Source organism: Chanodichthys erythropterus, chromosome 21 (assembly GCF_024489055.1).
Source record: "Chanodichthys erythropterus isolate Z2021 chromosome 21, ASM2448905v1, whole genome shotgun sequence".
Lineage (NCBI taxonomy): Eukaryota > Metazoa > Chordata > Actinopteri > Cypriniformes > Xenocyprididae > Chanodichthys > Chanodichthys erythropterus.
In genome coordinates this window covers 31,505,808-31,573,140 of record NC_090241.1, presented here as the reverse complement: position 1 = coordinate 31,573,140, position 67,333 = coordinate 31,505,808, and the positions used below count along the sequence as shown (strand labels likewise).

At 38.8% G+C, this 67,333-nt stretch overlaps 2 protein-coding genes across 2 annotated transcripts; both read right to left on the bottom strand.

The window, feature by feature from the left end:
- Positions 1 to 9,119: 9,119 nt before the first annotated feature.
- On the bottom strand, positions 9,120 to 10,598 carry LOC137010902 (potassium voltage-gated channel subfamily A member 2). The gene has a single exon (XM_067373334.1). It carries the CDS (start codon positions 10,596 to 10,598, stop codon positions 9,120 to 9,122), a length of 1,479 nt encoding a protein of 492 aa, XP_067229435.1.
- A 22,531-nt stretch (positions 10,599 to 33,129) lies between these two features.
- Positions 33,130 to 34,677, bottom strand: kcna3a (potassium voltage-gated channel, shaker-related subfamily, member 3a). The gene has a single exon (XM_067373347.1). It carries the CDS (start codon positions 34,675 to 34,677, stop codon positions 33,130 to 33,132), a length of 1,548 nt encoding a protein of 515 aa, XP_067229448.1.
- Positions 34,678 to 67,333: the final 32,656 nt, after the last annotated feature.

The window sequence follows — 67,333 nt, the reverse complement described above, 5'->3', positions numbered from 1 at the left end:
ACCTATGCAAAATGTTTTACTTTAAAATTGTTCTTCAGCTATCCCTTTTTAAAATAAAGTTCAACAGACTGGATATTTATTGACATTTATACATTTTTAAGTGTGGCTTAACTTTTTCGGGCCAGTGTAAAATGGTTATTTGTGGCATGTCAGGAGTTAACTGTCTCTCACCTGTGTAGTCTTACGTGTGAAATGAGACTTGGGCTATTAAGGTGTACACTTTGTCTATAGTATTTCACAGACCTGCCCACATTGAAGCAGACTGTCTATCACCTTAGCAACACTCTCACGGACTCTCACAGACTTAGGGACTTTCCTTTTGACACAGGCCAGGCTGCTCTTCTCTGTACATGATCAATAGTGCTGAGAGTAATGGAATGGCTCCATTGATTTTACGCAGTCCAATTCACTTAGAACGAGATGATGCCTTCTATAAACAAATGGGTTTTAACATTTACATCTCTTGGGTCTTTAGTTTTGCTCGCATTGATTCTTTAAATTGTTTACTGGCTGATTATGAAAATGGGTCAGGTGCTAAATTTAACATTGAAGCTGCTGCATGTTGGAGGTGGCCTTCATGATATTACTTCATTGTTTGTTTATCAGAGACGTACTGTACATCTTGTGGGATTCTCACCACCTGAGAATAACCTGGGGTTAAAGGATTAGTTAACCCAAAAATGAAAATGTTGTCATAATTTACTTACCCTCATGTTGTTCCAAACCGGAATGAGTTTCCTCCTTCTATTGAACACAAAAGAAGATATTTAGAAGAATGTTGGTAACCAGACAGTTGACGGTAGCCATTGACTTCCATTGTATTTTTTTCCTGCTATGGAAGTCAATGGCTACCATCAACTGTCTGGTTACCAACATTCCACCTTGCTCAAGGGAACAATAATGGTAGCTTATAAATTGCCCTTCTGGGGTTTGAACATACTATCTTTTTCATGTAAACTTTTTGCATTACGTAGGTAATCGCTCAACTTTTTTGTGAAGATAATTAACAAAAGTGAGTAATCATCTAATACACTCAGAAGTCCATAAAGAATACAACCTCTGGCTATTGTTTCAGGCATGGTCAGGCTCAAGTAGAATCTCTGCACATAGAACTGTCTCATTCACAATGTTCCAAACATTCCTCAGACTTATAAATAAATATTTTGTCTAATTTGATTGTTTTAGCCACAAAAAAAAAAAAAAAAAAAAAAAAAAATATATATATATATATATATATATCATAGCAATCCCTTAATATTAAAATTTAGTTTATAATTATGTACTTAGAGAAGCATTTTCCATGTTTAAAGATTAGTGAGAACAAAAGTGTTGTTTAAGTTTGTCCTTTGACACATTACGTATTTTTGTCCTATTCTCAGTGATGCTCCCTCTGTAGTAGACATGCTGCTTGGTGCTGAAACTTGATCTAAGGAGCCCTTGTGTTGTTACACACTGCCCCTAGTGGACAAGAGCAAAATCATCTGCTTACAGGAAGTGTGTAGAATAAGCCACTGATGCACTTTTATTGGATGATTGGATCTATCTAATGTCTATCTATCTATCTATCTATCTATCTATCTATCTATCTATCTATCTATCTATCTATATATATATATATATATATATATATATATATATATATATATGTATGTATCATAGACTGTAAAAAAAGATTATATATATATATATATATATATATTATATATGTGTGTGTGTATTTAAATTCATGCATAAAGAAAATGAGTTGTTTTGCATTGTAACTTACTGTCATGGCAATTAAGCACAGCAGCTTATTAATATTTAAATTGTTTAGTAAATATGTCAAGTACAATTGTAAGTACACATCATAATCCCTTTAATATTCAGTCAAGAGAGAATTAAACCTCTTCACCTTGATCTTAAATGTATCTAGTCTCTTTTTTTTTCTTCTTTTTTTTTGCATTTATTTAAATTCATGTTACCTTAACCAAATATAATTATTATCTCTGACATTTCTGTTGCTTTTCATAGGAAAGATTCCCTGTTGAAGAGAGACGATGCTGAGCTTGCAGTTGGTGATGAAATATTAACTCGTGGTGGGTATTTTAAGACTTCTCATATCTCTGGTAGGTTACAAGAATCATGCTGCACCTTACATCACTAGACTCAGCAGGAGACACAATTATATAGATTTATGATGGAGGTTATAAATCTGAGGAGGTTTATGATTACAGACTGGAAGAAAAACTAAAAAGAGAATAGTCTAAGAGTTTAGAGTTGTGACTCAGTCTGTGTCAGGGAAAGCCCTTACCTCCTGACCATATTCCTTCCCATATCAGCCCATTTATTCCGTCTTGTATTTGTTAATATAAGAAACCCCATGGATTTATTCTTAACATCTCAATGATTTAGTTGATACTGATTTTTTTCTTTTTTAGAAAATAACTGACCTAAGCAGCTAAATCCAACAGTATGTGGCATATCTGTGGTAAACAAACACAGCCGGTTAGGGCAGTGTGAGTGAAGTATGCCCTGACCTCCCTCTGCTTCAGCAGTTTTCCATCTCTCAGGGTGGAGGGTGTGGCTCAGGAGCCCGTGTTCTTGGATCTGAGTCCAGGCCATATGGCAAGTGAACACTGTCATTGGTGCAATGTTGCATTATAAAATAAGTTTTTTTTTTTTTCTTTTTTTTTTTTTCTAAACTAGATTGCAGGCATCTACCAGTATGTTACATCCAGAATAGGGCATAACCACCCATACACTGTAAAAACTGTCAGAGTATATGTTTTTGCAGATAATTGCAAATCAGTGTTTTGAAGCATTGTGAATGGCTGGGTCAAATATATATTAATATTTAAGTTGTTTAGTAAATCTGTCAAGTACAATAATATTTGTTTTACTAAATTTAATTTTAAATGAAATTTTATTAAAAAAAATAAAACAAAACAACAAAACATTATGACCGAACCAGGTGATTTTCATTATTATAATAAAAATTTAGGTCAGGATGTGCTTAATTTTCATAAAATCAATCAAAAAAATTAATCAAAGTTGTCCTGAAACCTTCAACTTAGTTCTTTATGACAACTTTGAACTTTTTTGATCCACTTCAAATGTTGACTACTGTTTTTTCATTCATTCTTTGATTATAGAATGAAATATGACCCAGACATTTCTTAGTGAGATTTACAAAATGTGCTCTTGTTAGACAATGAAAGTACATTTCAGGGCACTGCCTTTAGAGGGCATCTATGCTCTAATTTTCAATGAAACATTACCTCGGGCAGCATCGGCATATACTGAGGGATTGAAATGAAACAAAATTGTAGAATTATCTGGAATTTGAATCCGTATATCATTACTCAAGCATTGGAAATATAAATGTTTAAGTAAAACAAGCTAGAATATCTTTTCATATGGCTTAGCCTTTTCATAGCCTATAGTCTGTTCCTGACCCCATTGTCAGACCACATTCCTTTAAATAATATATGATTAAACCAATCCATATTCAGGACGTATCTCGAAAAAAAAAATGCATTAGAAAGGAATCATTCTTTACTCAGTGGCTAAACAGCTCCGGAATACATTATACTGTGATATGCGAGCGACAAATGTAATCAATATTCTATGAATAGGGCGGATTAGGAAGCATTTGCTGGTGGACAAAATCTATCTTCCAACCTAACCATAGGTGTCATATTTGATCCCGCACCTCCCGTTCCCTGTCATCTATTCTTGTCTCTTCTGAACATTCTGTCCTCCTCCTATTGTCACTTAGACAAACGCACATTCTGTCTTTCTCACCTTCAGCGCCTCGAACTCTCTAGAGCTCATGCCGATATACATCGTGTCTTTATACAGCAGCCTTGTCTATATCCTCCTATTAGACACGCATACAGTTCCCCATCTATTTTGCTCCCAAAGAAATGGCTATTTTTAGCAAACCCTCATCTCTGTGGAAAGTGCAGAGGACTATACGCTGAGCACTTAAAGCGGAGAGAAATCAAAGATGCCAACAGGCAACTTTCCCTGAATGGTTTGAAGCTACCAACCTTTTCCTCTGGATGAGCTAATAATATCGACATCAAAAAGCCGAAACGGTGCATTGCTGTCATTATTTCCTTTTCTAAAATTATCTGCCAAACAGTAGCTCTGAGCAACTCTATGACATTTAGACAATGCACGACATCCGTTGAAAGGAAGAAGCGACACAGCTTTCGGGTTTCATATATCATCTTCATTGTTGTATTTGCTTTAAGACAGTATTGATCATTTGGAAGGGTTATATGCATGTCTCGGTCCGTAGATTGTCCACTGGTGGTGCTTGTAAAGTGCATCTTTTACATCCAGTAACACTGAGGACATTTTGTTTTTCAGTGCTTACATCCTAAAAAACATGGCTGCATTACAGAGTGAATATTACAGACTGGATCACACTAAGGGGAGTGTAAAACGTTCAGTGTCTTGGGGCTTGTCCTTTACAGCCAGAATGGGTTGAAATAGACTACATTCAACTCTTTGCCAATTGAGGTGTTTGTATAAGTCTAGACTCCCTCTGTCTGGCTGTTGAGCACAGGCTATAGGGTCTGAAGAGCTTTACAGATATATACACACATGCCCAAACACACTCACACACATAACACTGTTTTGCATAACTAAGCAATAGGAGAGACTTTCTTTCTTTCTTTGCAGTCTCAACAATATGGGATGGACAGATGAAGGGCTCAATCACAGCAGCCTACTCATGTACTCAAGGCCAAAGGCAATCAAAAGCATGGTACCACATGTTCTTGCAACTTCACTGTAACTTTAAACCTATCAAAATCTCACAATAGTACCTGTTTATCCTTTAAGTCAACATGAAATCTAAATATTTACTAATAATGTTCCTGGATTTGTGTATGATTGGTCAAAGGAAAAACAAAAAAGTCCCCTAAAACGATGTTCCTTTTCTGCAACATATATTCACTGTAAACCCACTGTAAATGCTCAAAATAATTTAATTGATTTGAGTAGGACAAACTTAAATTAAACAAGTTAGTTCAGTCAAATCAAATTTTATGAATATTTAGCACTTTCTTTTTTGTTCAAGTTCACAGAACTGATATATTTTAAGTAAACTGAATTGTTTCATTGTTTTGAGTTTTATGTACTTATTTCTTTTAATTAATAACTGGGCTGCGATTTCTATTTCCCAGCATGCTTTGCCCATGACACTCGAAAGGGAGAGTAAATGCTAAAATTAAATGTTATATGTTTTTTTTGCAAGATTAATTTTAAGTTGGAGATTTAGTAGTGATTAATGTTTTGTTATGCTAATTTAGAACAATTTCTGTTAATGTGGGTTTTTTGAGAGTGGTGACAAGTGGTACATGTGGCTTGGTTTGAGTATACTTATATGCTTTATATTTCTGGACTCATTCAGCAAGTGCTGTACCATGCTGTTGTTAACATGTTAGCAAATTAGCAAGTTGCCTTTTTTAGCTAGCTAAGTTTAAACTAATAAAAATGTTCAAATTGAGGTTACATGAAAATTTTAAGTTAAATGTATGAATTAGTGTACTCAAACTTTTCAAGTTAAGAATAACTAAAATTATGAGTAAAAATTAAAATCTGTCAGTTCTGCTTACTTAAACTTTGAATTTTTTAACTGATTGCCTCAGATTTTATTCTTACAGTGTTGGATAACATTAATCAATAGCCAAATAGCTATTTAGGCATTGTTTTGGCAAACTCAAAATCAGGTTTGTATCTTTTCAAATCAAGTGCCCCAACATCCCCCGAATATACTATGTCACCTGGAAATGTATCGCATTACTAAAGTTTTATATGGGTTGTGAATATTGTTTCATGTTGACTTAATTATTTTATGCAATGTTTAATGTTAATTTAAAATTGTTATTAATATTTAATTTAATTTCATATTTAATTTAAACCTAATTAAATTCAATTACTGGTGTAAATCAGTGTGATAAACGTAATAGAATTAATAATAGCAATATAGCTTTATTGAAAGGTGGTTTCATGGTTATACAGTTTTGATTGAATTTGTCCTTCGAGCTTTTTCTCTCTCCTCCTGACATTTTTTTTTTTAAACAAAAACATTGTGAAGACAAAAAAATAGATTGCATAAATTGATTCACATCATTCTAAACCGTGGCAATGCATGGACTGCTTAGAAATATGATTTTGTGACATTCAATGCTGTCATTTAGCTTTTCAAATGACATTTAGAAAATCAACACAATGCAAACGTAATGCGAGAAGCCAGTGCACCTGCAAGCAAAGCAATGACTGTGGTATTCCAGTGTTCCACAGATGTGCCTGTCCAACGAGGAAAAAAGAAGGCTTCAAAGAGGTACTGTTATAGCCCTGACATTTCATACTGTCAGGTCTAGCACCAAAAGCACAATATATGTTATGGCCACACATTAAATATGAAGTTACAGTGACAATGTGTATGCATATGTATTTGGATGATACATGTGATTCACTAACAGCATACTGTCCAATGTCATGCATAGAAAACCTGCTGTTTGCCTGTATTAGAGCCGAAGTGTGTAATGTCTGCTCTCCTATATAGAATTACAAAAATGATTATTTTCAAAACAGATCTTCCAAGCACTCCTCATCTGCCATTGCTCAGACACACAGATAGTTTCACCCTAATATCACACTATTGGTTGAGCCAATGCTGTGGTGTTGGGCTGCCTAAGCAAAGCAAGGATTTGAAAGCACCACAGTGTTTTGTGGGAAATTAGTCCATGAAGGGATTATGGTAACACTCTAGTTTAGCGTCCAATTCTCACTATTTACTAGTTGCTTATTAGCATGCATATTACTAGGATATTGGCTGTTTATCAGTACTTATAAAGCACATATTAATGCCTTTTTTCTGCATGACCATATTCTACATCCCAAATTCTACCCAATTCCTAAACTTAACAACTACCTTACTAACTATTAATAAGCAGTAATTTGAAGTTTATTAATGCAAAAGTTGTAGTTAATATTTAGTTAATAGTGATAATTTGGACCCTAAACCTAAAGGGTGACCAGGATTACTTGCAGCTAAGACAAAAGCAACCATTTAAAAAAAAAATAATAATAATACACACTTCAGCTTTAAAGCATCCAAACATAAGTTTAGTACATATTTTAGGCACTGGCTGTGCACCATATGGCGACATTGAGGTTCGTACATTTTGTTAAACCTACTCAAACTGTGCGCGTTGCAGTGATGTCTATATTCTGAATTAAAACAAGATAACATAATTAGCAGCAGCTGTGAAAGCAGTATCTGCTTCTAAATTAGCAGCATCAGCACATAAAGTTTGCTAAAAAATAAAAATAAAAATAGAGAAACAAAGACAAAGGCACCTGCAGCCCAGGTGAGATAATGGAATAGATGTGGGTGAGAAACTTAAGGTACGCAATCATGTGCCACGTTAAATAATAGTGAAATCATCAAACCATCCATAAGCAGTCAATTTTTGTGTGTAAAGATGAGCATGAAAACAATAAGATGCTCGAAATAATGGTTATACTTGATACGATATAATGGCTACACTGCCTTGATAATGGCTATACTTGATAATATATGTTTAATGAGAGGATGGGATGCAACAACTGTGGCTGGAGCCCAAACTTTTGTAGAAGGTCAATCAAAAGAAGACGATATTGACTTACATAGTTTCCAAAGCTCTCTGCTGATTCACTGTTAGCTATTAAACAGTCATCAATGCAAGAGCCAAGTAAATCTAGATTTCAAGGTCACCTGAAACTAAGACAATCAATGTCCCAGCAATCAATGCCCTAATGCTGCACTGTCCGTCCAAATGCAATGCTGAGTGTCTTTTTATAGTTTCGCTTGCAAAACAAAACCTGAAAACAGCACCTTTGGATCACAATGAAACAGATAAAAAATAGATGTATATATGTATATTTACAGAGCAAGTTACATATTGTCGTAATATCTAGCTAACTAGTTTCTGTATATCACTTTCTCTTGAGTTGAAAATCCATGCCATTAGGATTGATTTTGAGGCCATGCAACACTATAATACTAGTGTTTTTTCTTTATCAAAGCCAGTAAAAGAAAAGACAAAACATCTAACACACTCTATCAAGGTTTTTCTAACACCTGAAAATGATTTCAAGATGACAGACAAGCCAGTGATTAAAAATAATCTGACATCATTGCTACAAATGTGCTTGGGGACATTAAAGTGTGAACTACAATATGGCTCATTAAGTGGCAAAGTTATTTGAATATCAACTACATTTTGGACTACCTCTGCAGCTCGCAGAATATACAATGAACAGTATGCTCTTACACAACACATCAAGCATTTTTTCTGTGGCACTAGGGTGTTATTTTGCTTATTTTTCATTTGACATGTTCTGTTGTATGCTCTTTATCCTGAAGAACTGCAAAAATGGTTGAAAGGTGATATGAGATGAAAAAAGGAAAAGCCATGGAACAACAGTAGACTATAAATAACAAAATATAGCATGTAGAGACATTCATCTTGTCTTCAAAAGCTTTGCAGCAGGATAATCGTGAAGGAGTTGATACAAGTGTTGTCCATACATACGTAGTTTGGATCCACACACAACTATCGACACAGAAGCAGGCAGTTTTCAATGACATTCCCAGCTGATCACTATAATAACACTAAAATAATAGACAACCGTCTTGAATCGGTGAATACTGGTGTTCGTTAACAAGCAGTTGGATGAGTGGATGAAACTATTCTTTGCATCGTATACGTGTACTGAATGTGATGGCAAACCTTTTTAACAGCAGATGAAGCACACAAATGACATTTCTTTGGCGAAGCTTGGCTTTGAGAGTAAGATGTTGACTGAAATATATTGACGCTCATGTGCTGTTTATTTGTGTTCCACAGTTCCGCATAAATACTTGGCTCCTGCTCCGGATAAGGTGTTGGATGATATAGATGACTCCATGCGAACACTGGTGAATACTTGGATTGTGGACGGACCTGGACTTTCAATGAGGTATTGGAGATCGGAAATCTCATGTCAATAACTGAGGCTCTCTGACCTCACAACCCTCCTTTGAACATGGTTTACTAGTCCTTTTTAAGTTCAGTTTGGACCTGCTCCACAAATGACTACACATCTGTCAGCATTTTTTTGATATTAACATAATTTGTATTGGCTAAAGTGCAATTGGCTGTCTTGAGGTTCTCTTCCGGAAAGTCCTCATTGCTGTTGTTGACACCTTCTTGGATCTCAATGTAGTCGGACTTGCTGATGGTGGATCCACTTCGACTTCCCTTCAGCTCTTCTTGGGAATCGGCTTTGGGGACGCTAACCTGGAGATACTGCGCCTGCTCTTCGCCTTCTGTTTCTCGATGGTAGAAGTAGTTGAAGTTTGAGACGATGACGGGCACGGGAAGGGCAATGGTCAAGACGCCAGCGATGGCACAGAGGGATCCGACGATTTTTCCTCCAATGGTTGTGGGCACCATATCTCCATAACCAACGGTTGTCATTGAAACCACAGCCCACCAGAAGGCATCCGGGATGCTATAGAATTGCGACTCTGGTTCGTCTGCTTCTGCGAAGTAGACGGCGCTAGAAAAGAGGATGACTCCGATGAAGAGGAAGAAGATGAGTAGACCTAATTCTCTCATGCTGGCTTTGAGGGTTTGGCCAAGAATCTGAAGTCCCTTTGAGTGGCGGGAAAGTTTGAAGATTCTGAAGACTCGTACGAGTCTTATGACCCTCAGAATTGCAAGAGACATGGCTTGTTGGCCTTGCTGCCCATCCTCTGCTTTCTCCGCCAGCTCCGTTCCCAGCGTAATGAAGTAAGGAATGATGGCTACCACATCAATCATGTTCATTATGTTCACAAAGAAGCTGGCTTTACTAGGGCAGGCAAAGAACCGCACCAAGAACTCGAAGGAGAACCAGATGATGCAAAGCGTCTCTAGAATAAAGAAAGGGTCTGTGAAGTAGTTGGATGTGTAAATGGTTGTGGTGTTGACGTTAGTGGGGACTTTGTGCATCTCCTCCTCATCGCTGCGGAAGATGGGCAAGGTTTCCAGGCAGAAGCTGACAATGGAGATGAGGATGACCATGACTGATATTATAGCTATAATCCTGGCTGGCCCAGAACTTTCTGGATACTCGAACAGCAACCAGACCTGCTTCTGAAACTCATTTTCAGGCAACGGTCTCTCCTCCTCCTTGATAAAACCCTCGTCCTCCCTGAATATCTCAATCGCTTCTTCTCCGAGCTCATAAAAACGGATCTCCTCCGAGAACACGTCCAAAGTGACGTTGACGGGTCGCCGCAACCTTCCGCCCGATTGATAATAATAGAGGATGGCGTCAAAGCTTGGGCGGTTTCTATCAAAAAAATACTCGTTCCTTAGGGGGTCAAAGTACCTCATGCGCTTCTTGGGGTCCCCCAGTAATGTTTCGGGGAATTGCGAAAGGGTCTTAAGTTGCGTTTCGAAACGCAGACCCGAGATGTTGATGACCACTCGCTCACAGCAGTCCTGCTCCGTTCCGGGGTCATAGTCCTGAGGAAGACCAGGGTGTGCTGCCGCCTCATCTGAGGGGTCGCCCGTGGCCACAGTCATAATGCAGGAGGGTGAGGCCTGCACTTTTCACTGAGGCAGGGCACCACAGGGTGGGAAAATGCAAGGTGGGAATCCACACAGAAGGGGGCTTGACACCGTAGAGCACTAAGGGCCACAGCGTGCTACTGGATGGGTCGACTGAAAGACAACAAAAGATGTTTGAAGACAACATGCAGATATCTTTAATATTGTGTCTATAGAGGGTCTAAAGGCTTTCTGCAACAAAAGTAGAGTGAATACAGGTAAAGTGATACACTTTCTGATAATGCGTCATGTGGCAGTGTTTAAAAATATTACAATTCTAAATAATTTTAATTTTAAAATAACGTTGAAATATTTACACTTTGAGAAAAAAGGCCAAAATATTACATCTATAAAAACACTTAAGTTTACTACTTTGCCTACTTTCACTCTAAAGGAAAAAAGAACTAAGAGAAGTAAGGGATAAAATGTTAACGACGACATTTCTTGGACTGAAATGGGTAAATCTTCCGCATTATTTATGTTAACATATATGTTTATCATAATACTAGTATGTCCCTAGTAAAGTAATTATGAGAGATACCACACATGCATACAAAAATAGCAAAGCTTAGGCAAAAGGAGATCTAAAAATACAGCACAATTTATATAAAACAGCATGTTTAGTTATGCATTCACATGCAAATCAGTTCCTTTCTCTTCTAAAAGAAACCACCATATAATGAAACTCTTCGTCAAGCCCTGTCAGTTCTGGCTGATGTTTGGCAATGGACAAATATCCATTGACATAAAACTGCATCTCTCACAGTGCAGTCATGTGAAAGAGGCCCTTCTCTATGAGACATGCACATCCCACATTACCATGCTGCATCCATTCAGCGTGTGCAAGCGTGTGTTCCCCATCCCTTTCTCCTCCTTTCCCATGAAATACCCGAACATTCAAAGAACCGCATATGGCATGAATTTCATACATATTTGCTGGACGGGTTTCAATGGAATGTTACTTGTCCAAAACGGTGCCAGCATGCTCTAAAATATTCAGCAGAAGCAGCCCATGAAATATTAAACTGCAGGAAAATACATTTTAGGCTAAACAAGACTTAGTGGTCTCTTTCTTTTTACTCTTGAGATCCCTTCACATTATATTATACATGATGTATAGCTGTAGATAATGAAATACACTTGCAAATAAAGCATTCATGTCCAGAGTACATAATCAGAACTGAGACATTATACCTGCTTAGATAAACTTCTATATCACCCCTCAGGTTCCCAGAAGTCACGACAGCCTTCTCGAAGTGAGGATAGCAATCCGGCATCTGTGTGACCGCGATGAAAATGACAAACACATCTGATTCCTTAAATCCTGACTGCGACTGTCTGCCGTAGCTCTCGGCACACCGGCGTATTGTGCATAACGGGGCAGGCAGGGAGGAGGGGCGGAGAGGTACAGTATGCGGGTGTGTCCTCGTCTACCCCAAAGCTTCCACACGGCAGGTTGTTTGAGAAGGACAAGGAGGGAAGTGCAGGAAAAAAGCAAATGATGCAAAGGAAGGGGGGTCTCTTCATTCCACATTTAAGGAGGCATTAAGCAGGTCGCCACGGTCTTTGCTAGACAGGTTGCAACAAATGACAGTATAGGTGAATGTGAAACATTTGCAGTATAGGCACAGGTTAGGCTTGACCAAGTATTGGTCTTGCACTGATAACATCCATTAATTGGACATGCAATGTGTTCAATTAATGGGAACGCACTTTGATAAACTACTGAATTTGCCAATGAGTCAATGACAAAATATGTCTGAGATAATAAGAATTTTCTTGAATATGTGATTTAACTAAAAAGCTTCAAACCTATATATGTGTATATATGTGTGTGTGTATATATATATATATAATTTGCAAATAAGATTTTTAAATGTATGAATAGTCAAGAAGTTTTCTTAGATTTATTCCATTTGCTCTGAACAAAATGTTAGGAATTTTTTTTTGTCACATGATGACAAAATGGCTATATGCATGTTTGTCACACCCCACTGACTGAGTTGGCAAAAGTTTTTCCAAATAATATTAGAAAATATTCAATTTTTATTTTTTTCCCCCCAATGTTTTTAAAAAATAAAATTATTTATCAATATTTTCAGCCTTAATAACCCCCCATTTCAACAATCTCTGGACAGTTATTTTAGTTATTTTTTTCTTTAAGTCCCATAAAAATCTCAAGATGACTATTAATTTAGAAACTGAATGTTCATAGAAGAGGTGTATTGTAGTAATTGTCTGTGTGAATTGCATTTTTACCATATTTTATACTACATTTAATACATCCAGCCTAAAAATGAATTGTACATCACTGACCCATGAACCAATCTAATAAAAACTTAATATTGTAGCAAAGATTTCTTCTCTAACTGACAAGTGATGACACTATCACTGCAAAATGTGTTGTCTGGCAACCTAACCTTACTATATTAACAGGTTTATTCAAGCCAATTTGACTAAATCAATCTGAGTTCAGGTTGACTCAGATCTAGTAAAAAATGATCCTAAATGTAACAGCTGAACCTTACCACTTTTTACAATACAGGACAAATGCAAATTCAGTCAGATGTCATGTTGACATGGGAACAGATGCAAAACATTATACATAAGAAGTCTGCAGCGACAGACATCTCGAATCTCTTCCTACCTGTCCGTCTACCTCGCATGCCGACGTCTCAGTAGTTGTTGCGTTATGTTCACGCAACAAGCCATTAGTCGGTTAGTTAAAGCGTTAAATGGAATCTGCAGTCAATCGTTGTTGTGCATACCAAGAGACTCTTGTATTACAGACACGCGCGCCCCATCCGCGCTACCACTCCTCACTTTATCCGCAGAGTGGGCAGTTTAAAGGGGACGCGTCACGAATGGTGTTTCCACGAAAATGTTATCCATTTTGATACGTAAACCCGTTAATTGTTAACTAAGTTACCATACAACATATGTTATAAAATACATTATATTCTACAAGACAATACGTGCTCTGTGTTTTGTTATTGTCTCTCACAGTTGCTGTAGTGGCCAAATTTGATGCGTTTTAAAAACTATAAAACCTTTTGTCTCCATGTGTGTATTTCCCCAGATATGTAGGACGTCCAAATTGGCAATATTCAGTTTTCATCAACGGTCACGACAAGAAGTTCTTCATCAAATTAAGTACATACTCTGTAAGTAAATACACTAAAATGCCTTGTTACAGTATAAAGTAAAGCTGTTATTTTTCTGTTATTCTTTTGAGAATTGACAAAAGTATTAATTCTCAGCATTTCTCAGCCTTGTATACCATTTATTTGTTGCCAGTGAAATAACTAAACAATGAAGAACTCAAAATAGTGTACTGTTTACTGCACACTATACTTGTCAAATTGTGGAATTGTTTACAGTATATGCAGTTATACACAAATGTGTTACTGTTGGTAGATCTGTGTATCAACTTTTTGATGATTTTCTAATTATATGACCAGCAGCTGCAGTAAATCTTTATAGGCTACAGCATAATATGCATACTTTATACTGCAGAAATAGTATTCCGAACAGCTGCAGAGTACATTTTTGACCTTTCTGTCTATCCTTGATTTTACACTGATTGGATGTGAAGGTTGAGGCATAAAAACAATACAAATTGTTTTGCTGCTGACAAAAGCAACCGATTTGGACATTTGCTGCAGTGGTAAATCAGAAGGGCATCTTTTACTTCCCTACAGTCTGCAGCTCATGCAGTAACACCGGATTCATTTCACTGTGAAATTTGATTAATTAATTCAAATCTGTTGCATTTCACATTTGATTTACAAATGATAAATGATCAATGATAATTAATTGCAAATGAATTATTTGTTATTTGATTTCAGTTTAATTTCCTTTAGTGCACTGTTTGAATTCTGCATGCTTTCAAGGAATGATTTTGCATACAAATCGTGCTGAGGGGTTTGTTTTATAGCCAGAGCTTGCATGTCAATCATGCACACATGTTCAGGAAATCTCTCTGACAGCTGAGCCATTATTCACGAGAGAGCCAATACAAAGGAGTGTTCATGCACTTCGCCTTGTATTAGCTCACACGCTTTAATTAAAACCGAGAGGTTAGTGTAATTCTGTGCTTGGGTGAGATGTGTGTTTAAGACTGGCCAAAGAGAGGAAATGCAAGTGTGTGCCAAGCCCTATTGATCCTGGGTTACTCTAGAAGCACACTCACACGGTCACACGCCAAGTCCTATTGATCCTGGGTCAATCTGGAAGCCCTCTCACGGTCACACAAATATACAAGTTCAGTCACAAGGGACAACACAGTCGATGTAGACTAGTTAAGTTAACAGCGGTGGTAAGGAAAAGCTTTTATGGACATTAAAAAGATTGTCCTGTCGGGTCAGCAATGGTGCTTCGAGCTGAGGACCAGGACAGATTTGCTGTGTTTATCAAATTTCCCTTTATCTTATATTCACTTTATCTTTATCTTTAACGGAGTGATGCAGAGATTTTGCCAGGCTTTCTAACAACAACTACAACAACAAAAATGTGATTTGCTTAAAAGGTTAGAATATGTAAAATAAAATATGGCCGAACAGTAATAGTAGCCAAGTCACGTGACTTGTCAGTTCACACAATGGAGGAAAAATGAAAGATCTGCTTTGTCAATTTTTTCGTAGATGCCTAAGATGTTTAAAGTGTTAGTTCACCCAAAAATGAAAATGATGTCATTAATGACTCGCCCTCATGTCGTTCCAAACCCGTAAGACCTCCGTTCATCTTGGGAACACAGTTTAAGATATTTTCGATTTAGTCCGAGAGCTTTCTGTCCCTCCATTGAAAATGTATGTACGGTATACTGTCCATGTCCAGAAAGGTAATAAAAACATCATCAGAGTAGTCCATGTGACCTCAGTGGGTCAGTTAGAATTTGTTGAAGCATCAAACATACATTTTGGTCCAAAAATAACAAAAACTACGACTTTATTCAGCATTGTCTTCTCTTCCGGGTCTGTTGTCAATCCGCGTTCACGACTCCGCAGTGACGCTGCTTGTGACAGCGGTTGCTGCTGTGTAGGAGATTCTTCCATCGCTCTTAGTTCTTTGTCCATGTATTCGGGTTCAAATAAATATGGCTGAGCAAACAGTCTTCCTCTGTGTCAAAATCCTGAGACATGTTTGCGAAGGTTGTTTTGTTTACAGCGTGCGTCTCCCTCAGACTGTAAACGAAGCTCGGGCGCACCAGATAACACGTCAGCAGCGTCACTGCGGAGTCGCGAACGCGGATTGACAACAGACCCGGAAGAGAAGACAATGCTGAATAAAGTCGTAGTTTTTGTTATTTTTGGACCAAAATGTATTTTCGATGCTTCAACAAATTCTAACTGACCCACTGGTGTTTTTATTACCTTTCTGGACATGGACACTATATACCGTACATACATTTTCAATGGAGGGACAGAAAGCTCTCGGACTAAATCTAAAATATCTTAAACTGTGTTCCCAAGATGAACGGAGGTCTTACGGGTTTGAAACGACATGAGGGTGAGTCATTAATGACATAATTTTCATTTTTGGGTGAACTAACCCTTTAAACACTCTACTTAAAGGGTTAGTTCACCCCAAAATTAAATTTCTGTTATTTATTACTCACCCTCGTGTTGTTCCACACCCATAAGACCTTTGTTCATCTTCTGAACACAAATTCAGATATTTTTGATGAAATCTCAAAGGTTTTTATATCCTCCATGGAGAGCAATTTAACCAATAATGAGTCAGCGTTCTGACATATAGAACCTGGAACTGAGTAGAAGAATGACACAGAAAAGAAGATATTGTTGAATAAAGTTTTGTTTTTGTGCACACAAGAAGTATTCTCCTCGCTTCATAAAATTAAAGTTGAAACACTGTAGTCACGTTGACTATTTTAACTACCTTTCTGGATCTTGAAAGTGGTGGTTAAATTGCTGTGTATGGAGGATGAAAAAAACCTCTCTGATTTCATTAAAAAATATATTAATTCGTGTTCTGGAGATGAATAAAGGCTTACGGGTGTGGAACAACATGAGGATGAGTAATTAATGACAGAATTTTTTTTATTTTTGGGTGAACTAACCCTTTAAGTTTCTACTTAAAGGGATAATTCACCCCAAAATGAAAAATCTGTCATCATTTAATCACCCTCAACCATATAGTTGATGGACCCCATTGACTTCCATAGTATTCCATGTACTGTGGAAGTCAATAGGGTCCATCAACTGTTTGCTTACCAACATTCTTAAAAAAATATCTTCTTTTGTGTTCAGCAGAAGAAAGAAATTCATACACGTTTGAAACAACTTGAGGCTGAGTAAATGATGACAGAATTTTCATTTTTGGGTGAACTAAGTGGATTTGTACATGCCCATTTTAATAGAGCACAAGAAGGCTAAAGAGTAATGAATGACGCTATTATGTAAACTTTTCAATGACATGTATTATGTAACCTCACATAACAAATAGAAGACTACCTGCTAATGCAAAGATCTGTAATCTGTAGAAATGGTCACTGAATCAATGCACAAATCTGAACAATCTTTTGGTAAACGGATTCAAAATACTTGAGTCACTAGGGTGACTAAAACACCTACCACTAACTGCAGAAGCAAAGTCACACAAAGTAGTAAGTAAATGTGTTTTCATCATAGTTTATGCACAAGTATTTTTACTGAATAAAAAAATGTCCACCTCAGTTGAGTGTATAAGGTTTTTATGCACTTTTTTTTGCATATTGATGGTTCCGTCCAGCATTTTTTAATGTGATATCCCCAAAAATATGTGATTGGAAACCCAGCTACTCAATTTTACTTTCAATTTTATAATGAATAATTCCATAAATCTAAGTGACTCTTCATTGTTCTTCAGCGCTGCTTGAGTTTGAGCCAGGAGGTAGCAGATAGTGGCAGGAAGCCAGGACCCAGAATCAGCTCAAGGTCACTTACTCACTGCAGCAGATCCATCCCGACCTGCAGCGACACACCCACATACAGATAAGGACCATGACATTACAATTTGTTTAACTGCGTGTAATGAAGAAAAGAAACAAATCAAACATAAATAATGGAATATTTGTCTTGATCCCATATAATATACCTGATAATATCCTGTGCACACTCACCTTAAAATCACATTCATATTATCAAGAAACAATTTTGTGAATAAAAGTAGATTGTGAAAGCTCAGTCTTGTTACATTCTGCTATCATTGGATGGTGCTCCTCTTGTTACTATGGCGACAAGCACCTAGAGCCCCTCCACAGGCAGATTGGAGGGGATGAGAGCTGTGATGACATCACACAGACCGAGGAATCACTGGCGTTGGGCCACAGATGTGATGTCATGCCTGCAGGGTTTCTAAGTGATCCACAACAGAGGCGGAAAAAAGAGCCATGACTCAGCATTTAATGGACATCCTCATGAAGTAAAATGATTGTACTCAATAACCAATTATTAGCCCTATTTGCTCATTCTTATGGTTAGTGACTTGAACAAACTTCTAAATCTAAGTGTTCAGCTTTGACACGTAATCTTCTCACACTATTTTTGCTAAGGACGTGATTAATATCTCAAATCATCCAATAATCATACCTTGTCCAAGCAATCAGATTTACTTTACCTAATTTTTGCTAGCCAGATAATAAAATTGGTAAATAATTGAAGGGGAAACCCAAGCCCAATCTATAGACCTAGACATCAGAGACCTGGAGGTGGGCTCTTTTATTTTGGACCAGTAAGCACCCAGCATCTACCTGGAACACAAAACTGTTCACTTCTAAAAGACAGGAGTGAGTAATGGCTCTTTATTAAACCATTTTGAGGAGGTTCCTTCATTTGACCTTCACTTTTCACAACTTATAAGATATTTCCACTTTTTATCTGTTACTGTATTGGTCAGTATTGACCTTCTGTTCCTATGGTACATTATACGACCACAAACATTTATTTCAAGTCAAGTTTTTCCTTCTTTTAACTTTGGACCTCATGGATCATAAAGTCTTTGCTCTGTTCTCTCAGTGTAGAGTATCATCAAGGGCAGACCTGTAATGTGCTCCCGGAGTCTCCCTTCAATTTCACACTCCATTTCCTGTTCAGCCCACAGCCATAAATACCACTATCTGTGACACCATGGAAAATGAAATTCAGTGTTAACAAAAAAAATTCTTTTTGATGTACAGCTATAATAAGAAACTGTCCTTAAAGTTAATATTTACTTGCAACTGACAGTTCAATCGCCAGACCAAGATTAGTAGAGTAAATCACTTCAAACCATATTTTACCCAAAAATCAAAAGTATCAATAGGACAATAACAAAAATTATGTTGTTGTTTTTTGGTTGCATTTTGATATTTTTGCATTATGATTAGGCACATTCTTTTGGAAGCTTTTCTGGCACTGAATAAAAAAATAAAAAAGGTAATTGTGACTTTTTATCCCACAATCTGACTTTTTTTCCTCGCAATTGCAAGGTTACATCTTGCAATTCTGCCATTTTTCTCAGAATTGTGTGATATAAACTTTAAATTGAGTGTTATAAAGTCAGAATTGCGATATATAAAGTTGCAATTGTGTGCTATAAATTGTGTGAGATTTAAACTCGCAATTCTTAGAAAAAAGTCAGTCTTTTTCCCCCTCAGAATTGGACATTATAACTCGAAATTGCAAATTTATTTCTTCTGAGAAAAGAAGTTAGAATTGTGAGATTTAAACTCACAATTGTGAGAAGAAGAACTCAGAATTGTGAGATAAAAAGTTGCAGTTATCTTTTATTTATTTTTATTCGATGTTGGAAACAAACTCATTTAAGTAATGTAATAAGAATGTACATTTAAATTCATTATTAAATTGCATTTAAAAATAATTATATATCATAAGAGAATTTGTTGCACTGCCTTAAATTTATGCAGATAAAATCATTGTGTTACAGTAATTTTTAATGAGAATCTAATGTGAATCACCATTAAAAAAAAATAATAATAATGGGAACTAAAAATAATGGGGGAAAAACATGAGAAATTGGGTGGAAAATTTCATGATATACTTTAATGACCCTTAAAATTCCCTTGCGTTTCTATAGGTAAAATATTTGTAAAGTCTTCAATTATGTGCTGAAATGTGAAGGGATTCACTCACTAACATTGGAGGGAGATTAACCACCGCTGCATGCTGCTACGCTTACATGAAGATAACAAAGTGGCATGAAATTAGATATCAGATCAGATGGCTGTTTTGACCATATGTGATAAGCACACAATTTTTTTATATATGGCCAGAGGGGGGTTTAACATCTCAGAGCTTTTAGACTTAAAGTGGTTATCGTAGAGTCCAATCTCTACTGGTTTAATAGCCTGTCAGAGAGAGTTACTGCAGTGCTAGAATGACACTGTTCTGGGATTGTGCATGACAGAGCGGGACAGAGAGAGGGAGGAAGACCCCAGCCTTTGCAGGAGAGCTTTAGGAGGACACGTATACTTGTGTGCAAAAAAACACACATATGACATGCCTCAGCTGGTCCCCGGTGAGATGTTCAGAGGCTCAGCTGTTTTGTTCAAGCAGTGAAGGAGTATCTTATTATCACATACACATAACTGGGAATACACCTGCTGAGGCCTCTATACACCCATCAAGATCCGTATGTCAATGTTAGAGGATTTTTAGTGGATTTCTGTACACTAAAAATGCACAGTGGGGTGTTCTGGGTGAACACTGGGGTAGGGTGTTCTGGGTGGTTGTTTAAGGCCCTGATATACGCACAATAAAGTTCTTTTTCGTTCTTCCCTTAGGAGTAAAAAGAATTTTTAAAATTCATGACCAGCGGGATACTGTTAGCGAACATCCTGCTGAGAGAGGCATTTAGATGAATATGTAAATATATGCTGTGCTCTTTCCTCTCAATAACAAAATACACAACAAAAATGACAGTGGTGAGAAAACAGCAGTTAAGAAAGCATCTGATCATAGCGTTGTTGATGTTTACATGAGCTCTGCAATTCGCCACCCCAGTGAAGTCACGTCTAGTTTATTTATATAGGGTGTTATACAATAGATTGCTTTAAAGCAGCAGCTTTACAGTTCTAAACATGAAAAAACTGTCACTTTTGATTAGAATTACAACTTCATTTTCTACTATAAAGCAGCTCTCAAGTGGGTTCATGTTTTACTCACAGATGTCTGACCTTGATGGACTGAACAGAAGAAATGAATGTCAAAGTAGGCGGAGCCTCTGAACCACACCTACCTATTACATCATCACCAAGGACCAATGGTAGTTTGAAGGTGTTTACAAGCAAATTTTTCCCGAAAGTTCGCTCTGGTAATCTATTACAAACAAACTTTTTGGCCTGATATTGTTCGAAATGGTATCGCATCAGTTCAATTTTATTCCGCTTGAAGTATATCAGGGCCTTTAGGGTGTTGCTTTGGTATGTGGTTGCTAGGGTCTTTTGGGTGGTCACTATAGGGTGTTGCTAGGATGTTGCTATTTTATGTGGTTGCTAGCATGCCCTGGATGGCTGCTAGGGTGTTTTATAAATACTTTTTTACCTTATCAAGTACAGCTAGTTATTTCAGTTTGGTTGAAAACATAAAATGAATTCAAATTATTTAGAACATGAGGCAGCATAAAGTGGTATGAAATGGTAATGTTGGGTACATAAAAACATGTTCTCTGTTTTATGTAAAAATACAGAGATCGTGCAGTTCTGAGGCTCTGTGGGTTGTTCTGGCGAAAACCCAACCATATGGGACCACTGTAGGTCTGAAACTAGTAGACTCACTCGGTGACTTCTGGGGCCAAACACTGCTCCGTTGCACTCTAGTATTTGAGAAAAAAAGTATTTAGTGTTCCATATTTGTCTAATTCTTCTTTTTGAGCTCAGATGTTCAAATATTGTTCAAGAGGGATGTGGAAAGATTGTTTGGTTTGCCGTTTGTAATAGAAGAGGCTCAATTGTGACTTTTAAAGTTCAGCTCTGTTGTAAAGATTTGCTGCCCCTCCTACACCCCTGGATCATTATAATTTCAGGTTTGTGATTAATAAAAAAAATATTATTAATATTTTATGTTTCAGTTTAATCATGCCTTGTTTTCATCTACTCCTTCTTTGAGGCAGAGCTTGCGTGAAATTGAATCCATTCTTCTGCGTCTCTTTTCTCAGAGAGAAAAGAGTGTTTTAGGTTAGGTTAGTCCCAAAAAAGAGTGTTTTAGGTTTTAGGATTGGTTAGTCCCACAAAGTATTTGGACATTTCAACCACATGGTATACAAAATACAAACCGAGAGTCATCTGCACTCTAATGCAGAATTATCTTCACTTCTCAGAACCATTGTTGCTCAATGTCTTTCAATCAACTGGTGTTTTTGGTGATTTTTAGTTGATGTATGAAATCAGTTCTCCTAAAGTTAACATGGGTGTCCTAGCAGAGTAACCACAGGTGTAAATCATCACATTTAGGCCTACTATGACCCATGAGGTGAAAGTGATTTCACCAAGTACAACATGGTTCTGGAACAACATTCCAATCAACCAATTAAATTTGTGGGACAAGTTTACAGTTTATGTCAAGTTAAGCATGAGAACCAGGGTTAGGTGCTTGTACATCAGCGTGATTCACCTATCATTTCCCTCTGAATTTAGGGATAAGTTATGGGTAAGGTTAGGGACAGGATTAGGACAAATTTTTCAGACCGAACAGTTGTTCCAGGATCAACAAAATATGGTGATCCAGATAGGGTTGGGAATCGAAAATTGATTCCAACTCTGGAATTGGATACTTAAGGTCAGGAATCGGATACTTGTAATTAAATTCAAATTTCGATTCCTCTTATTGATTCCTTTGTGTGCACTTTAATATGACTTCAACCATTCAAACGGAAGAAGATCGAAGGCTTGCACACAGAAAGCCACCTCTCATACTGAATAGTGCGTGATACTTAACAGAGTTCTCTTCTGTGTCTTTTTGCACTTGAACTGACAAAAACACACACAAATATGTCAAAATATCCTCGTAAACACAGTCGGTTTTGTCTTAAGTTAACAAAAACTGTTGACAAAGTAAACACATGTGTAACAGTATACTGGATCTGTGCAGCTCTTAAAGTGACAGCAGCCTAATATTCCTCCTGCAATTTCTATAATAATGTTAATCAAACAACAAAAGACAAAGAGAAAATTCACTTGCTGTTCTTAGCTGAATAACTTTTGTAACTGTATTTGTAATGTATATTTTATATATAAAGTGCAGTGTTGTTTTACATTTGATTACAGTTTCTGTACCTGAATATCTGAAAATCTTAAAACATTTTCTATCGGATATTTGTTCAGTTGTATTTATTTGTGTGATTGCTAATTTGTTTACTTGTTCTTTTTTAATTTCTGAGTGTTTACTTGTATATAATAATGCTTGAAATGTATATTAGTTAAGCAGTTGTTTTTGCTGTTATTTTTAAACCATAAACAAAAATCAACAGGCTAAAAAACACCTATGGTATTCAGCTACAATTAAATGTTTTGCAATAAGACTTAGAATAAATGTGAATGATTTCTTTTTTTTTCTTTTCTTTTTTTACCTTTTACCTTATTGGAATCAAAATTAGGAATAGTTAAGAATTGGAATCGATAAGCAAAATCTGAATCAGAATCATTCAAAATCAAACGAGACCCAACCCTATCCAGAAACTTAGGATTTTGTCTTGCTTGACAAAATCATGGTGACCATGAAGATAACGTTTGAGAACCAGAAAGAGTCTACGTGTGTTCACACTTGTCACGTTTGGTTCGATTAAAACGAAGCCTGGTGCGATTGCTCGGATAGTACGGTTCACTTGAACATATGTGAACGCTGCCATCCGAATCCTGGTGCGCACCAAACAAGCGGACCGAGACCGCTGAAAAGATGGGTCTCGGTCCGCTTCCAAACGAACTCTGGTCTGGTGCGGTTCGAATGATATATGAACGCAACACGGACCAAAAACATGTAACCGAAACAAAAACAGGAAGACGAGACCCTAAAAAGGACAGAATCCTCACGCATGTCGGTTTTTCTTGTCATAGTCGCGAGTTTGCCCATCACAGGCATAGACGCGCATCTCCATGCAGCAGATCGTTTGTGTGTGTGACGGATGGATTTTTGACTACTTTACTAATTTTATAAGCTCTTCACGAGTTCCCAGCTGGCCAAAATACCATCACATGCAGGCTACGCACACACACAACGAGCGCATTTACCTCAGAAAACAGCATTGTTTTGGATGTTCGGTAAGTTCCGTCTCAAAATCCGTCATAAAATCCGACCAATTAGGTTGTGAATGTATCCCTATGCCTTAAGTTTCGGTATCTTTTGGTTCGGTGATAAAATTGCCAATCTGAACGCTAACCAGACCAGGACTAAATGTTTTTTTTTCTTCTTTGGTCTGGACCAAATGAACCAAACGAACCGAACTACAAGTGTGAACGCACCCTAAGACTTTTCTAACAGTTCATCTATTATTTTATAATTTAAAACCTAACAAACATCTTTTTGCTAAATGTTCTGCTTAAAGTGTGCACGGTTTGATATTTTGTTATCTAATACAGTGACCTTCACACATTTTTAAGTGTGGCTGAAGTGTCCAAATACTTTTCTAGAGCACTGTATATGGAAATACTTCAGCATGATGATTCCATCATATTATATAGGCAATACATGACAAAAAAAATCTGACTATATATGTCAAAGAGCAAGAAAGATTTAGTTTTCACACAGTTCTCACATCTGGCACAACAACAGCTAAACTGTAAATACATGATGGACACCATAAAACAGCTTGATTAATATCTGCCAGATAGCAGAGGGCAGTAGTTTCATAGATGATCAGCTCATGTCCAACAGTTCAACAGTTCAGTTCTCTTCATATTGCTTTCTTCTTATTAAATGTGAACCTGCAGAATTCACCCCAGAAAAGGCCACATCTAGAGTGTCGCGGCTCACTGTGATTCAGCCAGACGTAAATGGGAAGTGGCAGTAGAGATATGCGGGCATCTTCTGTGTTGTTTGAAGGTGAGTTCAGTTCTGTTTTGGTTCAGAAAGGTTAACGGCCTCCGTTTCTATTGGTCATTGGTCCTAGGCACTGCGTGGATCTCCCCCGAAGCCTGCAGAAACAACACGCAACGTATTACACACACAAACACATTACGCTGCTGGAATGTGACAGATGAAATGAGGCAGTTTATTCACACGCTCAAGTGAGAGGGAAACACATCTTTCAGGCTGAAAGACTTTTGTATTAAACCGCCTACTTGAGCACAGCTCTGCATTATAATGTCTCTCTGTCATGATTCTCTCCCTTTCAGTCGACCTCTGTCTCTGGCTAATTAATGAACTGAAGCAGATGCGGCACCTCCGGTGACAATGATAGAACAGTTATATCACTCAAGAGCAAATGTGAGATGACTAGAGGAGATTATTAACACATTCTGAGCGTGAACACATGCACCTAAAATGAATACATCGGCAAATTGCTCCAGTAACCCAACAACGCCAAAAGCTTTAAGAATCAAAGCAGAATTACAAGCATACATGAAAAGAATCTGCTCTATTAAAGGGAACCTGCAGGGTTAAGTAAACAAAAACTTTAGTGTACTCATAATTATCTGTCAAAAGGTATCAATTTATGTTTGTTTTCATATTATAACAGGAAAAATGACTTCACCCGAAGGGCATAATTTGTGCCGGAATAGGTTGGATATGGATCCAGCACCTCCGCAATTTGATTTTTGAATCCCTCTGAAAGGCATTTATTCTATGGCCTGTACATAATTCATGAAAGCTATAAATAACAATGTTTGTTGTTAATAGCTTGCAATATTGTCATTTAAAAAAAAAAAAAAGTAAAACAAAAAGTAGTGATAAGTTTTGTTAATTACAGCAGGCACGATTTGATGCACTGCAACTCGCCACTGGAGGGTGTGTAGTCTTTCTTGCTAGCAAAATAAACTTATTTACACTATTTTTTACTCTAATGCAAGATATTGAAACCATCTGTATGTGCGTCACAACATGCAGTAAATAGATCAATTTATTAATGTAGTACACTTCCATTCAAAAATTTAGGGTCGGTAAGATTTTTTAAAAGAAAGATTTTTTGAAAGAAGTCTCTTATGCTCACCAACATAGTATTTTTTTTTTTTTTTTGAAGATGGCAAAGCTGAATTTTCAGCATCTTTACTCCAGTCTTCAGTGTCACATGATCCTTCAGAAATCATTCTAATATGCTGATTTGCTGCTCAAGAAACATTTCTTATTATTATCAATGTGTAAAACAGTTGTGCAGTTGTGATGAATAGAAAAGAACAGCATTTATTTGAAATAGAAATCTTTTGTAATATTATAAATGTCTTTATTTTCACTTTTGATCAATTTAATGGATCTCTTCTGAATAAATGTATACATTTCTTTAAAAAAAAAAATCTTACTGAACCCAAACTTTTGAACGGTAGTGTATATCATATAAATACTGTACGTGTTCTGCTTGAATAAAAAGAAGATATGAGACTGACATCCTCCATAGTTTTGACAAATCCACATAGTTTTAAATGTATTTTTTATTCATAGAATTGTAGAGAGGATCATGAGGAAAGCCTTTATTATAGCACCATCTGAGATGTGCTTCATTTCAGTGACCGTATATTAATCTAATGTGAAATCAAATTAAGGTTGGAAAGAAGTGGAGTTTTGTTTGTTAGTTTTTGCTCTGCAGGGCAAAGGGCAATTCATCTGGAAATCAATACCATGCATTGTACATTCCATTCACCACAAAACAATCTAATGCCAAATAATCCATTTGTTGTCTTCCAGAACAAAAACGCCAATATAACAGCATCCAGACAGACAAAAATAAAGCACTCAAATGCCCTATATATTTAAAATCAGTTGTCATGTTCTTTTGTACTGTCTATTCAACAAACAAACAGCAAAAAAACATTTTTAACGTTGTTAATGATAATAATCAGAAATGTTTCTTGAGCAGCAAATCAGCATATTAGAATGATTTCTGAAGGATCATGTGACACTGAAGACTGGAGTAATGATGCTGAAAATTCAGCTTTGCATCACAGGAATAAATTACATTTAAAAAAAATAAATGGTTATTTTAAATTATGATAATATTTCACAATAGTAGTTTTTTCTGTTTTTTTGATCAATAAAAAAGAGACTTCTTTTAAAAACATGAAAAAATTTGGCCCGAAGCCAGAGTACTCCCGCCCCCGCCCATCCCTGACTGGGATAGGGACAATTGAGAGAAAAGAGTTGGGGTGGTGGAGGGATGCTGAAAAACTGTTGTAGGACAGAGGTAAGTCGACTATATATATAGGCCTCCTCTCGTGCTGATTGGGTAGATCAAGGTCAGGTTTATTTATATAGCATCTTAAAAGCAACCTGAATGCTGACCAAAGTGCTGCACACCAGACACAAAATAACCCTACGATAGAAACCATTATTGAGAAATATAAAGTTTAAAATAATTTTAAATACAAATGTTACAAAAGAAAAAAATTAATAAACATAATACAAAGCATTACCTGACAAATACCTTGTCTCTTCAGAAAATTTGGACTAAACCACTCAATTCATATGGATTAGTTTTACAATCTCTATATGAACTTTTTGAAGCATAAAGAGTGATACAGTCTCCAAATCAGTAAAATTAAGAACATTTTAAGCTAAACTACCCCTGACTACAGAATATATTTGTTTTTCAAATTTTAAGTCAGGAGAAGAAAATAACTCCAAGATTTTTGACTTTATCACAAATGTTTTCTGACACAGGGTAGGACTTAAATGATCTAAGAGGCATTGGGGGGTCAAACAAAATAACTTCAGTCTTTTTTTGGTTTAGTTGGAGGCCATTTTCATCCAACCTTTAATGTCCTTTAAACATGATAACAAAGAGGACACTGAATCCGTACCTATTTTAGAGGAAAGTAGAGCTCGGTATCGTCTGCATAAACATGGTACAAAACCTACATTATCTGAACATGCTCCTCCCAAACTTTGTTAATAAATCACCCCAATAATATTGGTCAGCAAAATTCCCCCCCCCCACCCCCAAGAAAAGCAAAACACTTTACCTTCTGAATCCTGTTGTCTTCATTGTTTAGGAGTACATCACAAGAGTATTTCACTTTGTCTTTTTAGCCTAATATCCATCATCAGCAAACTCCAGAATTCCAGTGGATAGTCTTCCATGTTGTTTCCTTGAAAAACAAAAACAAAGAAGGAAGTTAACTTTATCGAAGAAGGATTAAACATTGTTAACAGCACCTTTTAGGAAAGCGTTAATGGACTTGTGAGTCTTATGCAGATGCCAACCTGAGTTTTCAGAGGTGTCATGCAAGCCACAACACCTCAGACGGCAAGCTCTCTGTGTTAACACCTCGAGTATAACAGCTAGCAAATGTGAGAGTCAGAGCAGGCACCAAACTAACACACTCTATAATAAGAAATCATCAGACGAGCCCTTCCTAGTCACAGGGATGCTTGATCGTTTCCGAGAGACGGAGGACTGAGTATGGAGAGAACATTAAATCGGGCATGATTTAGTTTTGTCCACATGCATTAGACAGTTAAAAGCTTTTGTTGAGGAAAAAAAAAGTTTCCTCCAAATATGCCAGATGTTTAATTTCATGGTAAATTCATGTATGTTTTTAATTTATGTCCATGGTCTACTCTAGATGGCAAAGTAAAAGTGTTTTCAAAGGTTTGCACAGGAATGCTTTGTCAACAGAGCAGTTGCATGGACATGTCACTTGATGGCAGCACTGAGCAACAAGTCACCCAGTGCTTATTTTGATTCAAACCAGTCAAATCTGTGGTGAACGTGATTTCACCAAGTACAACATGTTCCTTGATCAACAACTTTGTCAATCCCGGAACAACATTCCAATCAACCAATCAGATTTGAGGGTTCAAGTTTACAGTTTATGTCAAATTTAGCTTTACAACTAGGGTTAGATGCTTGAACATCAGTGTTATTCACCTATCATTTCCCTCTAATTTTTGGGATAAATTATGGGTAGGGTTAGGGATAGGATTAGGACTTAATTTTCAGACATGAATGTTGTTCCAGGATCAACAAAACATGTTGACCCAGGAACATGTCTTAGTTGGCAAATGTCATGATGACCAAAATGATGAAAGTGTAAAAGTAAAAATAGGCTCAAGAAAAATTAATCGAGCAATAGTAGATTTGGATTTGTTTTGATGAAAATAAGTACTTTTTTTCTTGATGAATGAATTTAAAAACAGTCATGCTTGTCTTCTGTGTCTTCTATAATTCTAGGTAGTGTGAAATGACAACTAGGGTGGAAAGCACAGATGATCGTGACGGAAGCGCACAGGTCTACAGGTTGAGAAAGATTCTCTCTGACTGAGCGCTTGGAACGTGTCTGGCGGACTGCCGTGCATCCTCTAACACCCGTCAACGGGAGTGTCAGCGTGAAACCTCCGGTAATCAGCTCACGCTGCACCTTGCGTCCTGTTTTCTCCACAGGAGAACGAAATAGGGAACGCCTGAGTGAGCCCATAACCTATACAGAATTACGCTTTGACAGCTACAGAGGAAAAGCACCCGAGCCACAGGCGACAATAGCAATCCACCACAACCTACTTCGCAATTTGCATGCACAACATTTCGTGTTTTTCATCTATCTGTCGGTCCGTCTTGCCAATATCAATCGTTTTCCACATGCAACGCATTCAGTACTAATTTGTTAAAGATTAAAAAATGGAAATATGTGGGAGTGCATCAGCTCTCGATGGTTTGCAAACCCAAGGTTATGCAAATAATTTGCAGAATCTGATTTACATCATTGTATAAGGCTGCAAAATGTTAAGGAGATAAATCCAATAAAGGATTCAGAGAGATCCTTTTCTGATCACAATTCTCGCGCTCTATTTTGCCAGTCAGGCTTTGTGAACCATCTGGAGCGTTGCTCTGACAACGGGGGAGGATGTCATGGTAACATTAACGGGGGTTACCCAGGAAACTGTAGTCGCCATGGAGACTGCATCACAAGGCGGACTCAAGGCGTGATCTCTCAGTCTTTCAGTCAGTCTCTGATCTCGTAGTCTCCCATCCCATGCCATTGAGGCGACGAGTCCGACAGCTTTTTTCTTTCCCCCAACATCCAAGCCACCTATTCAGCTGCTTCTTTTTTTTTTCATAATTCAAAACCACTGTGACGTCTCACTTTGAGGGAAATCGTGAACATACTATTTTTAGGCTAGACGTGATTTGAGTTTTACATAATGTAGGAGATGACTACATCTTTGCACGAATAACTTGATTACAAAATAAAGATCTATTTTCTTTCGTTCAGTATTAACCAATTTCATTTGGTACAGGCAAGGCAAATTCAATAGACACATCTTTGATTACATTATTAACAAAACATATCGGTTTTTTTTTCACATTCATTGCGTTTAAATGGAGTCTGCACTGAAATGAATGGGTGATTCTTCAATTAGGGGCACTTAATGAAAACTCTTTAATCTATGTTAATCTATGCTATTTATCACGGAATAAAGATCAGATGGCTTTGATAACTTGAGAAAAAAGTTTGTCAGTTATGAGCCAATTAACCTAATTAAAAATTGATAGTAAAGATCGTTTCATAATTAAAATAATGTTTACACCTAATATAAATCTACTGTAAGATCATGATTTCTTCTTAACTCTTAAAATTATTGATATTCTTATTATTGATATAGTAGAAACATTTTCTCGGAAAAACAAAAAATTAAAAATTATTCTGTAATTACAGTTGTATTGAGGACGGCAATTCTTTAATATAAAAAAATCTACTTTTAGAAAAATAGCAAATTAATTTAAAAAAAATATTTTAAAAATAATTTTTGAAAAAAAAAAAAAAAATGGTTTGAACATTTTATATGTTTATGGTAGAAGAGAAGTTAAAAAGTCAAGGTAGGAGACAATTTTGGCAAATTAAATCAGGAAAAAGCAATAGAGTGCAACAGTGCTCATTCCCTTTTTCAGCAGCGCTGGTTCCGGAAGTATTTTCCATTCATTTTTCCCATAGGGATTTTTAAAAAAAAGCCTTTGTTAAAGCGCTATAAGCCATGAACCAAGCCAATCAGCTACGAGATGACTCATAACACTACAAACTTTAATTTGAAGCAAAAAATGTTTTTGAAAATCAGACAAAAATACAAAGATACAAGACTGTGAACTTAACGGCTTTAGTGATGGAAAGAACTACAATCCCATGAAGCATTGCAAACAGCATAATCGAATTAAAAACAATGGAGAAATATAAAACTACTCATTTACAAATGTTGATTTATATATATATATATATATATATATATATATATATATATATATATATATATATATATATATATATATATATATATATATATATAATAACAACAATATAATATATTGAGTGTGTAGGGAGACAGACTCAATTACGTCATTCGCTGTGCTTCATGAAAGTGGGCGGATCTAAAGAGCTATTTTGGCTTGTGCTGCTTTTTTCTACTCTCTGATTGGTGTAATTTTCTTTACAGCATCATGGCTAATGTAGTTTTTCACCAGGAATTCCACTGTTAAACAGATAATTTTAAAAATAAGCTAAGTGACAGAAAAGTTCCCCTAATTGAATCACCCATATATTCAAAAAAATACATATGATCAACACAGCATTATCTTCAGTTTGTTCACATTAACAGCAACACATATTCAGTTGTTTCACTTTGCCACAAAACGTAAGATATTGCGAATACTAGTGTATTATGATGATTATATGTTAACACTGATAACAAACGCAGACTTACGAGCACAATATTTGCAGTGTGAGCAGTGCTTCTTTTTAGTCCCTGACCTGAACCTTATCCTTTGTGCTGTAGACAAATGCAACACGTGAATCGGAGTTTGGCACCTTTCTACCAAAAAAGCGCCTTCAGTGTAATATGCTGGCTTGTCCATAACATGTAGGGTACAACGGATCTAAAGGCCTTAGGGGGTAAAAAGCCCTGTGATTTACTTGCTCCCAAAACACTGAATAGCAACAAAAACTACCACAGTACTTTCCTAAACACCTGTTTGTATCTATGCACTGCTAAATTGTCCTGATTCATGAGGTGAGCAATGAGAAAAAAATACTTTTTCTTTCAGATTTATGTAGGTAATAGAAATCTTTGGGATTATTACATATATCTCGAGATAAAAGTCTTATAGATTTATTCTGAAGGTGATTTATTCTATAGTTTTTCAGTACCTGTTGAATAAGTGTAACCCAAACAAAAACTCAGAAGGTTGGTCAAGGATGATACAACCTGTAGTCCAGCTAACTGTATCTTGTAATTGGGAGGGAATAGTTTTAATTTTGTGAAAAGAGGGCTGATATTAACTGCTCCAGTCACAATGACTGTGAAATATGACTGTGCTTACATATTACATATGACTGTGCTAAAATAGCTGCATGGTTCGCTGAAGCGCTCATTTTTTAAAATAATGTACTTAAATGTTACTCTAAAATAGTGCCATCAAATCAATTAATCGTGATTAATCGCATCTAACAAAGGTTTATATGTATATATTTACAAACTTTTATGTTAGATGTGATCTAACAAAAGTTTGTAAATATATAGTGTATGTATATATGTATATATATTTACATACTTTTATGTTAGATGCAATTAATCACGATTAATCAATTTGACAGCACTATTTTAGAGTAACATTTAAGTAGTGCTGTCAAATTGATTAATCACGTTTAATCACATCTAACATAAAAGTTTGTAAATATGTAATGTATGTATATATATTTACAAACTTATGTTAGATGTAATTAATCATGATTAATTGATCTGACAGTACTATTTTAGAGTAACATTTAAGTAGTGCTGTCAAATTGATTAATCACGTTTAATCACATCTAACATAAAAGTTTGTAAATATGTAATGTATGTATATATATTTACAAACTTATGTTAGATGTAATTAATCATGATTAATTGATCTGACAGTACTATTTTAGAGTAACATTTAAGTAGTGTTGTCAAATTGATTAATCGTGATTAATCGCATCTAACAATAGTTTGTAAATATGTTAAAAAATATATATATATTTACAACTTATGTTAGATACGATCTAACCTAAAAAGTTTGTAAATATGTAACGTACGCATATATATGTATATTTACAAACTTTTATGTTAGATGCGATTAGATGAGATGCACTACTCTAAAAATATCTTGCCATATCAAAAGTATTTGCATATGGTGCCTCTAGTTGCCTTTTAAATCAAAACATACTACTCCTTGCATTTACTTTATACAAATTATGTTTCTCAAATATTCAGTAAAAACAGTTTCTGTCACATACATACATTTTTCCTTGAAAGGGGGGCTTTTAGCCCCGTTGTACCCTAATAACGCGCCACCTTACATTTGCAGGGGTGCCATCGTGATGATTGTTGTAAGACTGTCTGGCACTGCACATGATTTACACGTCTGTGAAAATCTTTTTAATATTCACACAGTTTTGATTGTTCTGGTTGGAGTAGTTTGGCTGTTTGAAATTACTATTTATTCCTTCCTCTATGACCATATATTCCGATTTACTGAGGGAGGATGTGCTCTGTGTCCGTTTCAGATCTTCTGTGGAGTTGAGATGCTGACAGCTGCCAACGTGGAGGTATTGTGCGTGCTCTTCCCCATCGGTTTCCCGGTGATAGAAGTAATTGAAATTGGACACAATGACGGGTACGGGCAGCGCAATGGTCAATACGCCAGCGATGGCGCACAAAGAACCCACAATTTTGCCTCCTATGGTTACTGGATGCATGTCTCCATAGCCAACAGTGGTCATGGTAACCACAGCCCACCAAAAAGCATCAGGGATGCTGCTGAAACTCGAGCTTGGGTCGTCTGCCTCCGCGAAGTAGACTGCGCTGGAAAACAAGATGACCCCGATGAAGAGGAAGAAGATGAGAAGTCCCAGCTCCCTCATGCTGGCTTTTAGGGTCTGGCCGAGAATCTGGAGGCCTTTGGAGTGGCGCGAGAGCTTGAAGATGCGAAAGACCCTCACCAGACGGATCACGCGGAGGATGGCGAGCGACATGGCTTGCTGGCCGTTGCCTTGCCTCTCGGCCAGCTCCGTCCCCAGAGTGATAAAGTAAGGAATAATAGCCACAATATCAATAATATTCATGATGTTTTTGGAAAAAGTAGCCTTGCTGGGGCACGCGAAGAATCGCACGAGCAGTTCGAAAGAGAACCAGATGATGCAAAGGGTCTCGATCACAAAGAAAGGGTCTGTGAAAGTGCTGGACACAAAAGGGCCAGTGCCATTTGCAATAGGTGAGACAGTAATTGGGTCCTTGTCATCCCTAAACTCGGGCAGGGTCTCCAAACAGAAAATAACAATGGATATCAAAATGACCAAAACAGACACAATAGCAATGCCCCTTGCAGGACCAGAGCTCTCCGGGTACTCAAACAAAAGCCAAACCTGTCTCTGAAATTCGTGGTCTGGCAAAGGTCGCTCTTCTTCTTTGATAAATCCCTCGTCCTCACGAAATTTCTCCATGGCTTCCTCGCCAAGTTGATAAAAGCGAATTTCCTCCGAAAATATGTCAATGGGAACATTCACGGGTCTCCGAATACGCCCCCCTGATTGATAGTAGTACAGGATGGCATCGAAGCTCGGTCGGTTCCTGTCAAAGAAATACTCGTTTCTGAGCGGGTCAAAGTAGCGCATCCTCTTTTTCGGGTCCCCGAGCAGCGTGTCCGGGAACTGGTTGAAAGTTTTCAGCTGGGTCTCGAAGCGCAGTCCCGAGATGTTGATGACCACTCGCTCGCAGCACTCGTGGTCCGGCTCGTATCGATCCAGCGACAGGTGACTGGGCAGCGCCGCGGTTTCCTCCAGCATATTATCGCACGCGACCACTGTCATGATGTCCTTCTCCGTCTCCGCGTACCCGTGGTTGTCGGCGTTGTTCCCTCTGTGGCTGGCTGAGGGTGAGTCAATGAGGTTGTAGTGGTCATCCATACAGGTGAGGAGACGGAGCGGCAGAGGGCGACCCGCCTCCCCTACCTAACATCGGGTGAATTGAGGGTTTCTCTGTCGTGCGCTCTCTTTTGCTTCTTAACACACTGTCGCCGCCCCACGGAGCTTTATAAACACATGTCTACTCCCGCCCACGGCAAACATATGCCTGACACATTTCCACCACTCGCCCAATCGGAGCAAAACAAGAAAAGATAGTCGATTCTCCGCGCGCGCGCGCCACTGTTTTACCTTGCGCGCACGACGGAAACCATTCACATAAAGTAGACAAAACGCGACTCGAGATTAAATGATTGACACAATAGCAAAGACGTGCTCTGGCACACAGTGTGCGAATTATACAGAGACTTTTTAATGTCTGTTCTGAGGTTCTTTTCGTGCAACCAAAACCTTTTTACACCTCTGGGACGCGTAACTAACCGTCACCTATCTTAAAAACGCTTTACAAAACACTAACGTTTTTTGGGTGATTAGCATATATAGTGGTAGGTATTGAACGTAAAGCATACTGTTGCCACGGTTACATCCTCAGGCGAACGCGACTAGTTTGTTTACTTCGATATGATAGTTTTTATCCTCTTATAAGACTGCAGACCGACAAAACTGCCATTATCACTTGCAAATGACAAATACAATACATAAAAACGTAAAGTCGTGAAACTCTCAAAAATCTCAGCAGAACATCAATGACAGAAAGTGATTTAAAAACAGATCCCGTCTTCATATAATTCTCATAGTGCAACAATATCATGTACGTTGTCAAGCTAAAATGCCATTATGTATTGTTTACAAAAGGAAGAGCGTGTTAAAATGATATCATAATATTTGTTTCAACGACGCAAGTGTCCTTCTTTTGTTTTTTTTCTTCTTCTTTTGCAAAAATAGCTACAATTACTTCCCGTTTGTATACATTATGATGGTTATTAACGCATGAATGATTGTCTTGTGTCTGAGAAAAGCAATGATTGGCTGAACGTTCCTGTGAAGACAACGGAGCTCTCCATGGTACTGAAGATGTGCGCGCGCTTCAGCGAGCACGAGAGGGTGGAAAACATGTAGACTGACCTGTATCTGCTGAAGGGAATCACATCTTCGCAATTAGACCTTTATACCGCGATGTTTTGGCAAATTATGAAGTCAATCAGAGTTTTTATTAATAGGCTATTATCATTAACAATTAAACCAGACACAAACAATCAATATTTGAGCACAGTATGAATATTACAGTATAAACAAAGTGTAAACTTTCTCAGCAAAGCCTCTTTATTTCTGCTTACATGCTTCTTTATAGTGTTCAGGAGAACCACCTCACCACCGCAAAATCAATAAAAGCACATTTATACTGAAAAAATCTTTTTGCAAGGACATATATGAATCCATCAAACAGTACTAAATTTGCTTTTTTTCCCCCCAGATGTGAAAAGAATGATGCAGTGAGCCTTGATGTGTCCCTTGAACTCAATCTTCAATAAATGAGAGGTTTGACACACAGGGAGGAGAGGGTGAGTACAGATGCTCTCTTCATATTCAGCCTTCACCATCCTCATCACAAAGCTGTTAAGATGGCAGCTCTCTCCTACACCAACAGCTTCCCAATCTCGTCCTCTCACTTTATCTCATTCGAGCACATTCTGGTCCTCAACTCAAGAGGGAACTTATGTCCGTAATTATCTTTATGTATGCGCGTCCTCATTTCCGTGCTCATGTTAAGCAATACCCATTTCTGATAATGGAATCCGTTCTGTAGCGGGTGTCTGTCATGATTGCACAAGCAGGGATTGGCTAGCCATAGATTAAACAGGTTATTTGCACAGCATGAGCCATCAGGAGAGCACAGGGGTGATTCATCTTTGTAAAAGAAGAGCTCAGAGTAATTAAATATTCATGAGCATTTTTGGTCATGCCCTTTGTATGAGCCTGCAAATAGTAATGCATTATTAATCGGAATGTAAATTAAGTGAAACTATTCTTTAAATGACTGGTTGGGTGGATTTAGAGATTAATTCTTGCGCACTAAGTGCGGTAGAAAATACGACAGACCATGACTGTGAGGGAAATAAAATACAGATTAAGTACTTTGAGACAATGTGTCTAGACTGTCCAGCAAATATTAGCTCGGATGAAATGTAAGGCCTCTGTGCCACTAATTTGCTACTTGCTGGTGAGCAAAAGCAAAAATCAATGGTTGTTTGGGGTCACTGATCAGGAAGCTACCGCCAGTAAACGCCTAAGCTGGAGATCATTACATGTTCACATTGGCCAAGGTCAGTGAAGGATAGTAGAAATATTTCCTGGACTGCCAGCAGTCAGGCCTAATAACAAAAAAGAGGCAAATGAGCTGTGTGGATATCTGTTGAACGTCTGTTTTATACTGCATTACGGCTGTGATCCTCAGAGGCTGGTCAGTTATCATCTACATCTCTTAAAAATAAAGGTTCCAAAAGTGGATTTTTGCAGCAGATGCCATAGAAGAACTAGCCTAGATGCCAGCCGAACCCCGCCCACAACATTTTTTGGACGGGAAGTTCGGTCTGGACTCGATCCATTGTGGAGTAATTATGCTCGGCTCCCAGAAGGCAGAGCCAATCAAATTGCCAGGGCGGGCTTTAATCGATGATGGACAGGCTATCTGCGGTTACGTAACCACCCACGTCATCAAAGAGCGCTTGGGTTGAATTGGTTTTCACCAACGATGACTGCAGCTGGAGAAGTAAGATGTTTAGATTCTGCTATCACGTCTGTAATAAAAGAAATCGACAGCGCATTAATTTTAAAAGACGAACAAAGAACCGCAATCAAGGCATTTGTCGATGGGAAAGATGTGTTTGCCGTCCTTCCAACGGGATTCGGCAAAAGTTTAAGTACAAGTTCAACATACGTCACTTACTGCGTTGCTCTGATTGGTTGTAGGTCTATCCAATTGAGTGCAGAGGTTTTTTTTTTTTTTTACTGGTTCGGTTAAGACACGCCCCATAATTGAAGTGCAATGGAGCAGTATCAGACTCACATTCTGCCTAGAATATGAGTATGACGAAGTCAGGCTATAGAAGAACCATTTTTGGTTCCCCAAATTAACCTTTCAGTGAGCAGTTCATAAAATAACATTTTTTTTCGTATACTGTAAAGAACTTTTTTTGCAATGGAAAGGTGCATGGATGTTTAAGGTTCTTGATGGTGATCGGTGGTAATAAAGAACCTTTTTTAACTTTAGTTAGTGTGTAATGTTGTTGTTTGAGCATAAACAGCATCTGCAAAGTTATGATGCTCAAAGTTCAATGCAAAGGGAGCTATTTTCTTTTACAAAAATCACTTTTTAAGGACTACAATAAACGGCTGGTAGGGACTACAATGAGCTTCTTCCCGGGTTGGTGACATCACAAAAGAGGAAGAGTTGTTGTAGTAGTGTCGCCACGCCAGACTGCATCACAAACGAGGGTCAATTCAATGCTGGATTTGCACCAAAAATTAACATGACACAAAAACATTGTGTTTTTGCTCACACACAAATAGGGGCAAATTTGACAAGCTATTATAAATGATCCGTGGGGTATTTCGAGCTGAAACTTCACAGACACATTCTGGGGACACCAGAGACTTATATATTACATATTGTGAAAAGCAGCATAATAGGTTCCCTTTAAAAAGAGTCTTATGCCAGACTGTGTGGAATGCTGTTTTTGTCTTTTATGTACTTATTTTTTGGTCAAAGACTTGCCTTTTTGGTTAAGTAATGTTTGTGGGCCACCAATAATACTGCATTTGTGTTAATGAGTCTCCCAAAACATGTCCAGGTCGCATTTAACCCCAAAATCAAAAGAAAAACGAAAAGTAAGCCTATTTTACACTCAAAAAAATGCTGGGTTAAAAACAACCCAAGTTGGGTTGAAAATGGACAAACCCAGCGATTGGGTTGTCTTAAGCCAGCAGTTGGGTTAAATGTTTGCCCAACCTGCTGGGTAGTTTTATTTAACCCAACTATTGTTTGAAAATGACTATATGGCTGACTTAAAATGAATCTAAAATGAAATTAAAATGTTAATTTATTAAACATATTAATAAATGTTAGGGGTGTGACGTGACGGGTATCTCACGAGACGAGACGAGACTTGAGATTGAGTTCACGAGATGAGACAAGACAAGATTTTTGCACATTATTTTTAAGAAATCCTCAATGACGAAATACATGACTAGAAAAAATATTCTACAGTTGTATTTGAAATGTTTTAACTAATTATCTTATAATGAATGTTATTCAGTTCTACTTTCTGAGTATGAATTATCATATGCAGTAAAAGACAACAATACTCAAGAACTGTAAAAGGTTTTGCCACTAACTCAACTGACTGACTTCTCTTCTGTATGATTTCAGTCCCTTCAGGCCTTACTGTACATGATTTATGAGCTTCTTCAACTTTAGACCTCCTAACTGAACTCCTTTCCACAAACTGATCATAGAAATAAAACAGTATAAATAAAAATGGTAACACTTTACAATAAGGTCTCATTTATTAACATTAACATATTACCCAACATGAACTAACAATGAGCAATCTTTGCTACAGTATTTATTAATCTTTGTTTATGTTAGTTGATAAAAATAGTCATTCATTGCTAGTTCATGATAGTTCACAGTGCATTAACTAATGTTAACAAATGAAACATTACTGTTTGTGTTTAATTAGATTAAGAGAAAACTGTTATTCGTTTTTATAGTAACACTTCACAATACGTGCAACCATAATCGCACTCTCTCAATATTCAAAGTGCAAATAAGACCAACTTTTTCTTTGATACAGAGCTAAGAGATGGTTACAACTACACTGCCCAGCCTAAAATAGCTTTCATATGGAGAGATATCAGGGAGCCGCTTTCAAAATGCGGGGTATTGAAATCGCGTTTGAATGCGCGCTCCTGTTTACTTTCACTTTCAGTGATCGCGCGTAACTCTGTAAATATGGAGCGGTGGCGACTGATATTCAACTGATTAAATGTTTTTTTTTATTTAAACACAAAGCAAAACGACAGTGGGGGCGTAATGTAAACGTAGCGGTGGCATATTCTTTCCTAATCATCCTAACACTCTGTCATGGCAACTTCACGAAACTACTTTTCGCCTCGACGAGAAATCTCGTCACACTTTAGTCTTGCGAGATCTCTAATAAATGTTAATTTTCAAGATGTTTTGGGTTCATTTTAAGTAAGCAATACTGTACTTTTTAAACAATAGTTGAGTTAAGTAAAACTACCCAGCAGGTTGGGCAAACATTTAACACAACTGCTGGCTTAAAACAACCCAATCGCTGGGTTTGTCCATTTTCAACCCAACTTGGGTTGTTTTTAACCCAGCATTTTTTAGAGTGTAGGATCATTAAGATTCTTTTTGCATAGTGACCATATTTTCATGGCAATTAAGCACACTTCCCCCTCAAATTCTAATTACTGTAATGTTTATTTATTTATTGGTAATTTCCATTATTCTAAGTGGAGAAAAAATATTTCTTGCATTACAATGATTTCTTAAAGCTGCAGTCCGTAACTTTTTGGTTATCCAAAATCAATTTTTGAGCAAATACATAACCAGCCAGTGTTCAAAACTATCTCCTTACCTTAGCCTGATTCACAACGGTAAGCTTGTAATAATGTTTTATAATAAATCAATACTGGTGGATTTCAGCTGGAAATTCGAGCATGCAGCCGTTCGTCATTACATCACGTCTGTAAACAGAAAGGAAGGAGTCCCGGCTAGACTATGCATATAGGATGCTGCTGGTAGCAGATCATTTATAGCCTTTTCTCACAGCAGCTGCAATAATTAAATTTATCATTTTGATGGCGAATTGTAATCCAGAAAGGTCCAAATGACAATCCTCAGTGACAACTGGAGATTCAGCCATAGTTGAAAGCAAAAGATTTCAGACTGCAGAGTGGCTACAGAAATTGAAATCTACAGGTAATGCTAATACACACTTGCTTATGTTGTTAACATTAACAATTTGAGAACAAAGTATTACAACAATAATAATTTGCACGGTTTGATGTGATATGAGCTAAGCGGTCGTTAGATTTAATCACCATTGGCAGCGTGATTTATTGTAGGCCTAATGCTTTTTTCCTCACGTGGTCAGAACAAAAGTGGCAGACATGTTACTTGTTCAGATGACATTTTCCGGTGAAAATTCCTACTTTGGTCATACATTAAGACCACAATCTGTGATTCCGAAGTAGAGTATCCACACCGGTATGGTGACTGACAGCAAACATTAGATTTATCTGCGCAGAGGAGCTGTGCCAATGCACAATGCACGTAAAGATAATAATTCTGCATATAACTGCAATTGCAGGTTTCAAACAGAGATGGTGACTAAGAGGCAAGTCTTATGGACAGCAGCTTTAAATTTAAATCAATAATTTGGCAGAACAACATATACTACCATAATATTTCAACACTTTAAAATTTAAATATTATTATTAATATTATTTTTAAATTGCAGTGTTAAGATTGGGAGCTAGATGATAATGAAAAGTCTTTATTATCGTAATTATTTCATTTTCTTTAAACAGATATAGTATTTTGGCTGAGAATGATTTGGTCATGATTTAGTAAATTCCTCAATTTAAAAACTCACTCCAAACTCATCTTCTATTTTTATATAGAATAAAGCCACATGTTTGGGCAATATTATTGAATGTATATGGCATCTTGAGCATCTTCTTTTCTTACCCCTGCTAATTAGGCAGAACATCTGCTGCCATGGTAATTACAAAAACAAACATACATCAATGGACACCAATTTCCATGGGAGTAATCACTGACACCTCCTCAACCCTGCCAACCATTTGAACCATGGGGAAATATACACACAGCTATGCTCCCACATATGTACATCCACATACAAACTCACAGTTGTCTTGAAAACAAGGTAACATCTCACACAGGAATATTGCAATTAGAAGAGAATGAGCAAGCAAAATGAAGCACATTATCCTTTGTAATTGTGGCTTTTATTTGTATGTGTTATTCTGGTTAAATGAGAAAAGCAAAACAAATACCTTTACACAACACCAGTCTGGCAGTGATTTGCATATAAGCACCTCTAATCATTTTGCACTCCAGTGTGCATGGCCAGTTGTGGGGTTTGTTTTAATATATGGGGTAAGTTGTCTCGAAAGCATCATGAAAAAGAATTTGATGGAAAATTTAAGGCAATGTGCAAAATGATAAAACACTTTTGTTTTGACTTACAGCAATTGTAATTGTAAACATTTAATTGTAAACAAAAGATGCCTTCCTTATGTGTTTCCTAAAGGTTTGTTAAACAGCAAAACATGAACAGGCTTAGAGAGGATGGAAAATGATAATAAAAACTGGTCAGTTTTTTTGCATTAAAAGTGGTCTTCAGAGGTGGAATTTATTTTATATAATATTAATATACACTACACTGTGGTCAGTAAGATTTTTTTCTTTAAAAGAAATTAATACTTTTATTCAGAAAGGATGGATTAAATTAATCAAAAGTGACAGTAAAGACATTTATAGGGCCCTATCATACACCCAGCGCAATGCGACGCACGTGTTTTTTGGCTAGTTTCAGTCCATTGTTTAAATAGCAAATGCACTCGCGCCCATCTGTTCGCCCATGGGCATGCTGATCTGAAAACGAGGTGTGTTCAGGCGCGTTGTTGGCGTGTTGCCTTTTTGAGGCAACTGCAAACGACTGTGCAGTTTTTTTTGTTATTTAAAGAGCGCGTTAGTAATATGCATTTATAGGCGGGTGCACAACACGCATACACTCTGCTTGTTACACAAGGATGTGCAGCAGCACACAAACATGCCAAATATTATAAATAAAAGGATTGCAATGTAAAAGATTATTATTGTGTACATAAAGATAAAATTGCATACATGTCATAATGGATAGTCATTGCATGTATCAGAATTACCCATTTGCAGTAATGACGAATAGAATTGGCTAATTATTTGACCAATCGTGGCAATACACACATGTATTTAAACTGACTCGTCAGGTTGAGGGTGTCTATATTCTGCAATGTAAATAGCAATCCGCCATGTTGTAAGCGCACCTGGCTTTTAAAAAGAATGGGAGATGACACTCTGATTGGTTTATTGCATGTTACGCCCAAAAAACAACCATGACTCATTAAAAGACTATGCACAACACTTTAAGGCAGGAACACACCAAGCCAATGCCGACGAACTAGTGGCGACGAAAGCAGACTGCAGGGTTGGCTCATGTCAGCAGCGTCTGGGTCCAAATTTGCCCTGACACACCAAACTGACACCAAGTAGCATGTCCGTTCTGCACCTGCGTAAGATGAAATGCCTTTCCGTACCAACAGGTGGCAGTAGCTGAACAGCCAATCAGAATGATCAGATTGGCCGATGGACTGACGAGCTCCTACGCCGATTCAACATCAAATCGGATGAAAAAAACCCGACGAGGACCAACTTCAGCAGACGGTGTGGAACACACTGAGAAAACTTAGTCAAAAACTGCCTGACGGCCGACCGTCGGCTTGGTGTGTTCCTGCCTTTAGGACCATGTGCCTGGTGCGCCAACCATTTTTTCCGCTGTTAAACTAGCAAAAGTAGATTGGGACATGCCATAAGTGCACCTGTGCCATGCTCTTCAGAATATGAGCTTAGATCGTTAAAATAGGGCCCATAATATTACTGTTACATCCACCAGCTGGATTGCCCTTGATTTCCACCAGAGGGCACTCCTTCCATCTTGGTTATCTCACCATGGGCTACATTTCCCACAACCCATTGCCTGGACTCATTATGCCTGATTACATCCACCAGTGTCTCATTATTCTTAAGCCCTGTGTTTTCTGTCATTGGTTGCAAAGTCTTGTTAAGTGTTACACTACATTTCTGAGCACTCTGCTTCTGGTTACCCGTGTTTTGGTTTTAACTTTCTGCTTGGTTTCCCTGTTTGCCTGTGTCTTGGACATTGTTTTATGTTTGAACTGTAAGTTCAGCTTTGCGTCACAGGAATAAATTACATTATTGCAACAGTTCTAATTTTTCACAGTATTACTGTTTTTACTGTGTTTTTGATCAAATAAATGCAGCCTTGGTGAGCATAATAGACTTTTTTCAAAAACATAAATATAAGAAGGACACGAAGAGTGAAGGTCAGGGGAAGGAGAAGCAGTGGAGATTAGTGGCTGTAAGTCACCTCTCTTTATTTCTCTCTCTACAACTCTCCTCTTTAGGGCTCTGTCAGTGTAATGAATGGACTGAGATTGGTTAATCCCCCTCCTGGCTATTAGGTTATATCTCATCATGCCCTTTGGGGGGCCATGTGTGTATGTGACATGAATGCACCTCCCGTAACGTTATCATGACAGCAGGGTGCTGTGTGAGACACACTCCACTGATGTCTACATGTGCCTCATCCATTCTTCCACAACATCAGAGAGAGTTACATGCGGCTGTTGCCAGAGGACATCAACTGTTTTGATTCATCAGCTGCAGATGGCTTCGAAGAATGCTTGACGTGGAGTGGGGCTGTGGATGAGATGCATTTTAACGTCTGGCATTAGGCATGTCAATGAAAATCATTCTGCAGTTAGTAGTTTGAAAACAAACAGAAGGATGACATTTCCTTTATTCTGTGGCTCAAATAAATATTCATTTGCTGCTATATCTCAGAGAGATGTTTTGTAGTGACTCATCATGACTGACACTTACATTCACTTCCAACAATAAACCAGATTCAATTGAGTAACATTTTGACTGCTGTGTGATAAACATGCCAATTAAGTGCTAATATACAGTTCTTTATATATATATATATATATATATATATATATATATATATATAATCAGTGGCGTGCAGTGGTGCTCTGAAATGAGGAGGCACATTTTTTTTTTTATGAATGATTGTAAATTCATGTGCATTACTCTTAAAGTTGTCAAATCTTCCTTGTTAAATGAACATTACTTTACAGTACAACAACAACAAAAAAAGAAACCAAATACAACTCTATTTTGTAATTTTACATTAACAATGCAATGATTTATTTAAAACCAAGTCAATCTCATCAAGCATCAAGTGTTTTAAGCATTTCTACATTCATTCCAAAATAATAACTAAAGGCAATAATAATTTAAACAATATATTTTATTTGTTTATTGCGGTTTTTCTTTTTAATTGTCAACCTAGAATATTTTGGATCATCAGTCATGCTCCATTAACACCGTCTGTCACAGACACGAATTGCATTTTTAATTTCACCAAGCTGATTGCACTAAAAAACCCCGCAGTAATCATGCTTTCAGTCCATTTCAAGTTTGATTTTGACGTAACATAAAGCAGTGAAATATCTACCTGGGTGATCTGTTTACTTACTTTTCGATTAGTCTTCCGATTGACGCCATTATTTGTTCAGTCAAACCTATGCGCACGTCAACGAGAGGCGGGATTTATCGCACAAACCAATCATAACCAATTACATCCAATCATAGCGCGATGGAGACATTGCCTCTTCTCACGTGACTTTCCCCCATTCATTCTCAATTACCCCCCACAAAACCCACCGCACGCCGGGGTTCTGATGATTTTCTATAGATTCCTATGAGAGGAAAGGGAGGCATGACTCCTCTGTGTAACTTCACCTGCGGGTGTCGCTGTTGGGCAGTGTTCCTTAAGAAATACGCGTGACTTGCGCTCTTTTTAATGTCATAATTTGTAATATTTGTGTTGTTTTATATGTAATATGGATTATTTTCTCATCCAATTTTTTTGAGGAGGCACTGCCTCCCTTGCCTACTCGGAGGAAACGCCCCTGATATATATATATATACAGCAAAACCAAGTTAATGTTTCATGCTGTTTGGTATATTAAACAAATTTGTTGTAATGTCTCTTGCATACAAAATAGACAGAGATACTGTATTTACATATTGTATTACTACATATGACATATTATTACATATTGTATTACTACATATTGTAGTGTTGTGTACCTGCAGTGTTGTTCGGTCAGCCAATGAAACATTGAAAGTATCAATGTCTTTTTACACATTTTCAGTGCACAAAAAGTCAAAAGTGTGTTTTTAAGAAGATTTATTTATTTTAGATTTTTTGTTTTTTAATTGAAGTCTCTATATGCTCAACAAAGCTGTATTTATTTGAACAAAAATGCAGTAAATATTCTGAAATATTATTGTAATATAAAATAACTGTTTTCCATTTTAATATATTTTTTTAAAATGTAATATATTCCTGTGATACAAAGCTCAATTATAGAAAATACTTCTGCTGCTTAAAGGGGACCTATAATGACCCTTTTCACAAGATGTAATATAAGTCTCTGGTGTCTCCAGAATGCATTTGTGAAGTTCCAGCTCAAAATACATAGATCATTTATTATAGCTTGTCAAATTTGCCCCTATTTGGGTGTGATAAAAACACGCTGTTTTTATGTGTGTCCCTTTAAATGCAAATGAGCTGCTGCTCCAGGTCCTCTTTCCAGAAGCGGACGGAATCTTTTAGGATTCTCAAAATTTGTCTCAGACGATCAAATCGTGGCCACAATCACACACTGTGCTCCCACCTTAAGTGTACTCAACTGTGCTATTTTGAGACACCATGAAATATGAATTAAAATGTGCTTTTAATATATCTTTATTCTATCTCTGTATTTAAAAAATGTATTTAGTTACCACTTATAGTACACTTGAACCCACAGTGTACTACAAGTGGCAACTAAATACATTTTTTTTAATACAGAGATAGTATATTAAAAGCACATTTTAATCTCAAAATAGCACAGTTGGGTGAACTTTGATCGTTGTAACTTTGCCAGTGTTGTTTATGCTCAAACAGCAACATTACACACTAACTAAAGTTAAAAAAAAGTGAATTCATAATCAACCACCCCTTTAATATTTTGTAATCTTGATGCATTTTAGAAATGAAAAAAGAACGGCACTGATTTAAATTAGAAATATTTTGTAACGACACAAATGTCATTAATGTTAATCTTTGAGCAGTTTAATGTGTCTTTGCTGAATAAAAGTGGTAATTTCTTTCAACATCAGCAACAAAAAAATCATACTAATCCCAAACCTTTGAACAATAATGTAATGGGGACTGGGGCTGACAACCTTTATTTTTTAAATGTCCATAAAAAGTATTTTGAAAGTGAGGAAAAGACAGAAATGTAAAGATGTGTTAAAAGTTAGTGTGCTTCTTTTGTGTATTGTTATTGACATCAAACCTTGCACAACACAGCCTGATACTGTATGTCCTTCGAAGTGAATGAGTAAAGTAGCATTTTTAGAGAAAAAGCTGCAATGTTGTATGGACTACTTTTATGATGTGTTATTTTGCATCTCTACAGAGCACTCTGAACATTCTGAAAAATATCTTCTATGTTCCACCGAAGAAAGGCAATCATACATGTTTGGAATGATATGAGGGTGAGTAAATGATGACAGAATTTTCATTTCTGGATGAGTTATCCCTTTAAAACTGTATTATATATTAAGTAGATGAAATAAACAGCATTATAAAGTATATATAAAGCCGACAAGCAAACCTGTTCACTGGTGTAAAACACCTAAAACACTTCAATGTTCTGAGTGCTTCAAAACAACTGGATCGCTGCACCCCTCCCCCAATACTCCTTATGCTTCCTATAGGAGCTGTCAAAGACAGGCAAGCCTAGACACGCATGCAATCTGCTCCACAGAGGGGGGAAAGGATCCCCTACCCCTGTATCTCATTTATCACACCAGGTGTCTAATAAACACACACACACATAGACACACAGGTAGACAACTTGCCCTCCATACATACACTGCAAACCTATGGAAAAACAAACACTCAAGGTGCTTTGCAGTTGACATACATACTCCAACATCTATTTGTGTGCAAAAAAACCAATGCACACACACACATGCTCCTGCATAATACATGAGTGCACACTCGCACACTTATAACCCATAATCCACCCACACAGAAAGTGAGAAGGGTTTTCCCCTGGTGCAGAATTAAAGAGCTCACACTTCCCAGCCCCCTCTTCCTCTTACCTCTCCCTTCCTGCACCTCGGAGCTGGGAAACACTGGCAGCTGAGCGCTTCGTAGAGCCAGGCCATGTGATCATATTCATTATGTAGAGCGAGATTACCCTGGACATGCTCTACAGGCTTGAAGCCATAACATAACAAATACATGCCTTGTGTTTATATGCGGATATGTGAGGTTATTGCCAATAAACAATTTCCGGCAAAATCCTCCACTTGCAGCTCAACATCAATACTGGGTATTGCCATTACAAGAACACATGCCCTATACAACAATTATAGTATATCACAGTAAATTATGCAAAAAAATCATAAAGCACCAGGATGCTAGGGTGCTGTGGGTGGTTGCCAGGGCACTGGTATATGGTTGCTAGTAATTTTTATTGTCGCTATGTGGTTGGGAGGGTATTCTGGGTGGTTTCTAGGGTATTTTTAGACAGTTGATAAAACTAGCCTAATTCAAAAGAGTCAACCAGCTTGTGATGAAAAACAAAAGTTACTAAAGTACTTAGTAGTTAGTAAAGTACTGGTTTTTTTTTTTTAGTGTGCTGCAATTAGGGGTGTTTAAATTATTTTTTTCTACCGATGTATAGCGATGCGGACACATCGCATATAAACATTGATCACTGAACATAAACAGAAGCTCAACTGAACTTGCTTGATGCGTGAACAAACCTAATTGGTTCTTATGGAAGCTCAATCGTGCTGCGTAACACAAGAGAATGAACCTCATTGGTTCTCGCATGTCAAGCAAACATGCTTGAGCTTCCGTTTACCACAACTGATGTGTGAGTTGATGAATGTTTATATGTGAATAAAAGCCTAAATTCAATCTGTTCATCATATAAAGCGATCTCTTCAGAAATATTGGACAAAACCGAAAATTCATTTTACTCATTCAAAAGTGTGGCTAGGTGAGTCTATAGTAATACCCTGCACTATTGAAACGAGAGTGCTCATAAGTTAGGTAACGTGTTAAAATTGGTAATCGAGTTGAGCTGTGTGAAATGTTATCAGAATTGACTTTCTCCATAATGAACTGACTGCAAGCAAAACATCAGGACTCCCACTGGCTCCAGTTCCTGAACTAACACACTTAAAAAACAATCTCAGATCACTCTTCAGGTTTCTGGTTAATATAATGACGCACCTGAGATATGTTGTGCAACTTGGACTGAGCTGTGCATGATTATTGAACTGTATTGACTAACAGAGATTCTACTGCATGTTCATAACAGCTGTGTGTATATTATATTGATTAAATGTCTATTCACATCTTCATCTATGAGGTCTGTGTGTATATGAATTTTAATGTGATGTTTAAGAGAGAACTTTAAACTAGCATGCTGTTATCACTGGCTCAAGTTAAAGTAGACTCACCTGATTTTTTTCAAAGTGTTTCAGATTATACTGAAGTCAATCAGTAAGTGATATTAATAGCAGTGGGAGGAACCAAATTGCCTCTGAAAGGAAGGTAAGAATTACCATTTTAATGATCCAAGCTTTCATATCCTAACTAGGTCAGGGAGATGACATCAAATGTAGATATATGTTCACAATTTCTGTTTGTGTCTGTAAGTGACGTGTATCGATGGAGTGGTGTTTCCTGGGACCAACTGCACAAACAAAGCCATTATGTTAAGACTGTGTCTTAAGAACTAGTATGACCAGCCCCATTTACAGTACATGGTTAAAGTGACCCAATTCAGATTTTTTTTTCCTCCCGTGTGGCACAGATCGGATATGACCCATGAACGTGATACGTGCATTTGCGTATGCCATCTAAGTGGACAGATCGGATATTCCCCTGTCAATGCGAGTTATACGCCATTGAAAAAATGAATGATGTCAACTCAGGTGGACACCAACCACAGCGATTACAGCAACAATCATGGCTACATTTGCCCAGGCTGCAACAAGGGCTTTCCTATTTTTTTCTCCTCCTTAAGAGACCAATGTCTTGCTGAAAGTTAAAGATGGTGTGTAAAGCAAAAGCTTGTATTATCATTTCATCTGCGCCCATTGCAAATCACACCGTTTTTACTTCCTTTTCACAGGGCTTTTCCGGGTCACTACGTCTACCTTGGGTTGTTTCACCAAGTGTATAGTGTAAATGCAGATGTTTGAGATGGGTCACTTTTAAAAGATGTCAGAAAAATCATATATATATATATATATATATAACAACAAATTGGAATTGGGCATCAAGACCTGCAGTGTAAATGCAGCCTTAGTTAGAGATAATCAGTCTTACTTTTGTTTTTAAGTAACTGATTTTAAAAAAATTGATGACTAACTTGTAAGACTAGTCTTAGCAGTTTATGTATCCGGCCCCTGATTTAATTCATGAAAGCCCATTGTGAAATTAATATTCCATTGTTACAATACATTTCTATTTCAAATATGAATGTTCTCAGACAAGGTTTAAACAAAAAAATTCTAGTATCACTGTTTCCACAAAAATATTAAGCAGCACAAATGTTTTCAACACTAATAATAATGAAAATGTTTTTTGAACAGAAAATCAGCATATTAGATTTCTGAAGGATCATGTGACACTGAAGACTGGAGTAATGATGCTGAAAATTCAGCTTTGCCAACACAAATTACATTTTAAAATATAATGAGAAAGAAAACAGTTATTTTTAAGTGTAATATTTCACGATATCACTCAGGGGCGGCGCCAGCCGATTTTGCCGGGGCTTCAGGCCCGAATGTTTTGAGTCAAGCCCCGAATGTAATGACTGTCACTGAGAAAATATGAAACTGGACAATAGCCTATGTAAACCCCCGAAATCATAACTTGCTTTATTTCATTGCGCTTTGGCTTTGCATATACTGCATACAGCCTGTAAAAATAGACCTTAAAAATAATCTAGCCTATAGAATACATTTCTTTGCTGTCGGTAGCCTATGGGCTACTCCGTTTCTTCCTCTCTGTTGAATATGCAGCAGGTAGGGGAGGAGCTAGCACAGTCAACCGCAAGAGTGCGAGACAGTCAGCAAGCAGGAATTTCAGGTTAGAGGTTTCTTAACAGTGCTCTCAAAATATAATTTTTCTTAACACGTCTCTCTATTAAAATACGTTAAGCAGTTCAATACCGCTTTTCTACAGTATCCGACCATACACCGGCCGCGCTTTCTCTCTCTCGCACATTTGCGCACACGATCAGCTGGTGATGATCAAAATAAAAGCTCAAGGATTTATCTTTTAAAAAGAAATGAGTACAAAAGTATTGTAAAAAAAGATGTTTGAACCCTTTTTAATGTCCAGGTACAAGTCGATGCTGTTTCTTTGTTCAATTTGCACACTGTACATGTGTTGAAGCTCTTAATTTTGAGTTTCCAGAGTGCACCAGATTGATGCATTTAACCTTAAAATGTACAAAATTTTCTTCAGGGGGAGCATGCCCCCGGACCCCCCTAGAGCTGATACGTTCAATAAAGTTTTACAAATTACAGTGTTAAATAATGTACATTTTCTGAACAAGAATACGACAACAAAAGCTCCTTTCATGTCAATAAAGCTGTTAATAGAAAATTAAAATGTCTTTGGACAAAAATAGATTTGGGCTAAGCCCCGAATGTTTACAATGTCTGGCTCCGCCACTGATATCACTGACATTTTATACAATTTGGATGTTCATTTACAGGACAACGGCATTTTTGGGATATTTTTTAAAGCAATACCGTTATTGTAATCGTGTAAACTACAAAAATGCGAGTTTATGAAATGGTGAATGACGTCATATGCATTTATATTATGTGTTCCATCTATAGGCACGTAGTGTTTCTTTACAAAGTGACATTGCCAACTACTGGCCAGGCAGCATAATACAGCATTTTAATAATTTTCACGGATCTGTGTGAAAGGGGATCTTTTTGACAGTGGTGATGTCTGTAGGCAAAAAAAAGCATTTTAATACATCGTTGTCGGTTAAATGTACCCTTAGAGTTGGTGAGCATAAGAGACTTTTTAAAAGTCATTACAAAATCTTACCAACCATTGAATAGTATGGGTGTGTGCATACACACACACACACACACACACACACACACACACACACACACACACACATAAATTCACACCATTTTAATCACCTTTGTGCCTTAGTTAATTTTAAGTGGTCCTGTGGTGTGACCATGTGACCAACTATTTCCAGTAACCTCAATTAATAAAAGGTCATAAAAGCTGCATGCATATTAATTATAGTAGTTTTTTTTAAATAACAGCTTTAGTGAATTCTAGCTATAAACTATAAAGGAGGATTTTTGGATATGGAGGTTTAAGGGCACGAAGAATGAGACAATTAGTATGAAATGAGAGATTATGTTGTGTCATTGTCCAACCCATAAAAACCCTTAGATAATTCTTTGAATTGACTGTATTGAAATGCGTAATCCTCCACAAAAAGGAATACAAATCATTTTTTCTGTCTTGCAACAAAGGCACAATTGATAAAAGCACCACAAATGATTTTGATTCCATCTTAATGATTTTAATCCAGTTCACATCAGCATCTCTCTCGAGTGGAGGGAAAAGTGGGTTAGATCTCATGAGTCGACTCCATGTTCTAAAAGCAACATGGATCTTTTTCTGGCATTTGAGTCTTGTGAGATGTTTATCTTCCGGTGAAAATAAAACCGTGATTTAATGAAGTTCTACACTAAAAATAATGAAACTGGCATAAAGCATTTGAAGCTGCGTGCAATTTAAATAATTTAATTTACAATGGAAATGTATCTGTATAATGCATCAAGAAATGTTGTCATGCACACTGAGACCCAGACTCAAGACATAGCAGCAGAAAATCTATACAGAGTGAAGCAGAACCTCCAATGTGAGGTGCATTATAAATAGTTTGCAACAATGGATTTTATAAACCAATAGCACTATGAGGATCTATGTCACATTATTATGTTGACTTTGAAGTACATTACAAATGCATTCGTTATGTCATTAAAATGTAATATAAATAGAAAGTAGCACCAGGAGACATGCTTTGTCTTTTCCATTCTAAAGATATAAACACCTTAAATTATTACAAAAACATGTTTAATTTCTTAACAGTGTCAACATTAATTACTGCGAAACAGATTACTGCAGTGTCCTTAAAACACCAAACAAATACAGCTATTGCAAGATTAAACAGAAATTCAAAGCAGAAAAGAACTAAAAAATGGACATTGACAGCATGGGCACAGTGACACAAATGCTTGGTTTGGTGCATTTGAGGTCAATGCATGTTACAGTGAACCCAAGACATTGAAGTGAACATGGTTTTGTTTGAGAAAAGTTGGATTTTTCTATCATATTCGAGTCACAGAAGCCACAGGCTACTTGGTAATTATTGCAATCGTCTCACTTTCTGCCCATGCTTGAGTAACAGCTAAAGGGTGAACAAACTAACTAGAGGCCAGTGGGCTTGGGGTTGGATGAGGATGCTTGATTTTTGGGCTGTGTTCCATATACTATTTTGATGCTGCACTCATTAGGCAGCATAGGAGGATTTGTTAAATGTTAGAGTAGAGCCATCATCTGACCCCTGGAGTCATCAGACACCGAAAGGTCAGTTCTGTCCATCTGTTAAATGCCACGGAAATGTCATTAACATAAAAATGGATAGGAAGTAACTGAACGGGATCTAGAATGCCATTCCGAATTTTTGAACAGTTCACAACCCTCAAGAAAGGAAACATAAAATCATTTTAAAAGTCTGCTCTTTGGAAAGAAATATAGTCTACAGCATTCTCTTTGACATCAAATGCAGTTTTTAATTATTGAAAGTAAATAAATGTAGCTGGCAGTCAGTAAAGTGATCTAATTTTTTTTGTGTATGGATCTTCTGATTTATAAAAAACATGACAAAAAAATAAAATAAAATAAATGCACGTCTTCTATAACATATATTAAATGTCGATATTAAAATGCATTATGATATTATTCCTTGGGTGTCATGTAAAATGTTTTAATGCTTTGAAATTGTTATGAAGAAAAACATCTCACTAAAAGGCTGAAATAAAAACTTTTTAATTATTTCATGAGAGTAGACAAATGGTACTCCAAAAATCAATCAATCAATCAATCAATCAATCAATCAATCAATCAATCAATCAATCAATCAATCAATCAATCAATCAATCAATCAATCAATCAATCTTTTTGCACAGGAAAGTAACATTTTTAAAATAATGATTAATGCAATTAATTTGTACTCCGTGATCACATTTATGGAGTCAAAACTTTTTTTAAGTTAAAAGGCCTTAGCTAATAAGCATTTCCTCAATGGCCCAATAAGATATTTGCTTCTGATACTTTGCTTCTTTTTCTGTTTTTCAGGTGCTGATTGGTTTTGAGGAACTACAATGTTAATCTGCTAGATTTGAGGATCTGGAATTGCATTGTTAATCTCAAAGGGGCAGAGTGATGAATCGAGGAGAGGAAGGTAGGAAAGCCCAGTCAGGGAATCCTAATGACTTTATTGATTGTGACACAGACATGCATAAGAGCTTTACATCACAGTACGCCATCAGAGTTCATCACTAAAACAGAGAGGAAAATTGCCCACAAATCTCATCTAAAGGACTCTGACAAATTACTCTTAACATACAAGTAGGAAGGAGCTCCACGAGCTCACAGCATGCTACAAGATGCAAATTACCGAAGGAGACATTAACAATGGAGACATAAATTACTGTCTTTAAAAATGTAGTCTGTTGCTCTGTAAACCAAATCTGCAGAACATTCTGGTAGCTGCGAGACGAAACAACCAAGCGCTGCTAATCTGAGATGTTTTTGAATGCACGTATATGTGTCAAAGCCTAAATTTCCCTGCATGTTAAGATTTGAGAAACAAACGAATGTTCCCATTTCCGCTCCATCCCCCCATAGGATCCCCCTCCCAGCAGTAAAATCCCATTCCAGTGTGTCTGTGTGCAATTGCCTCAACTCAGTGATTTATGAAAAGGAGGAAAAATCTCTGTGCAGATGGGACTGAGAGGTTAGAAAGAGGTATAAATATTCCTGATCATGAGCAGGGACGTATTTAGCAGCCCCCGAGGTCCCTCCGTAATAGGCGCTATATCTTCTATCTAGTGACAGACCAGATGTGGTTGCATGTCAAAGGGACAAGGAAAGCAAATTATGCGGAACCGCTCGTGATCACACCTGTGTACTATTCTCTAGCATAACCAGGGTATTAGTATTGTCACCTTCACCGTTAGAATATTGACACTGGGATTGTTTTTTTGAGAGAAAAGCGCTAGTTGAAAGCACAGCTGCCCCTTTGTAGTGCGTATTGAGTCTTTGTTAGTGATTCTGTTTGATCATTTCTAATTGAAAAGAACATCCGTTACATATCACAGAGTTTTTTTATTGTGTATGAACAGTCCAAGCTATAAAAATCAATAAAAACAGCATGCACGTCCTTTGAAATCCTTTGCATGCAATTAATTACTGATTTAAATCTAATCATCTCTGTATTTTAAAACCTAGTGAGTTGATTTACCATCTGCTGTCTATAGCATCTGCATTTATAGGCATTTTAACATTATTAAACATGGCTATCCCATATCCAGATTCATCTGATTGTTTCTACTGTTTTATAACTGACAATGATCCATGTCAAAAATGTAACTATTTTTAACTTGACATGACAAGACACACTGTCTGTCTACTGCATGTTTACACAGACCATCAATTAAAAATAGGGCAGATGGTAACAGAAGTATGCATAAGTGGAACACCCCTCAAAGGCACTAACCCCTTCTAAATGAGTTTAAAGTCACCATGAAATCACAATTTTTATTCCTTTATGAAATATTGCAGTGTTTATTTATTGTTATGATTTTTTAAATACATTTTTCCTCATAATATTTAATCAAAAGCATTAACTTCATAAATCCCCACTTCTAGCACACTGTCACTCACATGAGATCGCAGCAATTATAGCAAACGATCCAATCAATCCCCAATGGACAAAATCGAGGCTTGTGTATATATATATATATATATATATATATATATATATATATATATATATATATATATATATATATATATATGTATGTAAGGGATAATCCATGGCTAGCCGTGCATTAAATGATTTAAAATGATTCAAATCATTTAATGCACAGGATTATCCCACTTAAACCATGGTCATTTGCCAGCATTAACAAGTTAAAAGGTTAGTTCACCCAAAAAAATTATCCGATAATTTACTCACCTTAAAACCATGCTAGATGTATATGACTTCTTTCAGCCAAACACAATCGGAGTTATTTTAAAAATATTCTTGCTCTTCCAAGATTTTATAATGGTACCCTAGATTTTGAAGCCCAAAAAAGTGCATCCATCCATCATAAATGTATAGCATACTTCTCCAGGGGGTTAATAAATGCCTTCTGAAGCAAAGCGATGTGTTTTTGTAAGAAAAATGTCCATATTTATAACCAGTAGCTTCCGGCATCGTGAGTCAGGTTCCAATGGAAGGGTGACCTCTGACCCTACTATGACGTAGCTCCGACATTTTTCTTTAAAACTCATTTCAGACTTCTAATTCATCACAGGCATTCTGTTTTGCTCTATCCTTAGTGCTTCCGCGTTCGTCATTTCTCACCTGAGCTTACGCTACGCCTTCATCATATGTTATGCATCGGGTCAGAGGTCACCCTTTCGCCGGAACTCGACTCTCCGTGAACTCATTAATGTAAGGATGGCCGTTACCAGAAGCTAGTGATTACAGTTTATAAAGTTATATGGATATAAAATATGATTTATGGATATAAAAATATCCATATTATGAAGTATTATGGATACTTTTCTTACAAAAATGCATCTCTTCACTTTAGAAGGCCTTTATTAAACCCCTGGAGCCACGTGGATTACTTTTATGATGGAAGGATGGATGCGCTTTCTTGGGCTTCAAAATCTAGGGTACTATTCACTCCCATTATAAAGCTTGGAAGAGCTTCATAATTTACTTTTTTTTTTTATATATATATAAATTTAACTGATTTTTTAAATATAATATGAAAGTCATATACACCTAAGATGGCTTGAGGGTGAGTAAATTATGGGATAATTTTCGTTTTTGGGTTAACTATCCCTTTAAAGCTGTCATTGGCATTGATGGTTGGCATCCAGCTTATTGGTGCATTACCGCCCCCTTCTGCTCCAGACAGTAACGCTGCTGACGTAAGACGCTGCTGACGGGTGTCATGCACACTTACGCACCATTTAAAAAAAATATAGCAATACCAAAATACAAACAATGTAGAATAGTTTAAATACAGCGTGCGTCTTCCTCAGACTGTAAACGAAGCTCGGGCGCACCAGATAACACGTCAGCAGACGTCAGCAGCGTCACTGTCCGGAGCAGAAGGGGGCGGTAATGCACCAATAAGCTGGATGCCAACCGCCGTAAAACAGGAAAGAAGAAGAAGAAGCAGCGTCACTGCGGAGGATATACAACAGACCCGGAAGAGAAGACAATGCTGAATAAAGTCGTAGTTTTTGTTATTTTTGGACCAAAATGTATTTTCGATGCTTCAAAAACTTCTAACTAACCCACTGATGTCACATGGACTACTCTGATGATGTTTTTATTACCTTTCTGGACATGGACACTATATACCGTACATACATTTTCAATGGAGGGACAGAACGCTCTCGGACTAACTTTAAAATATCTTAAACTGCTCTGAAGATAAACAGAGGTCTTACGGGTTTGGAACGACATGAGGGTGAGTCATTAATGACATAATTTTCATTTTTGGGTGAACTATCCCTTTAAAATGATGGTTATGTTCGACAGCAACCAATTATCGGATCTAGCATTCTGCCTGCTTTAAATCAGATAAGTAGATGAAATACGGTAAGGTTACATTTATTTTATTTAATTATAACATTTATTTGAATGAACTCGAGAGAGGAGAGAAGGAGAGAGAGATGCGTGTGAATTACCTGCGTCTGTGCAGCGTCTCTCTACTAGCAATGAAGCTGTATGTTTAATTACTTCAAAAACAGCGACGCTGAAACCTCCTTTGGAAGTAATATAATGTAGCAATTCAGTAGCGAAGTTCTGTGTGTGAGAGACGTATGAGCGTGTGTGAATCAATGAAAGCAGCACATATCTGTGCATTAAATGGTTTTATTGCACACCTTCAAGCCAATAGAGTGCCCCAGTTTTTGTAGGCCAACCCGGAAGTTAGCGGCGCACGGGTTCCTTCGGCTGAAAGCCTATTCATTTTTCCCATAGACTTTTGGAAAATCGCAGAAAATAAGCTCTGTGTTTAACAAAGGGTTATGACACTTACACGTTTTGTCTATCAAGATAATCTTTACAAGTTAACACAACATTTATAGATTTTGAAGCCTAAATAAAGTCGTCAGATATAAAAGGCTAACAGTAGGCTATAAACGGACTACAGCACACCATGGTCGCGGATCAACGTCGTCACCACCAAGCGTCCTCAAACTTTATTTAAAAAACAACTCTATTTAAAAACATGCTCACTGATTATGATCTGCGCTGTGTATGAATACTTTTCCACTTTTTCATGAGAAATGCTGTCCAAATGTCCCGTTTTTAATGATGACGTCTGAAGTCCCCGCCAAAGGAAGTAGTCGCTTTTAGCAATTTGTTAGCAACCGCCGATTTTAAGACACAGTAAAAGTCTAAAAAAATCACAAGTGGGTTATAACTGGTGTTTTTATGTCATAGATCAAAACGTGAAATTATTTAGAGGCTTCGTTAACCACAGACCTTATTTCAGGCGATTTAACAAAAACCCATTCAAAAAACCCATAGACTTTACGCGTTGGAACCGGGAGTCCTAAAATGCTAACTCGCTTCCGGGTTTTGCCTACAAAAACGCGTCATCCCTGGGGCACTCTATTGCAATTTTATATGTTATTTTTTTGTTCCAATTTGCTACTGTGTATATCTTGGTATAAAACACTTTGGGTCAAATACTGTTAAATGTGCTCTATAAATAAACTTTGACTTGACTACAATGCCTTAAATTTATGTTCCCTTTCGATACTTCACTCGTACTGCGTATGGGGAAAGGTCTCCCTTTTTCCCCGCTGCTGAAGCCTTTTTCAATAACGCAGTGTAACTGCACCGTCATTGGTTCACTCATAGACAAGTTGTTGAACCAATGGCGGCGCGGCATAGCTGCGCGGCCTATGGCGACAAAGCGCGCGAATATTCCCGCCGAAATGGGCGGGGTATAGGGCTATATAAGCAGGCGTTTCGCCATAGGATTTCAGTGTTTTCTCCTTCAGCGACGACATCTACTTCTCTTCGCTGATCTCCGCCTGAAGCCGAAGAAGCTCGCCGCCTTCTGCTCTCGCCGCCGTCTGAAGAGGCTCCCGCAGCGGACTCGCCTGGACTCGCCGGTGGAAGAAAGCGCCGGCGCCCTCGCGGACTGCAGCTTCTAGCGCCGTCGCCGAGCCGCCGCCTCCCGCTTCCCGCTTCCGGCCGCTTCCTGTGCGTCCCCTGCCGCCATCCGGCGCGCCGCCTGAGAGCTTCATCCGCGGCTTAAACGCCGCTCTAAAAGAGCGATTTCAGCGGTTTTCACCGCTCTAAGAGCGTCCGCGGCCCTCGCCGCTCTAAAAGAGCCACCCAATTGCCGTTTTCACGGCAGCGGCGTCTCACGATGCCCCGCCACTCATGTGGTACTTGCAGGGCCCCCTGCACGACGACGATGGACACAGCGAGTGTGTCGCTTGCCTGGGCAAGCCCCACGCAGACGGCGCGCTCGCTGGAGACTCATGCCCGCACTGCGAGTGTATGAGTCTCGCTTCCCTGCGCTCGCGGGTCGCCTTCTTCACTGAAGGCGATCTCGCCGCCGCGCCCTCCCGTCTCCTTCCTCCCGCGAGCCGGCGAGGAAAAGACAGCGGGGTAGAGCGACTCAGCGCCAGGAGTTGAGCGAGCCCACGCCGGCCCAGCCCCCGCGTGCCTCGCCCTCTCCTCCCAGGGAACTCTCTCCCGTTCTGTTCTCTCGCCCTGAGCAGCGTCCCTCCGCAGAAGCGAGTGACCTCGTCTCATTCGGGGGAACAGACGGCGAACAAGACGACTCCATGTCTCTTGCGGCTTCCGAAGCGGAAGGATGGGCTGGCGAGCCGGAAGACCCCGCTCCACCGCCTCCCTTGGAACCCATCGAGCATGGCCAGGGCATGGATGCCGAGCTCTTCCGCATCCTGTCTAGAGCCGTTGAAGAACTGGACCTCGAGTGGGCCCCTCCAGAGGAGCCGTCCCCGCAGCCGCCTGGACGAATGGTTTCTGCCAGGCCGCCGCCAAGCACCTCGCCAGCGTTCAGCGCCCTTCTTTCCTGAGGTCCACGAAGAGCTGACGAAGTCGTGGCGCGCTCCTTACTCTGCCCGCCTCCACACTACGCACCGCTCCGCCCTCACCGCCGTCGACAGCGCCGAGGAGAAGGGATACGAGCGCTTGCCACCCCTAGATGAAGCGGTGGCTGCTCACCTCTGTCCTCCCGCGGCTGTGGGTTGGAAGACGAAGAGGGCCCTTCCTTCCAAGCCCTGTCGGACCACCTCTACTCTGGCTGGACGGGCTTACACCTCGGCGGGCCAAGCTGCCTCTGCGCTCCACACCATGGCCATATTTCAAGCATTCCAGGCCAAACTCCTCCGCTCTCTGGATGAGTCTGGAATCGACGCGCCAGCCTTCAAAGATCTCCGCAGCGCCACGGATCTTGCCCTGCGAGCTACGAAGGCTACGGCCCAGGCCATCGGTCGTTCCATGGCCAGCCTGGTCGTGTTGGAGCGCCACCTGTGGCTCAACCTAACGGAGATCAAAGACCTAGACAAGACGGCCTTCTTAGACGCCCCGGTCTCGCCTTCTGGTCTCTTCGGGCCTGCAGTGGATGGCTTCACTGAGCGCTTTACTGCCGCGCAGAAATCGTCTCAGGCTATGAGGCATTTCTTGCCTAAGCGCTCCAGCTCCGCTTCTGCGTCTAGCCGCCCCAGGACTGCGCCGGCTCAGCAGAACAAACCAGCCCCACCTGCAACACAGGCAGCGCCGCCCCAGGAGCATCGCCAGCGCTCGCGCCCTGCGAAGCGCCCTCCCTTCCCGAGGCGCCAGGGACCCCGGCCCAGGATTGTGCTGGACCCGGTGCCTCCGAAGTCGTCCTGATTCGTCGGACAGGAAGAGGAGGGGGGACCGTCCCGTTACGACCGGACCACCCCAAAGCTCCCACGAGTAATTTCCCCTCCGCCTCGTTTATTTCCGGGCGTGGGAAACATACTCCAGTGACGGCTGGGCCCACACCTGTTGCGCCCACTCCAAACGCCGTTTTCACGGCGGACAAATTTTTACCTCATCACAAAAAGAGCAAATTTCCTCTTCCACCCCTCGCGGTGTACGACCCTCTCAACGGCGGTCTGTCACCCAACATTATTCAACCCCTAGCCACTCGGGCCGAGGCCTGGCAGGCCATCCCCGATGTGTCAGAATGGGTCATGGGGATCGTAAACCAGGGCTACTCGCTCCAGTTTGCACGACGGCCCCCGCGTCGCCGGGGTGCTTCAAACATCGGTCAATCCGGACGACGCTCATGTCCTCCGGGCCGAAGTCATGTCGTTGCTGGAAAAAGGAGCTGTGGAAATGGTTCCTCCGTCAGAGAGCGAGACAGGCTTTTACAGCCGCTACTTTCTGGTCCCCAAAAAGGATGGCGGTCTCAGACCCATCCTAGACCTCAGGCTTTTGAATCACTCCTCATGAGACGGAAGTTCAAAATGCTGACGCTGAAGCAGATCCTCGCGCACATTTGCCCCGAGGACTGGTTCTGCTCGCTGGACCTGAAGGATGCGTATTTTCACATCCAGATAGCCCCCCGTCACAGACGATTCTTGAGATTCGCATACGAAGGGGTGGCATACCAATATACGGTCCTGCCCTTCGGGCTGTCTCTGGCTCCCCGCACTTTCACCAAGTGCATGGACGCGGCGCTTTCCCTCTGAGACAGATGGGAATCCGGGTTCTGAATTATCTCGACGACTGGCTCATCTTAGCCCGTTCGCGAGACGAGCTGGAACGCCACAGATCCGTGCTCCTCAGCCATCTACAATGCCTGGGTCTCAGGGTCAACTTAGCCAAGAGCTCGCTATGCCCCACTCAACGAATTTCGTTTCTGGGAGCAGTTTTCGACTCGGTCCGTATGACGGCAGTAGTCTCGCCAGAGCGCGCCCTGGCAATTCAGCAGCTCACGGCATCTGTCACGAACAAAGCCTATCTCCCTCTGAAGTTTTTCCAGAGGCTGCTAGGGCTGATGGCTTCCGCCTCCCCGGTGCTGCAGCTAGGCCTTCTTCGGATGCGGCCTCTTCAGTACTGGTTGAAGTTCCGGGTTCCTCCCAGCGCATGGCGGCACGGCCGCCTATGTCTCAAGGTCAATCGGGCCTGTCTTCTAGCCCTGAAACCTTGGATGGATCCAGTATGGTTCCAACGCGGAGTCCCCTTACAGGCGGTCTCACGGAGGACGGTGCTCTCAACAGACGCCTCCAACTTGGGCTGGGGCGCTGTGTGCGAGGGCAGACCGGCCTTCGGCTCGTGGAGCCACGAGGAAAGCCATCTACACATCAACTGTCTAGAGATGCTAGCAGTGATGAAAGCCCTTCAGTTCTTTCAGGCTTACTTGACGGGACGTCATGTTCTAGTTCGGTCAGACAGTATGACGGTGGTGTCATACCTGAACCACCAAGGCGGTCTTTCGTCCAGCCGCTTATGCGCTCTGGCGAAACGTCTGCTGGAATGGGCTCTTCCGAGGCTTCAGTCGCTCAGAGCGACTCTTGTTCCTGGCAGGAACAATCTGGGTGCGGACATGTTGTCACGGAGCAACATCCCCTCCGACGAGTGGATGCTCCACCCCCAAGTGGTCCTCACGATCTGGGAGTTCTTCGGGAAGGCAGAGGTAGACCTCTTTCGCCTCAGAAGACAACTCTCATTGCCCAACATTTTTCTCGAAGGAAGTAGATGCTCTGGCCCACACATGGCCCAGCACGCTCCTTTATGCTTTCCCTCCGATCGCACTGATCCCCCAGGTCATCAGGCGTATCAGAGAAGACCAGCACAGAGTCCTTCTGGTGGCCCCGCTCTGGAGGAACCAGGTTTGGTCCTCAGAGCTATTCAGGCTCTCTCTAAGAGCCCCGTGGCCGATTCCCCTGAGACGGGACCTCCTCTCTCAGGCAAACAGAACAATCTGGCACCCACAGCCGCAGCTCTGGGCTCTGCACCTCTGGTCCCTCGATGGGAGCCGACTAGCCTCCCCGAGGACGTCCTAAATACCATTTCTCAGGCTAGAGCCCCATCTACGAGGCGCCTCTACGACCAGAAGTGGTCAGTCTTTGTTGATTGGTGTTCAACACGCAACATAGACCCTGTGGAGAGTGACGTATCTTCCATACTGTCTTTCCTCCAAGAACGCTTGGAAATGGGGCGCTCCCCTTCCACGCTTAAGGTTTACGTAGCAGCCATTGCAGCGTTCCACGCTCCTATTGCTGGCCAATCGGTGGGACGAAACGGGCTCGTGATCCGTTTTTGAGAGGTGCTAGGCGTTTGAATCCTCCTCGCCCTCTCACTATTCCCTCCTGGGACCTCTCGTTGGTCCTCAGGGCCTTGAAAGGAGCCCCATTTGAACCAATGGGTTCAGCCGACCTCAGGCCCCTAACACTAAAAACCGCTCTGCTACTAGCACTAGCATCGGTAAAGCGTGTTGGCGATTTGCAGGCCCTCTCTGTGAACCCTGCATGCCTCGAATTCGGGCCTGGTGACTCTAAGGTCGTTCTGAAACCTAGGCATGGCTACGTCCCTAAAGTGCTCTCAACTCCGTTTAGAGCTCAGGTCATCTCGCTCTCTGCTCTTCCTCCCTCGGCGGACGAACCAGAGCTGCAGCTACTCTGCCCAGTCAGGGCATTGAGGACCTACATAGACCGATCACAGTCTTTCAGACTGTCGGATCAGCTCTTTGTTTGTTTTGGCGGCCGCACCAAAGGGTCTCCGGTCTCGAAACAACGCATTTCCCGTTGGATAGTGGATGCTATTAACCTGTGCTACTCCTCACTGGGCACTAATTGCCCCATAGGAGTCAGGGCCCACTCCACTAGAGGAATGGCTTCCTCGTGGGCTTGGTCCAACGGAGTTTCCATCCAAGACATCTGTGAGGCGGCCGGCTGGTCTTCGCCGTCCACCTTTGTCAGGTTCTATCACCTCGATGTCCCGACCTTACAAGCTCGGGTCCTGTCGGTGTGATTAGCGGCTTCCAACAGGTCCCGCTTCACGCCACCATAGGAAGTATCTTCCTTCAGTGTAACCATGGGTTCGGTTAGGCTTTGCCTCCGCTTGTCCTTTTTGCCCCCCTCTGGGTGGCCAAATGCAAGCTATATCGTTCCCAGCCGTGGCACGGCGTGGTTGAATTCGTTCCCCATACGCAGTACGAGTGAAGTATCGAAAGGGAACGTACTCGGTTACTAACGTAACCTCGGTTCCCTGAGATACGGAACGAGTACTGCGTCACTTGCCGTGCCACGAGGCTGCGGCTCAGGGTCGTCGCTTCAGTCGATTGACACTGAAATCCTATGGCGAAACGCCTGCTTATATAGCCCTATACCCCGCCCATTTCGGCGGGAATATTCGCGCGCTTTGTCGCCATAGGCCGCGCAGCTATGCCGCGCCGCCATTGGTTCAACAACTTGTCTATGAGTGAACCAATGACGGTGCAGTTACACTGCGTTATTGAAAAAGGCTTCAGCAGCGGGGAAAAAGGGAGACCTTTCCCCATACGCAGTACTCGTTCCGTATCTCAGGGAACCGAGGTTACGTTAGTAACCGAGTACGTTTTCAAGTTTGACAGCTCGTTAGGTTTTGGAATGATTAACTATGAATGTTTCTGAACTGACTTTGCAGTTATTTCACTCAGATTATATCTCCTTTGCTTTGTATTTTAGAAGGTTTTAGGCTAATACATAGCAACATCTTTATAAAAGTTTGGTTTATCTCATACAACTAAGACCATCTCAGCATGGACATGAGTTTACCATATTGCATTATACACTGACCTGTACATGGGCTGCAAGTGGAAGTCGAGCTTAATTAACGAATTAATTGAAACTTCCAGCTGCTGGTTGCAGCATCTGTTGTTGGAATCTTCTGCTGAGAGTCTCCGGTGAGAATTAATTTACTCTCTCTGCTAACAAGCCTTTGGTGGGTCAAATCTGCTCCCTTCAGAGGACTTCAAACACAAGATACATGCATAATTACTTTTTGCAAAGTATGTTTAGAAATACAGTCATCCTTTAATATGAAATTTGCATCATGCTGGTTGTGTTGATAGCTTTACCTAATGTATGTAGGCTATGTATTGCTTGCCCTAATAAACACTGAATTGGGGGCAGTCCAGTGTCCAAAAAGGTATCAACGCCCTCTTGTGGCTGAACATGGAGCCTGCGATGAAAATGAATGATTAGGGAGGATTGGCTGCAACACAATTATTAGGTTGGAAACAAATGTTATTGACTTTTATTGAAACACTGCAGCTGGACGGTTTATAGATAACAGTTGTTCTTGTATAAACCTCTTCACACCACCCAGTAAAGTACATTTGTTTCAGATTTTTAGACGCAACAATGAATATGTTTGATCGACACCACAAGGAGGCAGCAAATATTTAACCAATGAGTTTGCAGTCCATCAGTGCTCTCTGTGTTGGTTGTAATTATTAATTAGTAGTGTTTGCTAAAGCGAGCATCATTTCTTTCTTTCTTTTTTCTTTTTTTATTCAAGCTTTATGTTTGGGATTTGAACAAACTATCCAGAAACCACCTAGCAAAGCAATATCAACATGTGAACAACCACTCAGGATACTTTAGCAATCACACCTTGGCATGGAAACCACATACAATAAAAATGAACGAGTAAGCTTACTTCGAGTTAAGTGCTTGTGTTCAAGAAAATCAAAATCAAAGTTCTAATAATTTAATAAATCAGAGTAACTTAAAGGTACACTATGTAAGTTTTTTGTTCAAAATTAACAAAATTTAAATGAGACAATACATTAATCTATAATCATCTTCTTTCAAAACATGTTTTTGTCTTACCCTATGGAATCACTATGGTAAGACAATTATAAGTGTTTATAATTTAGGCCGAGCGGGATGGTTTTCGCGGGAAATTGCTTACATAATGTCAATGGCGTCGGATCCGTAAATAGAGAGAAAAGTTGCACTGGCTGCTTTGACTAGTGATGGGAGAAACGAAGCTTTTCGAAACTTTGAATTAATTGTTTGCGAGGTGATTCACTGTTACGAAGCGCTCGAAACTCCACACGCTGGTGACGCCTGCTGGTCAGAACGATGTAAATGCAACGAAAACTCATCTCAAGCATACATAAAACACCTTTTACAAAACTATTTGAATAGGTTTAATTTATTCAATGCTATTAACAAATCTTCAGTTCTTCTAATCATCTAATACCATTAAATATGAAGTGTCTTTATAATAGGCCTATGTGTTATTTATTTATTTTTTAAATTGCAGGGCTTGTTTTGTTTGTTTTGGAGCTAGGTTAATCATACTTTTAACTACATCTCTTCCTTTTTATTTTACAAATGTGCACAATATCTTATCACCGTGGTGGTGAGTTTTTCCATAAGAAAACACCACTTATATTTTTCTTAGAAAATCTAGAACTTGGTTTGATTTTTTTAATTCACTTTCATATAGTATCATTTAGATATTATTATCATTTTTATTAATATTTTAAATGTTCTATTTTTATATTTTCTGTTTTAATTTTTGTAATTTTTATAAGCCTTATTTTTATTTTTTTTAAATTTCAGTTATAGTTTGTTATTTTAGTAAATCAAGTTAAACTAAATATGCAAGTTTTCATATACTTTATTTTATTTCACTTAACGTTTATTTTATTTTAAGTAGCCTAACTAAAATTTGTTTTTATAGTTTTGGTTTTATTTTAACTCTGACACTAAAAGCGTATATTTGCAATTTTTTTAATCTACTCAGTACTGTCAATAAACGTATTACAACATGCAAATGCCAAGACTAACAATGCTTAAGTTTTATAATCTGGAAATTATTTTATCATATGATTTAGAGATTATTAGAGCAAAAGACAAAACTTATTGCCTCATTTATCCAGCCAAGTGACCTTAGTTTTACTCCAAAATCCCTGGCTAGCATTGTAAGATTAATTACGAAGGAATTTTCCACTCCTTTTCCCCCAGTGACGGAGGAGAACAATGAACAGAGAAGGTTGGATGGACAGATTGGAGAGGAGTGTAAATGACAGTGGGAGGTAAACCCGGGAGATGACATGGGTCATCACATGTGCAAAAGAAACGTGCTGGATTTCCCATTGTCTAGATCCCAAAGTAATGGCTACGTATTGACCAAAATAACAATTATTTGTTTGTTTTTATTATTATTATTGTACTATAATTGTCACTGTTTTAGAAAGTGTTTAGTCAGTACACTATTAGCTGAATCGATTGGGTCATTTAACTCTTCGGGAGCCATGCACGTTCATATGGAGAGGGTCTTT

What these genes read in the sequence shown, in the direction of transcription:
- LOC137010902 (XM_067373334.1), bottom strand. Translation starts at nt 10,598, where the DNA reads ATGACTGTGGCCACGGGCGACCCCTCAGATGAGGCGGCAGCACACCCT.
- kcna3a (XM_067373347.1), bottom strand. Translation starts at nt 34,677, where the DNA reads ATGGATGACCACTACAACCTCATTGACTCACCCTCAGCCAGCCACAGA.